The following is a 70,921-nucleotide window of genomic DNA, read 5'->3' on the forward strand; positions in this document are numbered from 1 at the left end:
GAGCATGGTGTTATTCTGCCTAGGGGCAGACCTTTTGCCCTGCTCGTTACCAAATTTATTGAGGTTTCTGTTCAAGTTCGTCAAGGTCTCTGTGGATGATGCCCTGCTGCTCGTCCTGTCAGACACTCCCCTTAATTTAGTTTTAGCCAGAGACTTACATGTATCCTTCTCCACTCAGAGTGCATTTTTGTCCTCGTTTTCCTTTTTGACTTGTCAACTGTGTTTCAACCAGCACACCTTCTTCTGAACATCCTTCTAGGGCTTTTGGCATTAAAGAGCTCAAGATTTGGGTATGTTGCTTTCTTCACTCTGCAAAGACCCCTGGCAAAATCACACAGCAGCTTCCTCAGCTGATCGGCTTCCCTCATACGTTCAGAGTGGCTCATGCTGCCTTGTGCTGTACTCTGTGCAGACCAAGGGACCTCCAGGCTGCATAGGACCCCATGGGCAAACCCTGATCTGACAGCTCTTGAACTGAGCATGGCAGTGAACCATTATTCCACTGATTGTGGCTCACTGAGATCTTATAAAGCATATGATGGCAGCTATGTAGGTTGATACATACAGGTACATGTGCATTTAACTATAAATATGTTATATTTAGTACTTTCAGTGAGCTTAGTACTTTCATGTCAGTTGGACATCCCTTCACGGATATCCTTTGGTGTCACTACCATAAAACTGTGGCCTAATTTAGTCAATACAGAGTTCAGACAGAGTTTACTGTTGGTGTCTTTGGATGCACACAAAGCTCCCTTTTGTTTTCTAGTGTCAATACTTTCAGCTGCTATAGTAATTGTATTAATGAGGTTTAGTCTTTAAGAAAATATTTCTTTCTGCAGAAGAGCACTCAAGAGTTAAAGACAGTCAGAAGGTTTCACTGTTAATCTAGTCTTGAGCATAGCTGTACTGTTATAGAAAAAATAAAATAAACAGTGCAGTAAACTCTGCCTGGATATACTTATCAAATAAAGTTAATGGAGAAAAGTTTCTCTTGAGCAGTCGTCTGTGCCACTAAGTAGAGCCGTGCAAATAATTGACTTTCAATATGTTGATTGAACTGAAGAATAGAGGATGTTTAGGTTTGGGTTCCAGGGAGCATTTCTTTCAGTCATTACTTTGTAAACAGCAGGAACGGAAGGAGGAGGTAGCAGCTCTGCCTTTAAACTAGGAAAATTCAACAAAGATATAGGAGTCCCTGAGATTCTGCTGGGTCCTTTTTTTTTTATTTCAGTGATGTGAGAAATGATGTGTGTCCTGTGACTGTCCTGTTCAAGTGCTTTTGCTTTGTTCATGCTTGCAGCCCGCAGAGATCCCTCACAGTGGGAAACTGAAAGTTAGTGTGGCTGGGGAAAATAGTGCCAGAGTAGTGTTGGACTGTTGATACATGTTCTCTTCAAGATGTAGGTTTGCCCACTCCCAGTCATCCATTACTGCCCTGCTGCTGCACTCCTACACATGAGACTGCTTGTGATCATTCTCAAACCCTTTCAGGGCTTGTAGGAAGAATCTGTGTAACCATTACAGCTGCAGCCAGAAGTGTGTTTTCAAGATTTGAGATGAAGTATTGCCAAGTTTCTCAGCTACAACCAGGAGAGTTGTTCCCTGGCATTCTTTGAAATTAACAGGAAAACCAAGAGCCCCGATTCAGCAGGTACTTAAATGTTAATCTCAGTAGAACATAAGTCCATGAGTAATCTTAGAGCATGTTTCCCTTTTCTGATTTCAATACAAAAAGAAGCAGAGTTTGATTTTCCTGAGTCAGAAGAGTTTATAGGCTTAACTGTCATCCTGAATTCTGGGAAATAACAGAAGAGACATGAATGAAAAGTTCTTCAAAATTTCCGGTTTCTGACTATCTGTTTTTTCAGATGGCTGAAAACTATACAAACTTGATTTTTGTGGGAGCAAACCCATGGCCCTCAAAAAAGAAAACTTACTTGTGTGCAAAAGAAAACAATGTGCAAAGGTTAGTATTTCTCAGTTTCTGAAGAATCGTACTGAGACAGATGGACCAACATCTGTGGAACTCACAGCCATTTCTCTTAGAAGATCTGAACAATAAATTCCCAGAATGTTGCCTATATTGTTGTAATTTGATTATCATATACAGATGACTGATATTCGTGGGTTATAAATAAACATGACTGGAGAATGAGATGAATGGTGTATGAAATAGATCCAGTTTGGCTTTTGGTTGCATGCTCTTGGAAACTTTCCTAGATGCTTGTCCAATGGAGTTCGAAATGCAAAATGCACTTCTTATTTATTACAATAAGAGCTTGGTGCCTGTAGACATTGCTCTGCAAGCAAACACCAGCAGAAGGAGACATTCTCTTGAGTATGGCGCAATGTAATTTGGACAGTGTAAAGACAGAGGCAAAGGAGGATGTTTAGGACGCTAGCATGAGAATGCCTCGTGAGTTTGGTGTGTATTTAGGGTTCTTTTAGTTTATATTTTTAAAAAGATGAGATGAAGAGTGATAAATTGAGGGGCAATATCTTAGCTTTTCTTTGCTGAGTGGAAATGTCTGGCTTTCCATCCAATTATGTTCTTTTCTTCCCCCTCAATCAAAGGAAAGCAGCACTGAAGAAAAGGATGCATGGAAAAAACACAATGCTTGAAATGGTGCTGATACCACAAATGTACTCTTTTGCTGCAGACAAGGCAGCAACCTTGTGTTCTTTAGTCTGGCCCCAGACTGCCATGAATCCTGCTTCAGCAGAGGGATTTCCGTCTTCTCAGAAGATGGCTCCTTGATTTGCATCTCCAACTTTATTCTGCTGAATGAAAAGCATGCGTACAGCATGTATAAGTGATGGTGCTCTTTGGGAATGTCTCCTCACCTCCAGGATTCTCAGGCTTGTTATGAGGACTGGCTTTCAACCAGCAACCACCTTTTTTTCCTCAAATATGCCTGATACCAGTCATCCTCTGAAACCAGCTTCACTGTCAGAGAAGCAGGCTTTACAGATAGTAGCTCAGTGTGTCAAGAACATGTTGGAGCTTGAGGTAAAATTAAATTATATTGGCTTAGTGCAATACACTGCTCCCAAAACAAGGAAAGTTGCACACTGAGCACCTTCAGCAAGGCTGAAGGAGAAGCTCCTGGTGCCTCCAGAGCCTGCCCTGGTCCCTTTGGTCACTAGATGATGGGATTAGACTAACTGCCCCACAAACTCAGCCCAATGGCTGAGATCCTTCGACATTTCTGCAATAACGTACCAGTAAGGGGAATTTCTTCCCAAGTCCTTCACTTAGTATTTATGCTCTGCTCTTAAAATCTGAGTATTTCTATCCCTTGATGACTTCTTACCCTCCATAAGGAAGCTGTGGTGTTCATGTCAACCTTACCAATGCCTGTACTTCAGATGTTAAATCATGTTCAATTTTGGTCTCTTGATTGAAGATTTGGACAAAGATGTGACAAGAATCCAACAATATCAAGGACAAATTAAGTATACTTTGCCTCTTTGTTAGTTAATAAATGGTGATTCTCTAATAATTACAATTCTAATTAAAATCCCCTTGAGTATATTTTGGCCCGTAAGGGTCTTTAAATACCTGAGCTCCTTTTCATACAGCAAACAAAGCTCTTCATGCTTGCAGTGGAGGACCAGAGAGTCTGTGCAGTGAAGTGTTATGTTTCAAGATTTATGCCAAGGCAAACTGTGCTCCCAGACAGTGAGGGCAAATGTGAAAGTTTTGAGAAACAAACAAACAGAAAAATAGAGGTCACAGTCCTGAGCCCCAGCGTGTGAACAGCTAAGCAGGCTCTCACATGGGAGGGTCAGTGCAGGCTTTGTATAATATCGTCAAAGTTGAGTGTTGCACCAACATGACTGTAAAGATTATATATTGAAAGAAAGAAGTAGGCTCAGTCTTCATTTATGTATCTAAAAGACGAATAGGTTTGCTATGGGAGGCATCTGTTGGAACAGATCATAACTATGTCTGGGCCTTCTCATTCCCAGACGTGGTCTGGGAGATGACACTCTCTCTTACCTTTCTTGCCTCTTCCAGGGCTCCTCCTTGGCAGCATAAAGGCAATTTTCCGGATACAGATGTTTGATGTGCTGAGTTAAAAACCAAATTTGATAGAAATTTGGAAACTGCAGTTGAATTCTCCGTGGCATTTAAAATCCACTTCAGCCTTAAGTCTATTGGTACTGAGTAGTCAAGGTTTCCAGCCCTGCTAAGAATTTACAGGAAAGAGCTTTCCCAAAAAAACCCAAAGCGATGATTCTTTAAGTGTTATAGAATAAGTAGTCAAAAATGAAACACAAATGAAACACAAAAAAGAAGTGAAGTCATAGGGATTGAGAAATTTTACAAGATCAGCAATGTTTTGCAATGGGGTGAAATGGAGAGTCACATTAGAGCTGTGGAGGCTTGTTACACATGCCAAGTATATTCGCCAAGGCAGACAGAGATGTGGAGACCAAGAAATTATTCCCCAGGGACCATAGTTTTATCTTGGACAAACCCATATATTTTTCTTGGGCTATTCTCACTTCCCCAAGACTTACAGGAAGATACAACTACAAAAAAAAAAAGACAGTCTAGTCTATCAAATCCCATTCTTGAGATATGATACATGAAATAGCATTACTTAGCCATGAAGAAAGTTATGTGGGTACAGGTTCAAAGTCTATACTGAAATAGAGGTGTAAATCTGTGCAGGTGAATTCCCCTTCCCCAAAATCTAGCTGGAAGAGAATCACAGATAACATCTTTTAGAAAGACAGCAGGCAGATGTGGGGCTGTATCTTTAACTTTTTAAGTGCTAGGAGAGCTGTGTAATAAAGAGGCTCTTAAGGAGCTAGCCGGGGCCAATTGCACTGTGTAGCAATTCATGCTGCTCATCACTGCTCTGTTAGGAATTAGGTCTGGTCTTATTTAGCAGTCCTTCACTCCAGGGTGCTGTGGTTGCTGACTGGTAGAGGCTGGACCCCAGAGCTTTTAGCTCTAATGTTTTGCAGAAGTGCAGAGGCGTGCTGCTTTATTCAAGGTATTCTGTTATGCTCATTTACAGAAGATGTATGTTGTGAACACTGGCAAGTTTTAATGATGAAAAAAGTAAAGAAGCAAGATTATAATAAATTATAAGGTAAAGTAAGAGTAAATATGAAAGTTCCAGCTTTGTATTTATATGTAGCTTTTACTTCTCTGAGTAATCTTAGGGAAAGAAAATACCCCAAGTTTGCAATGTAGGATTGATGTTGTAATTTTCCCAGTGATTCACCATGTACGCTGCCTTTGTTTGGTAATTTGCTCTGTGTGTTAAGAATGTCAAGACAGGGGGGCTGTGTGAAGCCCATAGGCAGTGTAGAGGTTTCACTTTGAAGTGCTCCAGCAGTGAATGCGTTAACTGGTCTCATCAGAAACTTAAAAAAAAAAAAAAAAAGGCTTATGGTGGATATGCCAGAAGAAGTTTACTTTATAAAAGAGCGTGAAAAGCCTCTCACACATAAGAGAGAAGGAAAGGAAGAGTATACCGTTTTCTTTTTAACAGCTTTTAATCTTAAAAAGAATGTAATTCTCAGCTGCAGGGGGCAGAGCCCACTTCAGTGAGACCTCCCTCCCAAAACTGCCGGGATCCTCTACTTCCACCCTGAGCAAAGCAGGCGCCTTCGCAAAAGGAGTAAAAGCCTCCCAGCTGCCTCCTGCGTCGTAGGAATAGACATGTCTACGGGGAAGATCTGTTGCCTGGTGCTGCTGACCCTCGGTGTGCTGGCAGTGGTTGTTGTGCTCGTGGTCATCCTCACTCAACCCAAGTGCAGTCCCCAGCACTACCTGCACGGTGCCGTGGCTGCTGACACCGAGACCTGCTCTGTCATCGGACGGTATGTGCACAGACCTCTCGGTTTTTCAGGTTACACATCGCGTATGTCGTGGTCTCGGACTGACAGACAGGTACATGCACTAACTACAGGTGTGAGCTGGGTGTCTGCCCCGTTCCTGCTTCTGGGGCTGGGCAGCGGTGCTGCTCCCTGGGTGCTCTCTGTCGGCAGCAGAGCCGCTCAGAGAGCAGATGGAGCCCTGTCTCTGTGGTCAATGCTTATTTTCATTATCGAATGTTACAAAAATTTGCAGTTCTGCAAATCCTGGGCCTTTTGGAAGGTACAAATATTTACAGTATACAAATACAAGGTTGTTTTTAAGTGGGGAAGCAGGAAATTAACTGCTTACTTCATGGTGGTAAGTCTGTTAGATAAGTGGCTTAGAAATAAATAAAGGAAGAAGTGAGGGCAGCTGGCAGAGAGCTGCAGCTGGACTTCAGCAGAGGCAAGGAAGGCAGGCAGGCTAAGGGGAACTGGGCATCCCAGCCTTTAGGGTGTGTGTTTCTGGACTAAAGCATGCAGCAGGTGTGTCCACTATCTAGAAAGACACTGTATTGTAAAGCAAAGAGCAGATTTAATTTAAATTCAGCCAGGACAGTATAAGTACAAAAGACATACTTACATCACTTGGAAGGAAAAAAAAAAAAATCTCTAGCAGCCCAGGTTGTAACACTTCAGTTTGCGTAACAATTTCTCTCTCAAACATTTTTACTCTTATGTTATTATTTTACTATTACTGTTACTTCAATTCTTAAACGCTTGTATATGTGAAAGTAGAAGGATGGAACTTTACAAGCTACGTGTGATGTTGGCTGCTCCAGCGATGGATGCTGAAGCTGTGTGCTCTACCTTGTGGCTGGAGGAGTGAGATAAGATGTGATGCCATTACACCATGTCACACATGTGGTTCTCGCAATGACATGCTGACATGGCATTTGTGAGTAGTTGGAGAAAATGTACAGTGGCTTCATGTATGTCAAGGAATGAGATGGGTTTTTTTTTAGTGCTAAGACAGAGGTTAGTTCTTCAGAGGGTAGACTAAGTGTCTTTTAAATTAGTATTAGTGGAAATAGAGGAAAATACATTATTGGATTACCCAAAGGATCTGCTGGAAAAAACATAGCACTTGTTTTGCAGCTATTGTAATTTTTAATTTGAAGTACTGTAGAACCAGCTGGAAGGTGCTGAAGTGAGAGCCACAGAAATCTGTGATCAGGTTGACAACTGAGAAGCTTTGGCTAGCTGGCTACTGCTGCTGCTTAGCCATTAGGCCCTAATGTCCCCACCTGTGAGCTGCCACTTCATTTGCCACTTAACTTCAGCAACAAAGTGAGATGTAGGAGAGAGGAAACAAGAAGAAATAATTAATCTTTTTCTTACTAAGGAATGTGCTTAGGTCTTCACTCTTCTTCTGCAGTTATGCAAACATTTGCAAATTTTTTACACTGTCTGTTTGGACTTGAAATGATGTAAAGAGTTGAGGAGTTAGGTGAGCAATCATGAATGGCGAGAATCCCAACAGCACAAGAGCTGAGACCTGTACTGCTGCTCCCGAGTCCCTGGTGGGCCCTGTGCTACCCGTGCTGCTGCTCTCTCTCTGCAACCTAATCGCTGCCTCACGCCTAGCTCTGTGCCTGCTCCTTCCCATGTGTACCCATCTCCCTGTGCTGGTGTTTGAGCCTGCGCAGTCAGTACTTCTGGTCTTTTCAGCCCACCAACACAACACCTTCACCCCTGCTACCAAATTGCTCAACCTTATGGGCTTTCTTCTGCCCTGATGCTGCCTCCGCATCTCAGCCACCTCACTCCTCTCCCGTCTCCTTTGTGTTTGAGGCAGGACATGGCCACTCTTCTTGCTCATGGTCCAACCTGGGGAGCGCTGAGTACTAAGGATAATAATTTCCTTGGTTTTTCCATGCCCCAAAGCCATGGCTGTTACCACATGCAGGTTTTTTTGACAAAGCTGTGCTTAAGTTCTGCAGCTAAACATTGAAACAGGCTGATTTCTGCTATCATTGCTTAGAAATCACAGGAGAATTAATCTACCAAAACTGGTTAATTCATTGATAACCACACATATATGTATTTTTGCATCTATGAAAATAAGTTAAAAATTCTATATGATCAAAATGTTTAATGATCAGGTTTGGTTTGGTTTTTTTTTTTTCCCCAAAGCAAACATCTTGGCCAAATTAGAGTGAATTGTTTGAACCGGAGGCAGACTACATCTTTGGCTTTGTACGTGCACACTGCAAAGCCTCCTAACAAATTTTCCAGAGGTGTTTAAAGCGAATAAAATAAGGTAAATCAAAAAATTTCCTCAGTCTAATGTTTTGGTAATTGCTGAATGCTTTTAGTGGAAACACAAAAAATAAAAAAGCAGCTTCCACAACACCATGTGAAAAAAATTAGCCTTGGTGGCTTGGGTATGGCAAAGCTACAATCAAATGAAAACCACATGTTGTAATTGAACCTGTCAGCCTGCCTGCCCGCCCCACTGGTGAGAGCAGGAGTCATTGCAACCAGACCCTACAGGCACACCACAGAGAGATTCAACAGTGCCGGTTTATCCCTGCTCTCCCCCACTGATCCCGCAGACCCTCTCTCTGCTGGAACCCTGGGCTGCCCCCCTGCAGCCACCCCTTTCATCCTGCAAATCCCCCCTGAGCTCCTAGGAACCCATGCCCGGGGATGCTGGGACAACCAGGATGGGCACGAAACCAATTGCACTGGTCTGGCGCCTAAAGTCTTGGAAGGTAAAAGCAGCACCTAATCTCTGACCTACTTATAAATTTTAGTCTTTAATTAAAAAATCTTATTTACTTTAAAAAAAAAAAAAGAAACTCAAACCACATGCTCTGTGAGTTGTCATTAGCAGTAATGAAATTCCTGGGACATTACATGATACTGTGTTGGTTTAAGATGCTGCTGTTTAAGACAGAATCTCTGTGTGCTCCTAATAGAACTTTCAGTTGAACTTATTGAGAATAACGAAACTGAACGTCTTGCCCAAACACCAATCTTGTCTTTTAACAAGAGGGTTGGTGGGTTGGGGAAAACACCTCAGAGCCCTTGTGTTTCCCTCACTGATAGTTCAGCTGTGAAGGAAGGGTCAGTGGAGGGACCATGTAGCTCTGTAATTCGTTAGTACAAGCAGGAGATGGGGGACAGATTCACAGCCCCTGTTTGCTGCTCTTTTTCTTCACTTGTGCTCAACTGTCATCTCCAGGCTTGGGTTTTCCAGCTCTGGAGATGGTGTTTGTATATTCTGGGGCTGTGTAAGATTGGACTTTCTGAAATCTTTATGCAATTATTTGGCTCCCTGTGGAAAGCTAGCAATCTCAGCAAACCTCCAGCATGTCATCATCCTTAGTGGCAGTCTCCCATCCCTGGGATGGGATTTGCTGCAGCGAGGCCAGCTGACCTGATCTGTCCCAGTAGCCACCTCTGATCCCACTTCTCCAGTGTAGCCTAAACACTGGGAAGTGGCTTTTTCTGAAATGAATACCTGCCTGGGGGGCAGGGTGGTGGGAAGGGTGAGAATGGTGAGAATTTAACAGTCAGAAAACATCTGTGGTCTTGGGAAGCTCGGTTCTAGGCAAAGGATCTGCTGCAAAAATCCTTTTCAGTGATGGCCCAGCAGCATTTCTGAGAAACTTTAATATCCCAAAGGATTTGCCTTCCCTTCTTCTTGTATTTGAACAGTTTTAAGTTTGGCAACTGGCCCTTTTTTACAGAAACAGCTGTTGCTTTTGCTCTTCATAGATCTTAAGCTCCTATATAATGGGCAGTCTCCTCCCAGCCCCCAGCTTTCCTTGGCAGAAAAATCAGATCAATATAATTTAATACCTTAGTCTCTACCTCCAGTGTATTTACAATGGCTTCAGGGCTCCTTCTAGCCCAGAGCAGAACAGCAGACTTGGTCTGCAGCCCATCTTTGCTGTGAGGATTTTGTGATAAAAGTGCTACCTTTCCTGGGAGGGCAAATCCTCGTTCTGCAGCTGCTGGATCAGGACTTGGTTGTTAACATCCTCTTCTGCTCCTGACTTTAAGGAAACACCATTAATGGCCAAACCTAAAGCTGAAACTGTGGCAGGAAGGATATAGGACAAAACATGTTGTTATCAAATCTTGTCAGCTGTAGCACTAAGATGTCTTTAGAGACCTGGAAAGGTACCACACTTTGATTGAGGGGTCATGTGTCTCCCCAGGGGTTTGCATTATAATTAAGCTATTTACAGCAGTGATCCATATAAAGGGAGCTACCTGTTGGGACAGAGTGTACTCTGCCAGTCTGGCTAGATAGGAAAGGCAAAACAGCCCTAAATTCCCCAGGCATCACTTCCAAGGAAGTTGCAGGGCTCTGGCTGAAAGGGGGTGAGCTGGGCATGGGGACCCGAGTGTGACATGCCAAGAGCCAGCTCAGAGAGTGTCTTTTGTTGTGTTTCAGTCTGCAGAGAGGCTGGAGGGAAGAGACTGGGGGCCAGTCTGCAGATAGCATAGAATGGCTGTGGGCCCTGGACCCTGTGCTGATGGTAGGGGACACATATCAGGCCTCCTGGGAAAAAGAGCAAAGCAGCGCAAAAGAAGTCTTGTTAATAACCCTGATGAGGATTTGGGTTTACCCTTGTTCAGCTGTTTCTGAGCTTGAGCTAACAGCCTGACTGTAAGGCTTGCTTTTCCTTAGCTACCACCATGCCTGTCCTGTGTCATGGGACACCCCTGTGCAAGTGAAAGACTTGGGAGGCACATGCAGAGTCTGGGAAACAACATCAGTGTGGTGTGCAAGCCCTCCAAGATGTGTTTGTGAGACTAGGGGCTGGGAGTGCTTCATGCCAGGCTGGGAAGAGAGCCAAGGTAGTGCCTAGTTTTGGGCAGAAATCTCAACTCCCCTTCCCCTGAACCCCTGTCCTCCAAAGAAGCAGCAGGCAAAGGATCATGCTCAGCATCACATAGCCCATTCAGTACTGAGAACGTCTCAGATGCCACATGCTGTGCTAGTGGATGGGAAGCCTTAGCTCTCCATGCTGTGGTGCTCACTGAAAGGCTGCAGGCAACTGGAAAATCGTCCTTCCCTTGAGCAAGAAAGGTTTGACTATGTATTGTTAGATGTGGTATTTGCCACCAGAGGTCACAGTGACAGTTGCCACCAATATAGACACAGTAGACAGGAATGAAAAGCACTTTTGGATTATCTGGAAATTTGGGGGGTTTTGTCATCTTGTTTATATTGTAAAATATGATTAATGAGGGCTAGTAACCAAGGACAAAGCAAAACATGCTTTGCTTTTCTGTGAAAAGGTGTCCCTGTGTTGGCTGCTGGTGTTATTTTTGCTCTATCTTGCATTAACACCAAAGAGGCGCAGCCAAGAATCAGGCGGCCACTGTGGTAGGGACAGAGCAGGAACAATAAAGATTGTCTCTGGCTTTCCTGCCTTCCCGAGGCATGCACAATGTCAGTGCCTTGGGCATGACCCATCTGAAAACTGCTGGGTGGACTAGCAGGCTGGAGTAATCAGTGCTCATAAATAAGAACTTGATTTGCCTTGGCCATGCCAGGCAGGATGTGTCCATCCTGTCAGTGCTGCTGAATTCCTCTCCACTGTCCGGTGAACATCCTTCTCCCACTTGTTCCTTGATGCTCTCAGGAAATCTGTGTCCCTTTTGCCAATGGCAGTAACAGTCCAGGTCTAGCTCCCTGGAGAAGCTTGTTGCTCTCTTCAGCGGTTAGATACACCCTTTCTGCTGAGACCGAGATTTCGTTTGTCCTCCCTGATCTCAGTGGGAGCCAAGGGCACAGCTACAAACTGGAGTTTACGTGACTGGTGTTATCCCGACTCCATGGCTAACTGGGAGTGTTGGAGGGAGGGAGCATGGATAAGGTCATGCTAAGAAACTCTCAGGTTTGTATGCTTTGTGCATGTGGCACTACATATGTGGTAGCTAAAGGGTATTTAGCCGACAATGTCACTTTTAGAAACAAGTACTTGGGAACACCAAAAGATATTAGCATCATCCAGAAAGAGGCCATCAAGGTGTACAAATATTAAATTAATAAATTGATTAACTGTGGTCACCCTTTAGAGCATGCTAAGTTAATGCAGTTCCAGTGCAGAGCACACTGGCTTGGTGCAGATCGGTGGTGGAACAGCTCATCTGTTGGAGTAAGGTAAATGACCATCACCAGGTGATGCAAGAAGGGATGAGGGTCTTCATCAGAGAGTGGTCCTCCAGGCACAAGTGTTTCTGGGGATATGGCGAGGGGTGTATGGCACTGGCTTCAGAAGGGGAGAGGCAGGAAGGCCTCTGGACAAGAGGTAGTGCAAGATGTGCAACCACTTATGCAACTGTGAATGTGGCTGGGAAGCTGGGTGAGGCCCTGGTGCTTTTGGGGCTTTGGGAAAATGACAGAAATGTGTCTGATTTTCCATGTTAAGGTCTTAATGCATTGTATTGAAATGAATATCATACAGTCTCCAAGTTTCTTTATGAAGTTGTTTTTCACTGCAAATTGTCTCAGAACAATGGTTTTCCCTGGCACCAGGCTTTGTGCATGTGCTGCCTCACAGCCCATAATCCAGGGGAGCTGAGGAGCACTGTCCCAGGGCAGTGTAGTGGCCCTTCCCCAGCTTTCTAACATGCTTCCTGGGCCTTCTCCAGGGGTAACTCGGTTTCTCATGAAGCCCTCATGTCCTTCCCTTCTATTGTTAGCAATTAAAAAGCCTCAACTTCGGAAAAACACCACCCAGGGACATTTGTGTGGTGAGAGTCTTACCCTGCTGTGAGGAGATGAACGGATGAGCCTGAGCCTCAGTCTCCATTTTCAGAGCTACAGCCAGGGTGCAGCTTGGGGCTAGAAGGCTAAAAGCCATGCACACCCCAAACAGAAAGCCTGGTGGTTCCTTACCATTTCTTATCTCCCAATGTGTCCGCATGCCCGTTTCCTTTCAGGCAGTGGTTCCAAAGGCACTTACAGAAACAAAGGAAAGGCACAATCACTGTGTGGTGGCAGCATCCTGTTCCCAGCCCCAGCAGGTCCCAGCCACATCAATGGATGTAAAATAAACAACAGTCCCTATATGTGCTCTGTGTTCCTTTTGCAGCCTCTGGGAGCAGTTGTGCTCCAATTAATGAGCTATTCCACTTTCCCTACTGGCTTTGCCTTATCTAAGCAGTAGCACAACCCAAATAGTCAGAAACCTTCCTAGGAAACACCAGTGCTGGCTACTCGCAGGCTGTGCAAGGAAACCCCACCCCACCACGTTTCCACTGCAAGGAAAAGATTTTGTTTTACAGCTGTGCTTTGGGGGAAGCATTTGTTGAGACACGTTTCTCTAGAAGAAACTCATTGCTGTCAACAGCATGAGGCTACCTTAATGCCTGTGTGTTCTTTGGTGGCGCTGTGCCTAGGTAGAAACAGTGGAGAGGTTCTTTTTTCCTTGTTTGGGGTTTTTTTGTTGTTTGGTTAGTTTTTTTTCTTTTTTTTTTGGCCTTTGGAGATACAGGGAGCGGGTGGGATTTTCATGCTAATATCACATAAGCCCAGGAAGGCACATTGTAGGAGCAACGAATCAAGGCCTGAATTTTGTGCTAATTGACATGTTAAGTCTCAGGGGTTTGCTTCATATGGACCCGTCGTTCCTGCTTCAATGTCCCTGTCCTACTGACCAGCATATGCCTGTTTATGGGGAACAGGAGGTGGGGAGCTAGGAATCAGTTGTTTGGTTCCCAGCGTATGGAAAGCTCTCTCCTCTGCTGAGAGCATACTCCTCCACGTCTGGGAGCCCATGCTGTCCTTTTTGTCAACAGCATTGACAAAAGTCAGTGGCTGCAGTTCTCTCTGTCCCATCACTCTTTGCCCAGAGGCGGACCAGCCTGGCACAGGTCGGGCCCTCGGCTGCTCTTCCCTCCTGCAAACTATCTCGTCCTTCCCACTAGTTTCTCTTTCTCACTCCCACAAAGGAAGACACTTTTGTGCACCCTCACCCCCCACACTGCTGCCAGTAGCTTTCTCCAGCTACTAGCTGCTCTCGTCAAGCTGGGGCTGCCTTGCAAGTGTGCCAGGGAGACATTTTCCTATGGATCCTCCATTCTGTCATCCCTGGATTTTAACATTGTTTTTCCCTCCATTTCCACCACAGGGACATCCTGAAAAGCGGAGGCACAGCCGTGGATGCTGCCATTGCTGGCTTGATCTGCACCTCGGTGATGAACCCTCAGAGTTCAGGCCTGGGTGGTGGGGTCGTATTTACCATCTATAATGCCAGCACAGGTACGGGCCAGCCCTGGCCTCTCCATGGTGCCCCATCTCCCTGCAGACACCCAGCTGTTCTGGAGAAGTCAGAATCCTTCATGTTGTCTCAGAGCAATTTTTTGAATATAAAAGCTGAATCCTCTAATCACAAACTATGCTTTTGCCCTTAACACAAAGCATCCGTTAAAGGGAGGGCATCTTTTCACATCAAGAACATGTTGGGGGGGCAGGAGCTTTAGATTTAAAATGAACTGACTTTGCCTCTCCTTCCCCCTCCAAAGCAATTCCAAATTGTATTTCAAAGTCACGTAGCTGCCAGCGCAGCAAGGTGTGAGCGGTGCTGTCTGAGCTGCTGCTGGGCTGCCGTGGGGGCAGAGGGGAGCAGCATGAGGCGCCTGTGCTGGCAACGAGCACAGCACTGTGGGGCTGTCACTGGCTTGGCTGAGCCCTCAGGCTGGGACTTCAGGGGCTTGTCCTGCACCAGCAGCTCAGGCAGTGCCTGCCAACATGGGGGCTGCATCAGACGTTGCCCTCGCTGGTGTGGGGAGGACTCCCCAAAGAGGTGGTGAGACTTGGGCACTTCAGAAACCTAAATCTAGCAATGTTCAGGGCCTGCTGGGAAGCCTTTCTGTGTTTGGCTTAACCCCTAGTGTTGTGTTCTTGCTTTTATGTTTTTAATATATTTTTTTTAACTACCTTGGCTCCCAAAAGCCCCCAGAGCTTATAGATCTAAATAGTAAAATCAACAAAGAACACAATAACAATACTGTAGTCTTAAAAACCCTGCCAAGTAGTCTTACAAGGTCACGAGTCTGGAAATGCTTGGGTCTATCTTATGCAATAGCATAATTTGGCAAAACACCTCTATTTTTCTTTTCTTTTTTTCCTTTTTGGCAGAGCCATGTAACTTTGTTTCGTATCAACAGTCCTCTTCTGCTACCTGCATTACCCTTTTGCACAGAGCCACACACGGCCATGCACGGCTCAGGTGCCTGGTACACCAGGTAGCACTGAGGGCTCCTGCAGCACAGATGGCTCTGTGGCCTGTGACAGGAGAATATAAATACAAGGCAGAGAAGCAGGTGAAATAATAGGCTAAACCTGAAATATGAGTGCATACAAGTGGGGTTTTTTCTTTAGGTTTGGTTTTTTGTTTTTTTTCCTTTCAAGCTTCCTGATACATAGAGAAGTATCAGAATTCTGCTTATAAGCATGAGGGACATGCCTCACCATCACTTGGAGAATAGCCCACCTCGGAGCACGAGGCTCATGTTATGTCTCTGACATGTCCCACCTGTAGAGGAAGAGCAGGAACCTGCAATCAGACATGAAGCAGCATGTCCCAGCCCTTGTCCCAGGTCCAGAAGCCTTCTGAGGGACAGGGACATTAACTGGCTGGAGACAGGCCCTGTACTTTCATTGCCTCTAGGGAGGCACTGCTTGGTTTGCTCTAAATAAATGCATGGGAGCAAATGACAGCGTGTGGCAACTGCAGCCTGGCCCTCCAAGTGCGCTTGACATGTGGCACAGGGCTTCAGGGCACTTCAGCACAGTGCCCTGGGCTCACAGCCCGTGCAGTGCTCACAGCCGGCTGAAGGGTGATGTTCACATGCTTCAGGAAGACAATGTTATGCATTTCCCCCTTCTCCTTTCTAGGAAGGGTCGAGGTCATCAATGCCCGCGAGACAGTCCCACGAGTGTTTCCCCAGGATTTGCTGTCTGGCTGTGCTGGCGGTTTCCCCGTTGGTAAGGACACAGACCGAACCATGAGAGTGAGCAGTGCACAAAGCTCAGGGTGGGGGAACCAAGGATCTTGCTGACTTTGAAGTTCTGTTTAATTGCTCGTGCTCTTCCTGGATTGATTTTTGCGAAAGTGAAAAAAAAATAAATTAGATCCATAAAATTCCTTTTTTGTAGTAACATTGGGAACCTGACCTGTGAGGGGGTGGGGAGCAGAGCATGAGAAATCACTATGGAGTTTCTCTTCATAGGAAATCTGAAGTTCAAGACCAGATTTCCCAAAGCACTCATTTCCCAGCAGTTCTTACAGAGAAAAATAAGGTCAATAGCTACTCAGACTTTCTGGAAATGAAAGAAATTAATCCAGCGCGCTTGCCCATTGCATTAGGGAAGCAACCTGGCAGCATCAGTTGAGTTGCTGGGCTCCACCTTAGCTCAGTTACCACCTTGCTCCCATCCGAGGAGGTCCCATGTCCATTTGCTGTTACTGGTTTGGCAGCAGGTGCTCTCACGTCAGCAGCAGATCTCGAATCTCTCCACATTTCTTACTGCATTCATGCTCCTTCCCTAGCACATTTTCTTTTGGGGAGTGTCCTAGTTCCTGGAGGAGATGTTCTTATCCTTGGAAGAAGAGCCTGAAAAGGAATCAGGACCCCTTCTGGTTGGAAAGGACAGTTGGAGATCTCTGCTCCAACTCTTGCTCAAAGCAGGGTGATGTCAGAGTTAGCTCAGGCTGCTCAGGCCCTTGTCCTGTTACATTTTTGAGCTTCTCTAAGGACGGAGACTTTCACAGCTTCACTTGTTCCAGTGCTTGACCAGGCTCCGCAGGAGTGCTTTTTATCTTATGCCCAGCTGGCATCTCCCTTGCTGCAACATGTGCCTCTTGTGCTTTCACCATGCATCTCCAAGTTTGGCTCCAGCTTCTCTGTGCCCTTTCTGTTAGGTAGTGGGAGGAATATATGAATAGAAAAAGGAAATCAAAAAACTAAGTTGGCTTTTAGAGGGCTTAGTCCTGCCTCTACAAATGCACACCTCCGTTGGAGTCTTTCAGAGGTGAAACGGGCCAATGACTTACTGGGTGTGACACTGCTGTTCTTCTCTTCAGGTTCCCGCTGGATTGCTGTACCAGGAGAACTTCGCGGGTATGAAGCCGCCCATAAGAGACATGGCCGCCTACCATGGAAAGCCCTGTTTGAACCAACCATCAAGCTCCTTTCAGATCCACTTGCCATTTCCCCAGTTATGGCCAAAATAATCCATCATCCAACCTTTGCCAATCCAGGAAAAAGCCTGTGGTAAGACCCATAAATTAAATTGCAGTGTGAGGACCGCTGCTCCCTCAGCTTCAGACCCTTCCTCTGACATGCTGACATGGAGCGCAGGTCACTGCTGCAACTTCTGTTCAGTAAATACTTGCTATAGAGAGGGAAAGAATAACAGAAGGATTTTTTTAATTTTTCTTTTTCTGTCAGCAACTTTTTTTTTCTTTTTTTTTTTTTTCTTTTTGTAATTTAGAGTGGCTTGGCACAGCAAAACTGTCTGCTAAGCACATCTGCTCGTGGGAAGGAGCTGGCTGTACGTGGCCTGCCTCCATCTGTGTGGAAATCGTCCCCTGACAGCACGGCCCTACAGCAGACGCTTGTTTGGAAGAGCCCTGCTGACCCGAGCCAGGGTCAAAGTGTTGGGTCCCGTGGGGGAACCTTTTTCTCAGTAAAAAGTGCCTGGTGCTATGAGTAGCAACTGGCTGAGAAGAACTTTTCTCCATGTAGGCTGCAGTGTAGCACCAGCTTGGAAAATATACAACATGTGTTTGTAAACCAGATCGGCTTTGGGTAGGAAAAAGAGTTTGGCACTGGGTACAGAATAAGCACGTGCTGTAAACTGATGGATGTTCTTCTTTAACAGCCCGCTGATATGTGATGGTCAAAGGTTTTTGAAGCATGGAGAGACCTTCAGGTGGCCAGCACTGCAGCAAACACTGAGAGCTGTAGCAGAAAATGGAGCTACAGCATTTTATGAGGGACAGATAGGACAAGCCCTGGTGGAGGACATTAGGAAGGCTGGTAAGTAATGGCTATAGTTAATACTGACAGACAGGCCTTTTCCCAGCAATGGGCTAACAGTAAGTCGGTACCAGGGGAAAGCCAACGCGTGCCATTTGCATGTCTCTTGGGGTGACACCTGGCATGGGAAGAGGCCACCTTTCCCCAGTTCTTATAACTCAGGCCCAGCAGCAGGGCTGAGAGCCACCTACTGCTCTGGCATTCACCCATAGTGCTCGTGCACGGGCCTCTCCAACTCCCTTAGGCTTTGTGATGTCCTGTGGTTTGGTGGTAGATGACGTTGCTGTGCTTGGTGGAAGAGATTTGGAGTATACAGGGATGGCTCTTTCTATACCTAGTAAAACTTAATGTGCTAATGCCAGTTACCCATCTGGTTTTCTGTTGAAGGGTCCAGTATCTCACTGGAGGACCTTCAGGCGTACAAAGCAGAGGTGTCCTCAGCTCTGAACATTACCCTGAACAGTCACACCACAGTGTTTTCTCCTGGACCACCCATGGGAGGTGCTGTGCTCATGTTCATCCTCAAGATACTGGAAGGTAAGTTCCTAAGGGAAAATGGGCAGCAAGAGCTTTTTGCAAAGAGTGTTGCTACAGAGCAGTAGAAAAATAATGGCCAGAAATGGAGGTGGTGAGCCAGAGTGGGCACCAAAGCAGCAGTGTGACCATGCTCTGCAGCAGGATGATGAACTGGCTCATTTTTACAGTGGATCAGCATCACCATAGCTGCTGCAAAGGCCAGAGGCTACACAATTTTCCCAAGGCTTCAAGAGGAATTGAAGTCACAGCAGAAACTAGTACTTGGTTGTTTCTGTGCCCACATCCTGCTAAACCATAGGGGAAACTTGATAAGAACTGAGATGGGAAAAGGAGGTCCCTTTACACTTCTTTTTTTACAGTTCTTGAAACAACATTGCCTTGGGTCTATTAACAAAATTACTTCATCCTGCTCCGTAGAGTATAAACTCCATGAAGCGTCACTGGCGACACCCAAGGAGAAGGTGGAAACCTACCATCGCATTGCAGAGGCCCTGAAGTTTGGCAATATGCTAAGACCTCTTATGCGTGACCCAGCCTTCTCTGACACACAGGTGAGCTGACATGGTGTGCAAGGGTGGCACTAACAGCTGCTTCTACATTGCTGCTTAGCAGAGGGGACGCAGGGAAGTCCATTTCCTGCCTTTTTTTTTTTTTTTTCAAAACCTGCGTTTTAGCCTCATTTTAGCCTTTGTGCTAAGCCCTCAAGCAGATGACCCACTGCCCAGACTCTCCTGCCTGCCAGCACAATGCTACAGGACCCAGCAATGCTTTGACACCCTCCTGCTTTGCAGCTATGGAAAGACAGACAATACTTAGAACTGCTAGTAAAGAGCAGTGTCGCTTAGCTGGCCAAGGCAGAGGCAGGGTTAGGTCATTTGCTTCCTCTGCAGCTTGTGTTCAGCTGGAGGCTGGTGCTCACTCGCCTGATAAAGGATGTGCACATGCTCTTGCAGATGCTGAAGCGCCTGAGTACTGAGCTTGTTTCATGTTCTGTGATGAGTATGGCCTGGGGATTCAGGCTGGGGCTCAATCCTGCCAGTGCAGGTCCCCAAGCTCTGAGCACTAGGGCTGAATCCCCCCAGGCTTCCTCGTGCCCAAAGAAAGCCATGTCACCTGTGCTTTGGTGACACGAGCTCAGTGTCCTTGCTGCGATTGCAGGTGCCAGTGGGGACCATCCTGTCCGACAAGATTGCTGAGCTTGTCAGAGACCGAATAGATGCCCGAGGTGACCATCCACTCAAACACTACAACTTGTTGGAGGCCATCAATAACCACCAATACAAAAGTAAGGGCACAAGCCACATCTCTGTGCTCGCTGCAGATGGCAGTGCCGTGTCCGCCACCAGCACCATCAACTTCCCGTGAGTAGCCAAGGGGTCGGTAATTGAGTCACACAGGCCATGTATCAGGTTCACAGGGTACGTACGAGGGCTGTTTACCAGAAATGGGCAGTCTCTTACTCATGAATGCCTTTTTCATGTGCCAGCAAAGGTCTTTGTGCACCAGCTCAAAGGAACATCACAACTCACAAAGATGTAACAACTTGCTGAGGTCTGCTGAGTTTCTGGGGATTGGACAACTCCCCACAAGCGCTACCAGCAGGGAACTTCTCTCTGGCTCCAGCACAGCAGCACAAAGACCTTTTGGACACCCTGGCTGGGGCAGCTGCAGGCTGGGAGGAGACAGGGTGTCATGTTCAGTTCATGTCATCCACAGCAGGAGAGCACCAGGCACTGAAAGGCTACTTCTTTCTCCCCCTGCAGGTTTGGCTCCTTTGTGTATTCTAACCAAACCGGGATCATTTTAAATAATGAACTTGCTGATTTCTGCACAGCAAACAGAAGCATTAAACCAGGTGAGTATTCTCACCCTCAAAATAAAAACACAGGGCCAGGTGGTGGATATGCAGGTGGATATGCAGGGACTGTCTGTAAACTGCAGATATTCTTTCCTTTCCTAGGTCTGGATGAGACCATGTTTGGTTTAGACTAACAGAGGATAAAGCCCTGTAGTGTGTCTTGTCCACTCACATATGCCCTTACATGGAAACATGGGAGTTCTGGTTTCTGACCAGGAAAAATGGAGATTAAAAAAAGAAGGAAAGAAAAAAAAAAGCTGATTGATAGGGAGGGGAGGGAAGAAGTGAAGAAACTACTGCTAAGACAAGCTTGCTGACTTTTCAGGCTCATCTACAAAAAGGTATACAGTTGCTGTGCAATCACCAATGCTACAGGCTTTCACTGAATTCTGTAACACAGCAGTGTTGATGCAGAGACACTGCTCGGTGAAATAAGCTATTCCTGATGCGATCTCCCTTGGGTCTGCCATGAGAGAGCCATCAGTGCTGCGATGGCAAGATTGCTGCTACTGGTTCCCCAGCTGGGGTGGAAGAGCTGCAGCAAGTCCTGAATACCTGTAGGATGCCCTACACTAAGAGGTGCTTCCTATTTAGCCTGTGCCATAAAGGTCCGGTTTCTTGTGAGATGTTTAGATGATAGTTTTTCTGGAAGATTTCAGCTTCTTGAGGAATAAGCAGCAGCTTGGCTTTTCATGGGGAATGCAAGAAGGGTAGGGTAGATAAACTTGTGTGTCTCTCCATCCCCCCTTAAGAGCCACATGGGAAGGATAACACTCTCTGCCTCTGCTCTAGGAGAGAAGCCTCCCTCAGCAATGGTGCCTTCCATTCTCATCTCCAAGACAGGAGACATGCTGGTGATCGGAGGAGCAGGCGGTGCCTGGATTATCAGTGCTACTGCTATGGTGAGTGAACAGGAACCTCACAACAACGCCTCCCACTGAGCAAGGGGAGCACACGCTGTCCTGAACAAAAGGAATTACGTTGCTGCTGCTAGTACTGCCATAGGGATAGCAGCAGTGAAGAAGGCCTACTGCAGACTGAGTCTGTCCCCACCTTCTTGCCTCTAACATTTCTGTGGCAAGGGCAGGGGGCAGCTTCATCTCTGCTGCTGAATTGCACTTCCACCAGGAGGGACCAGGAATAGAGGAGGTGGGAGAACCCACAGCAATTGCTGGTTCTTTCAGCCCTCCCAGGTTTCCAGCCACGGTCAGTCCCACCTGCACTTCCTACTCAGCTCTCCTCAGGTCTTGACTCCTTTGTGCTTTGTTTTATTTGCGATTTAGAAGTCACTAAAGGCTGCAGGTTGGAGGCCAGAGTAAGTGCCAGATGCCTTGCTCAATTCCTTTTTGAAAGGGAAGAAGTTAGAATAATTAAATAGCAAGTTAAGGAAGTTATTAGGCATTGCCCAAAACCTTGGGTTCCTGAAAATAAACTGATAAGCTACATGATGGAAAGAACAAGAAAAACACAAAACTCCCACCACACAGATGCATAGGGTAACATCTTCATGAAAAAGAGCTTGCTGAAGCATGAAGTCTAATGCTTCACATTCAGTCTAATGCTGAACGACATCTTGTTCAGCAGTCGAGAAATTAAAACAGGTAAGACCACAAGAGGAAAAAGAAGATTTCTTTTTTTTCTTCATCTTTCTTCAACTGGAGAGAAGCATGGTCCATGCTAGGGCCTCATCTGAAAACAGAAAGAACAACCATCAAAAGAAAGATACAAGATACCCATCAGTAGCTACTGAATTCAAGGACACTGCTTAGGCTCAGAGAAAGCGTCCAGGGAAGTATTATTGTGTGTCACCCTGAGCACCTGCTGTTGGTCACCATGAGGACAGGCGACAAGGCTAGTAGGACTTCTGGTCTGACTCAGTGCCGCCTCTCTATAGTCCAGGTTTGCACCATCCTGCAGGCAGTGTTTACAATAGACCTGGTCTGACTCCGCAGCAGTGCAGAGGATGGCAGCATGTCATCCAGCTTCTTACTCAGTGTCTCCAGATGGTCAGTCTTTGTGGGATTTGTTTCATTGCAGGTGATTATAAACAAGCTGTGGTTTGGCTACGACTTGGAACATGCCATTTCAGCTCCCATCATGCATACTGACGGTGACAATATCCTGTTTGAGGAACATTTCAGTGAGGTGAGTGGCCTCCCTTGGATCTTCTTGTCTCCTCCTTTTGGTGAGAATGAAATTGCTTCTGTAATTCTCCTGAATAATCTGCATTTTGCTTCTAGCTAACCTCCCTCTTGCTTAAATCTCACTTTCTCAACCTGACCCCATATACACATCCTTCATTTTCACACCTGGCAATGCTAAAACCTCAGGCCCCTGCCCTGTTCACTCCATTTCCTCTTCTCTTCCCCCTGCAGGAGGTTAGGAGCGGTCTGCTGGGAAGAGGACATAAAGAAATGAAACCTAAATTTGCAATGAATGTTGTGCAGGGAGTTTCCAAGGAAGGAAAATGCATCTCTGCCTACTCTGATAAAAGGAAGCTGGGGAAGTCAGCTGGATATTAGCATGAAATGCCATCACACCATCACAGGAGATAATGGATTCAGAACATGCTTTGGCTTGGACATGCCAATATTGCCTGTTCCCACGCGGATGCCTCCGAGAGTATGGGCAACACTTGTGACTACACCTAATTCCAGCAGACTGCAAGTCATCCTCAGGCAATACAAGGACAGGTCAGCCACCCTTTCTTAGCGCTACACCCTCCATTACATATTTGATATTCAGAAAAATATATTTCTTGAGCACATCAGCTATTCAGAATAAGAGACTACAAAGTGGGAAAGGAAAATTGGTCCAAAATCCACTGTGAAATGACCCAGCTGTATCTTCCATTCCTGCTGTAGATCCTCAGCTAAGAGCAGAACTGGTTCCTTTCAGGCTGTTGCCACAATAAGCTTAATTATTACTGGGGCTCAGCAATGTGAAATAAGTAACTGTTTCAGTTATCAGGATTACAAGAAGTTTCTGTAGGGTCAGGATTTTAAAATCTTAACCATCCAGGCTTAGGGGGTGGGTTTGAAAAGGGAAGGGAGCACACTCCCCCTCATGGTTTTCCCATCCACAGAAGCCCCGCTTTTCCCAAAGGTGGCAGATGAAATCAGCGCCCCACGGCACAAGTCTGCTGCCCGACTGCTCTCTGCCTTGGGGATGCAAAGGACCCCACAAACTCAGAGTAACTGCGCCGAAGCTGCCTTCAACCCTACACATGGGTGACTTTATAACATGGAAGCTTTATAACTTGCTTCAAAAGGCAAAGGAGCAGAAGGCTTCGTTTGTAGCCACGAGCCACGAGCTCGGCCTGGCTACACAAACACCAGGGCTGCTGAGAAACGACCCAGCGCTGCCAGGCGTTAGCAGAATGCTGTTCTCCCATAGCCCAAGGACATGCTCCAACTCCCCGTTTACCACAACTAGTCTCTGGTGCTCCCTTAAGATCAGAAGGGAGAAACTGTAGGACCACTTAAGAACTATCACAGAGAGAGAAAACTTCTGAAGGAGAGACCTGAATTCATGCACCTGGAAACAAAAGGTCTTTTGCAGTTCTTCCATAACCTCGCCCTGCTCAAAATGGCCAAGAGAATGAAACATTTAAGAAAAAAAAAACAACAAAAAACAAAAAACCACCTCCCAAACAACAAAGACCCCAAAGCTCTTCTTAAATACCCCAGCAACTCCATTTTCTGAAAGTTTATGAGCCGCGCTTCCCTATGGGCACAGACAGTATTGCGTGATTCTGAAAGCGAAGCCAAACCAGAGCAAGGCACTAGCAGAGCCCTCCCCTTCGCATGTTAGTTCCTACCTCACACACAGCCTGTGGTATTCCTAGTACACAAACAAATAAAATCCCTCCTTAAACACCATAACAAGTATTTGAGCACACGCTATTAAAAAAAACAAAGCAAAACAAGGCCATCCACACACACCCTTGCACACAAGGCCAGATAGGTTTTATGTCTATGTTCTTACCCACGAAGTCTGTCCAATAAAGCCATCGGCTTGTCAAAATCTCAGCCTTCACTTGCATTTTAATGATAGTCTGAGTGAAGCTGACTAGAGCCAGACTTGTGTTTGCCTTCTGAAATCGTACACTAAGGACTATCATGTGACCACAGCTGCATCAGAGCTTAATGAAAAAGTTACCAGATCATAACCGCAAGCACTTAATCATGTATCTAGAAGACAAGTTACTTCCGTATAGAGCCAGCTCCACGCACTGCTCCCCTCCTTCCTCGTCCAAGTGGAATTTATCTTAAATCACCTATTTTAGGAAGGACTACTGTTTTCTCCATCAGAGCTGCTTACTCATTACAGTACTGCTGAATGTGACTAGAGAAAGGGAATGGGCTTAACATTTGGGGGGGGGGGGGGGGGGGCAGTATTTATGTTCATTTGGAAGGGGTTACACAGGGATTTTTTGATAGCCATATTCAATCTACAGAATTTGCAGAAGTTTTCTACTTTCATTAACTCCCTTACCTCAGCTACCAGTTCCTGGGCACACTGGTTCTAGTGTCAGAACTAACACCCCAACTGCAGCATTGTCACAGGGGAAGCACTTACAGGCACCAGACACCATTTGTGGCTCAGATTTCAGACCAGACAGACCAACTAGACCGGATGCTGCTTTAGCAAGTTCTGTCGTTATTTCTAGCGAGCCCAACTGAGCTTCAAAAAGCAACCGAGAAGGGCACTGGCTGGACACAGGGAGAGCAGTTCTTGTTTCCCTATCAGGCTTCAGGGCAGCCTTCAGCAGCGCCCTGGGCCATGCTCCATTGTGTTCCGCTAGCAGGAAAACTGTCACCAAGCCTCAAAGTACTTTCACTTCTGACATACCTGAGAGTAAAGCACACTTCAGTAATCCAGCCTGTGGAGTAGTATCACAGCCACTTCCCACCATGAAGACATGGGAATATTATCTGTAGTCCAGCGCTCACTGCAATTTAACTACTTTGCTACTAACACTGAAACTGAGCCAATTAAGCAGTTTTAAAACCCATCACAGCTTTAATTTGCAAGACAGGAATGAGAGTGCAGATCTCTCACTGTGGCAGAGACTTCCAGCCCTGTAGTCATCACTAGCAAAACATCTGGTGAAGTTGAGGGGTTGTACCTCCCTTAGCTCCTCTGCTCCTGCCCTGCCACCTCCTCACCGCTGCTGAAATTTGCTTGGGTCAAGAGCCTCCCAGTTTGGTCCCTCCCCATTTGTGCTCATGCCAACAGGAGAGCAATATTTTTGTACTTTGTCAACTTACATGGACTTTTAAAGCATCATTGTACAGAGGCTGCTCTATTTTCTAATGAAATCTTTAAATTATATTTTTAATAAAGTGTTTTTACACCTGTCTGGAAAATTCTCCTCTAAAACCATTGCCTAACACACAAGCAGTTGTTTGAGACTTTCACACAAGCGTTTCCAGCAGTAACAGCTGATCATTCTGGAGACCGAATACACCGCTGGAGAAACTGAAGAACTGTGCAGACAACTGCACATGCCACTTGTCTCCCAAGTGTTTTGGCGCTTCCCTGTAGCCCCTCCAGAGGCGGACGGTTGCCAAAAGAAAATTGTAGTAACGTTAGACTGAAGAATGGGGGAAAGAGGTGAACTCCCCAGTTCACGATCTGGATAATTGCGTTTCAACAATACAGCTCCCTTTCAAATCAGCTGGAATTGGTCCCAGCAACATGTCCTGTTCTCCCAACCCTGCTTACGCTAAGACATTACGTCCCTGCTCAGAAGCAGGGGGGGGAGGTGGTTGCATTCCGAGGGATGGGACAGGAGCAGGGAGAAGTCTTTTCTCATAGCTGAAACATCCAGAGAAGCTGAATGGGCTGCAGGGTACAATCAGGAGGTTTTACAGTATGAACCATTGACTGACATTTGCCTGTTGATACACACAGACAGCCTCAACGTCGTGTGAGCAGTGGGATGCGGTATCAGGTGGCAGAAGCACATGTCCCATGTACAGATATCTCCCAATGACATGCAGATAATTACAGCCTGCAGAAGTACCCATAGTTGTTTTGTTGTTGTTTTTTTTTTAAATGTAGGATGTAAATGCAAGACTTAGCCCAGTTTAAACAAATCAGTCCTCTGAAGTGATAATGCTAAAACAAAGAAACAAAGGGATTTCTGCAGAGTTTCAAGAACTCAAATGCATTTATAAGAACAGTTTTCAACAGAAGTGTTTTTAGTCATGGCTTTCCATAAGGGAAGTTTTGTAACATAGGTTATAAATAATAATAGGGGAGTTTTCTGACTAGCTAGAAGAAATTCAGGAACGTAACTATGACTGCTGTATCACGAACTGGTAGAAGCAGCCCAGCAGCAGTTACTCAGACTTGTTTCAGAAAGCACATTTGCCCAACAGTCATTTCCCAGAAAAGACTCACCTTCCAGTTTCAGAGCACAAGCTTTTTCTGTTGTAGTTGTGACTAACTATAGCGAGTGTAAGCTTTCAATAAGCTTATTCTGCTGTGCAATAACTTTGTTTATTTCTCAGATCACACTTGGCCAGGAAAGAGCTCAGCTCATCCTAAGTCCAAAGGGCCAAGTATTTCCAACAAATAGCAGCTGATGCTGTTCCATACACAAACTTGTATCAAAGCTTCCTAAAAAGCCCGGCAAACTGGATGCAAACAGCAGCGGCCACTGAGTGGCACCTATTGTGGAACTGCAAGAAGTAGAAAAGTCAAAGTCTCAGTTCAGCGACTAAAGGATACAGGTTTGCCCCAAACCAACCACATTCTTGAAGGAACCCAATGACTCTAGGTGTTTACAATCACTGCCTTAGCTGCACCTAACACAGCAGCAGCGACAGCTCAGGGAAAAGGAGCACAGAGCACATCCCAGGCAACTTTTGGTAAAAGCAACTCATTTAGTCAAACTGATATAAGCAATACATGTGTCAAAGTTCTAACTCTTTGATTTAAGCATGATCTAGCTATCACTTTATTCCTTGAAACTAGGCTCCCCTCAGTTCCAGACGCTACTGGGAAAGAGAGGGTGTCTGATGCCTAAAATTTCAGCTTTTCATTTTCTCTGCAATGCATTCTGTATTTTAAGGTTCTTAGAAACTGACAGGACATTTCCACAAGCCAAATAGATGAGTTCAGTTACTGTTACCTGTGTTTCAAGGATTTCATAAACATTCCTAGAGCTTGACAACATCCTGGAACATTCAGGTTTGATCTTAGGCTGAGTTTATCTGTTGTGATGTATTAGTCTGTGCTGGTAGGTGAACACCCAAACCCCCTCACGCGTAGCTACAGTCACTCTTAGCTGTTCCATAGCAGATATAGGTTGCTGAGAGGCCATTAATCTTCTGATTAATGATAACTTACCTTCAAACAAGAGGAGCTGCAGCATGCCCTTTTTTTTAAAGGTTTCATTTCCTCAGACTCTGGTAGTTCTGGCCTGCAGTACGATGTGGTAAAAAGCAAACTGGACAAACCCAAGCTCGCTTTGGATATTTAATTTTTTTTTTTTTTACTTATAGCTTCATCAAAGGAGCTAAGAACAGAAAAATCTCAGGAGAGCTTCTTTCATGCAGACTCTCACCATCCCTTTTTGCAGTAGCAACTGTGCAGGCAAGAAAAATGTGTGACTCCATATTTATTTATTTTAGTTGTGCTCAGAGTTTTACAGGTAGTATCTTCCCTTTAGACCTTCTCAACAGAAATATAAAAACGTTTGAAGCCATTTCCCCATTTCCCCACTCATCTCCAATAATCAACTGAAGTGAAAAGCAGAAACATCTCTTGTTAAAAGAAAGAGCGGTGAGTTTGTGAAGGCTTGTCCCAGTCTAGAGATGGGCTTCCTGCTATGGCACAGATCTATTAGTTTGTAACTTAGAAAACCCAGTCCCCAGAGTCCTGTAACTCTCATCTACTCAACAGGAAACAAATCTCTTCTCTAGCAGGACAGGGACATTCCCGGGAGCTGACACTGTGCATGGGAAACACTTCCTTCAGCTTAAGTGAGCTGGACCTTTTTCAGAAACTCTGGGTACCCAATCTGTCTTCATGGAATGGAGAGGAGGCAGGGAACAAACTCTTCAAGGCAGAACAGACTCTTCAAGTAAGTACTGCACGTCCTGGTAGACATGCCTGTCTTAGCAGGCTGCTGTAGCATGAGGCATTTCGGTCATGGCTGTAGAGAACTGACTGTCCCAGCTCTGTCAATAGAACCACAGGTAAATTTGTTCTCTTTCCTGTGAGATGTCCCTGAGTTGCAGACCTAAAGGATCTTCCCCCCAAACACACCTCAGTGTCACTAGACCACTGAAAAAAGGAGCCGAGCCACGTCAGTAGCCTGCAGGGAAGCCACCTTTCCGGGAATCAGAGGCTGCAGCCCATCCTTCGTCTGTTCTGAGAATGGCCTGCACAACCGCACCACCGCTCACCCGTGTGGTATCGTGTTTTCTCTTCTTTAGTTGTTCTTCTATACCCTGGAACGCAGAAGTGAATGAGGACAACAGGAGAGAGAAACTGCACACGCGCCGTAGTCTGCGACCTGCATCCTCCGTGGCTACCCAAGCGTTCAGGGCCTGTATTAGGCAGATCTAAAACTACAGGTTTTTCCTCCTCTTCCCTTTGCTTTCAGGGATGCCCTGCTTTTGAAGGGGTGGGATTGAGACAATGTGGCATTTGTGGTGCTCAGAGTAGGCTACCAATAGTATTCCTGGTCTCGGAACATTCTGCCTCAGATACTCATATACCAACAGTCAGAATCACATTTGGGAATGGGGAAAAACACAGGACTTGTAGAGAGCAGGGCATCCTGCCCAGTGCAAGCAGATACCTCAGCTGTTACCTTAATAGGAAGCTTATTAAAGGAGGATCTTCTGCGTAGTTTGATGAGGAGAACTGCCTTATGTAGAAGCGTGATTTGACACTGTCCCACAAGACATCCTTGTCTCTAAATTGGACAGACATGGATTTGGCAGATGGACCACGCAGTGGATAATGAACTGGCTGGATGGCTGCACTCAAAGAGTTGTGGTCAGTGGCTCAATGTCCAAGTGGTGAACAGTGACAAGGGTCATTGTTGGCAACACAGACAGTGGGACTGAGTGCACCCTCAGCAAATTTGCTGACGACACTCAGCTGTGTTGAGTGGTCAACACATTGGAGGAAAGGGAAGCCATCCAGAGGGACCTGGACAAGCTGGAGACGTGGGCCTGTATGAACATCACGAAGTTCAACAAGGCCAAGTGCAAGGTCCTTGGGTCGGGGCAATCCCAGGCACAAACACAGGCTGGGCGGAGAATGGATTGAGAGCAGCCCTGAGGAGAAGGACTTGGGGCTGTTGGTGGATAAGAAACTCAACGTGAGCCAGTAATGTGTGCTTGCAGCCCAGAAAGTCACCCTCATCCTGGGCTGCATCAAAACAAGTGTGGCCAGCAGGGCGAGGGAGGGGATTCTACCTCTCTACTCCACTCTCATGAGACCCCATCTGGAGTACTGCATCCAGCTCTGGAGCCCCCAACATTAGAAGGATATGGGCCTGTTGGAGTCCAGAGGAGGGACAGGAAAATGATCAGAGGGCTGGAACCCCTCCACTGTGGAGACAGGCTGAGAGAGTTAGGGGTGTTCAGCCTGGAGAAGAGAAGACTCCAGGGAGACCTTAGAGCCCCTTCCAGTACCTAAAGGGGGCCTTCAGTAAAGACGGGGAGAGACTCTTTTATCAGGGCGTGTAGTGATAGGATGAGGGGTAACAGTTTTAAACTGAACGAGGGCAGATGTAGATGAAACATTAGGAAGAAGTTCTTTCCTGTGAGGGTGGTGAGACACTGGTCCAGGTTGCCCAGAGAAGCTGCGGATGCCCCATTCCTGGAAGTGTTCCAAGACCAGGCTGGATGGGGCTTTGAGCAACCTGGTCTAGTAGACAGTGCCCCTGCCCATGGCACGGGGGCTGGAACTAGATGATCTTTAAGGTCCCTTCCAACTCTATCTGTTCTACAATTCTATGACTCATAGGGAGGTTGCACAATAGGACAAGAGTTTCCTGAGAGTGACTGGATTAGACTGATGAATGTTTTGGGCCCTGATGTGGTTTGTTATTTTGCAAGTACTTTGAGGGAAACACATTGCAAGAAGCTACATACCTTCAGTTTCAGATGCAGCTCACAATTGAACGTACTAGGCTTCAAGCCCATGGGACTGGGACTAAAGGTACACTTTGAACAGCTTACTGTGACCCAGTACTTGACCTGTGCCAACCTTAATACTGCTCACCTAGGAACACTCGGAAAAGCTTAATTGTTTTCCACAAGTGCACGCCTTCCCAGTACTAGGAACCCAGCACCATACAAGAAACTCACACACCCCCCAGACTGTAGCTAGACAAACCTCCTCTATTTGCTGCTCAAGCTCCGTGATATTGGGAAACAGCTGATCGTGAATCCTGGGCTCTTCCACTGCTTTCTTCACATCATAACCAAACCACATGGAATTGATGATCGTCTGTGAGATGCAAAATACCTTAATGTCAGTTACATGTTTTCAAAGAGGCTTGACCCTTGTAGCAACATAGGCAGAGATGTCTGAAGGATGTTCACCAGAGCACATAAGTGTGGTTTCTGGTTCCTGCTGCTTTCAGTGGTTCCTCTCTTGGCTAAGCAAAACACAGGTACATTGCAGCAAGTATATTTTTAGGAGGACTCCCAGACAAAGAGACCCGTGAGTCACTAAACTTAATATAGTAAAAGGATCAGATCCTCAAACTACTGTATTTGGGTTTATGCTGCTGTGGTTAAGCTAGTGCTAGCTTAGTCAGACACGCAGCAGTCACTTCAGCAAACACACAGCTACAGCTTCCTGCTACTGTGCAACCGGTTTCCTTAAACCTGGCTCATCTCTATGTGCTTAAATTGCAGGTTGGAGCTGCTGGAAAGTGAAAATAGCCTCAGGATCAAGGGCTTAGAAAGCTGCTTGTAGTGGTTTTTATGGAGACTTCTCTGCCTCAGCCAGAAAGCAGGATCCAGCCTGGTGCTCTGCACTGCTGCGTGTGCTGGCACAGCAGACAGTTTTCTCCTGCAGTCACTTTTGGTCTAACTGGGCCTTTGAGTGGCTGCCACAGCTGCTCACAGAGAGCCTGCCTGTCAGATGGCCTGACACCATGCTTGGCCTAAGTTCTTATTTAGCTTCTCTGTGTGGCTTTCAAAGTTTAGGAATTTGGATGGGAATGACTCTAAATTCGATAAAGAGACTAGTTCATGGAGATCTAGAGAACAGAAATCAAAGCTAAACTGAAGTTACAAATCTTCTGCAAGTAGTAAAAACAAACTTGCCAAAGGAAAAGACCTGGAGTCACTGAAAGAAGTTATTTAAGAGACCCTTTGTAGCTCTGTCAGGAGTTGGTGCTGGAGGTCTGGCCCACAGAAGGCCAGACAGGAACCTCCCTTCAAGCCCCGAGCATACAGCAGGGAGCCACAACCATGGTCACATCACAGGTGGAGACTTGAGCCCTTACCCCAAACTCCGCCTCTTCCCCACCTTGTTTTTGTCTCAGCCTTGTCCCCAGTTTGCCCATATCATCACGTACCAGTGCTGTTGCTGTAGTTATTTTTGTTCCTCCAGAAGCACCAACCACCATCCTGACCTTTTTCGTTTTATCCACCAAGATGGAGGGGCACATAGAGGACATCGGCTGTTTACCTGTTGGGGACACAGATACAAGAGAGGCTCAGCTTTCGACCTGCAGCTTACAAACTGCCACGTCCCGCTCCACGTCTAAACCCAGAGCCTCAGTATCCACCTTCCTGACTCAGCTCATGTGTCCTGTTCAGCCCTCGAGGATCCCACAACCCCCTGTACCCATCTCCTTCTTGCTTCTGGAATGCAAAGCTTAACCCTGGTCTTTCACAGAGGCTGAAGGTGCCTTCCTCCACAGTCCTGTCCCAGCTGGGGATGTGAGGCAGCTGCCTTCGGTACATCATGGGATTTCCCTTCCTGTCCTTTCACTTCCCTGTCCCCCTCCAAAGCGTGAGGTACAGGAGGGTAGCAGAATCCCAGCCTGCTTTAGCAGCAGTGAGGTGGGCCTGCAGGAAGCAGTGGTGGAGCAGGCAGGTTGCTTGGGTTAGGTGTGTATGTGAACTAGGTCTATCCAGAGCTGCCCCACAGCTCCTACGGCAGTGTAGGGAGAAGGCTGGACAGTGCCATCTAACACTTTGCAGTCGGCTCCTGCTGCTGCTTCCCTCTTAAATCAGTTCAAGAAATCTTCTGCAGCCTTAAGTAATTTCATTTGACATGTACTGAGCTCCCTGGGAAAGGATTTCTGGTTGTTGGAAGGAGCCACATGCAAGAGTTTTTCTTTAGACAGTCTCTCCTCCTTCAAGGTGCACCGGGGTGGCTGGTTGTGTGTTTTTGGCAGGGATGCCTTATTTTCATCCCTGTCCTCTTCAGAAAGCCCCAGATCTGTGCCCGATCACAGACATGCTGCAGCCTACCTTGCGGACACCACAGGGTTAGTATGCAAGATACAGCCAAAAGACTGAGTCAGGAATGTAGTTTACAGCTACCTGGTGCTATGAAATTTGCTGGAGAAGGAGGGATCCCAAATCCATTGATTATGTAAGGTGAGCTGAAGTCATCCATCTCGTCATTAAATATGATTCCACTCACGTTGGATCGCACATCAGAGCCAAAGCTAGAGAAAACAAGTTGGTGCAGACATGTTAAAACCAGAGCAAGTCCAGGAGGAGCTTCAAGTGAATTACTGCAGTGTGAAACCTGGCATTTGATTGGAGTAACTCTCCACTCCCTCCTGTTGTAAAGGACATTCTGTCACCCCTTGGGGGAAGGAAGCGGTTTATATCCTGAGCGCACAGCTACACAAAGAGGATAGGCAGCCCAGAGCCCCGCTGTTGGGCTCACCTGCAGGGACCCCACGGGGAAAATCAGCACAGCAGCTAAATACAACCAGCTCCCCTTCCAGACAGGCAGTACTGCACTCCATTCAGAGGCAGCACAGCTCAAAGGCTGGCACATTTGGGAGTGACTGGGGTTTTGCTTAGATATGTCAAGCTGGAGACATTTTCTGTGGACAAAAAGGCCCTTCACCCCCTGCTTCAGGCCATATGCACAGAACACAGCTCTGCCTGACAGCCAAACACTGCACTTCCAGGCCAGCTGTATTAGCTCAAATTCCTTCCAGAAGCCTGGGAAATCAGAGCCAGCAGCAATACCACTGCTTATGAGAAGATACAGATGCAGTGAATGTTTTATTGGTGGGTGAACTCAACATCAGAGAGGACACATCTTGTCCTCTGACCCAACCACACAGTTAGGAACTGACCTGCAAGCTCAGCAGAAGTGCCCATAAACTCATCACTACCCAGCCAGAGAGATGACCGCTCAGTGAAGTTTTATACCAACCACAGAACCACCACTAGGAAGATGGCAAAGGCCTACATGGAAGTAATGTCTGAGCTCATACTATTGGTTGATGGTGCTGGTGGCGGACACAGCACTGCCATCATCAGCCACAATGGAGAGGTGGGATGTACCGGCATTATCTCCAGTGTAATATACTGGCTCATAGTAGTCAACTGGATGTGAGGTGTTGTCTGTGATTTTCCTCCGGAGACTATCCGCAAAGAACTCGGACGTCATGTTTCTGATCGCCTGTCAGAGAAATCCAATGTAGTTACTCAGCAGATTAAGTTTAAGAGACATGCAGTTATGAGGCTGATATCCAATACTTCAGATCACAGAAGAACGGCAAATCCCAGCAGTGAGGCTATAGTTTTCCAGCAGGGGCTTTCCTCCTTCTTGAAAGACGGACATTGTACCCAAGAGCATTTTAAGCAGTCACGGAAGCAGCTGTTACAGTGCACCCCTTTGTGTAGGAAGTTAATCAGCATCCATTATTGTAGAGCTACGGGAAGCTGTCCTCACACTGCTGCAAGGCGTGGGCAGGCAGTGTTACATGGGCTCCAGAGGTGAGAGGAAAGGGATGGGGTTGAGAGGACCAGGCCAAGGCAAGCTCTGATCATTGCTCTGTAAGTTGCAAATTTGTGTCCATCAAGCCAGGCTGGGCTCAGATCCTGCTGCTTTTGCAGAGTCACAGAAGTGAAAGCACAAAGTAAGAAGTTGGGAAAAGCAGGGTTCCTGCCTCACCCCTTCCCATCCGTTGGTCCATTTACTACAGACAGGACTGTGGTTAGAGAGCCACAAGGATGCTGGGAGTACAATCTAGTGAATAAGGCTCCAAACACTATGAAAACAGGGAGGATTAGCCCTAAATATACTCAAACACTCCTGGTGAATTGAGGATTTTGCTTTTCCTTAGAGCAGGAAGGTTTCCTCCATTTATATCCCCCACAGCTCAGCCACGAGTCACATAGGACTTCACTTTTTGATTCAGAGATATTTCAGTGCCTGTCAATAGCAGGTGGCACAGAGCATCCCTGACAAAGTTTAGTCACCCAAAAACTGTAAGCCATGTTCCAGTCAACCTTGGTGTTGCAGAAAGAAAAGGCTTTTGCCAGGTACCTCTGTAATGTTGACAAATTTTGGATCTCCCAGTAAAGTCCTCTTGGCGTAGGCAAAGCGAAAGGCCTCCACAATGCGGTGGTAAGTCAGACCTTTCTCCTCCATGGTTTTGATGCTGTCAGCAGAGAAATTATATCCTAGCAACAGAAGACAAACGATTGTGAACACAAAGGAAAGTACATGATCAATGGACTGCTAATAAACCCATGTCAAATGGTACAATCTTGAAGCCCAATCTCTACAGAGATACAGTCACTGGACTGTCCTAATTTCCACATGGAGAACACAGGAGCTCTGGTAGCTTTGAGCACTGTGGAAGTCACCAGCAGGATTTGTACTTGCAGAGGTGTTTTCCAAAGAAGCCTCAAGTACAAATTAGTTTCCACCCATGCAGGTATCGGGAAAGTGCCACAATCAGGAGCACTTTTTCTTCTCGTACCTGTAGTTCAAGTAGGAAGGTGACATCCCTAAGTTTACAGCAGAAAAGGAATTTTTCCACATCTCTGATCCTTCCTGGGGTCTCAGACTTCTCACCTGCTGGACGGCTATCAAGGAAGGCCCAGCTCCCCAAATCAAAAAGGCATTGTCTTTGGAGACCTCCTAGCTCCTGCTGCCTGTAAGGCACTGCTCAGGGGCACTCTCACCTTTCAGTATGTTGAAAATGAGGGCTAGCACTGGGCCACTTAGGGGGGCACTAGGCGTGTAGAGGGTAAACTCCCCAAGTGTGACCTCTATGGGGTCTTCGATCACTGTTGCATTGTAGTCCCGCAGGTCATCCAGTGTAACAATGCCCCCTGGAAAAGAGAAGGAAACCATAGATGTGGCTTTATGTGATCTGGTGGGAAGCGGAGGTAATAGTCCATCACCATGCATCACAGCAAGGACAGGAGGGAACACAGACAAATCCAGGAAGTTGCAAGGTAAAGAAAGGAAAGATGGGTGCACAGGAGATGAATTTATTCCTTGATAGATCCAGCTGAGGTTCAGATAGCCTAAGCTTGAAGTTGGGCTGATTTACAGCCAAAAAATCTGGTGATCCATCTTTTTTTTTTTTTTTTTTTTTTTTTTTTTTTTACAAAAGACACCAGCAATGTCAGGTAACAATGTCGTTAAGAGTCCTGTTTACAGGAGGCGGATGTGGCTTTTGATTGTAGATGCTTTGTGCTACCCCACAAGCAGAATAATTTGTATGTTCTATTGTCTTTCTTATCAGAAGGGGGAAGACAGTAATAAACCATCACAAATAAAGCCAGTAAATGACTCACACGAGGTTGACTGAAGTAGCCAATGCCAGCTAGTAAGGACAGGATACTACCACCATCTAGTGGCATCGAGAGATTAAACAAGCTCCGAGTTTACAGTACCACGTACGTAATGTTTTAGGTAGAAACTTGTTGGATTCAGGCTCTGTAAACAGCACGTATCTACTAAGCTCTATCCAGAAATGCATAGACTTGCTAGACTACATGGTACAGGAATGCACAGCATATACTATCCATTTCTAAGTTTCAAATGCATCCATTAAACCGCTAATGGCTTCTCTTGGGTGTCCTGTTGCCACAGATCTCAGAAGTGGCATTTCAGGCAGCAGGCTTGACACACGTCCAAGGCTTCTGCAGGTCACCAGCTCCTCCCTGGATGCTGAGCTGCAGCAGTCAGGTCACTCACGCTGTTTTGGACAGATGTCCTGTTTCTCACCTACACTGCGGATGTCATCGATGATCTGTTTTGCCAGGCTTCCTGTGTAAAAGGCATCTGCTCCTTCATTGGCTATGGTCTCGTATGTGTTGGCTAGTTTAGGCATCTTGATGATATCGCCCTCATGCAGAATTTTCCCTCCTCTGCAGAACACTTCACTAACAGAGAAAGCAGATTGAGAAGATCAGATCTAAGAGACAAGTTCAAAACTGTGTACCTGTACCAGCTGTCACAGTATTTGAGTGTTCCTACTAGAGGCTTCTTGGAGAGATGAGAAACTGTCTGAGCCATGCTCCAGGGGCCCTGATATCTTTCACTGGGACATAAAAGTGAACAGTGGTTTCTGACCTGGCATTCCACATTGCTCAGAATTTGCTCAGCAAAGCTTGCACGAAGGAGTGTCCGTATTTTTCACCAAGGGAGGCCACCCTCCCTAATGGCCCATGGGGCCAACAACTGCCTCAAGATGCCCAGGAAGGGCCATATCCTTGAACTCAGGCAGTTCCGTTCAGAGCACAGACTATGAAGCTATGAGGCTCAAAGCTTCCAGTGAGTCCAGGAGAATGCATTTTGAACCCTGTTTGTCAGAACATCGAGGTAGACAGTTTCCTGTCTAGCTCCCTCATCATGGATCATGAATGTGCTGATGTGGACCTGCCAGATGGAAGTACAGGAGATAGGCCCAGGCTGTACATCCCAGTTGGATTTGAAACCAACCTGCAGCTCACAGAGATTTTAAGGAGAAGAGAGGATTAAGCATGATCTTCAGTGGGGCTGGACATAGAAACTAAGGGTTTGACTGTAAGAAGAAATAGAGGAGCATTTAAACCCCTTCATGTTCATAGTCACTGCCAGAAGTGGATGGTCAGAGGCAGTGTTTCAGGAAGGTTGACTGCAGAGTAAGAGATGACCTGAATTCCCACTGTCTGACAGCAGATGAGATGTTCAGGGAGATTCTGCAATTGCCCCAAATGCAGGCAAGATTAGCTGGTGCACTTACAGCATGAGGAAAAGCTGGGGATTCAGAAAATACATTGCCATCTGACAGATTTATCCCAGCAGGTATTCCACCTTTGCTCAGACAAATGGGCTTAAAAAGCAGAATTTATCTCCTTTTAAAGGTCAGGACTGAACATTGCTAAAATTGGCCACATGATTTAGCACCTTCAGGTAGCTGGAATAACATCAGCAGGTACAGTGAGTACAGACGCTGGAGGGGAGGCGCAGTCCTCACAGACTCTACATTACACAAATACAGAGACTTTTCAGCTAGGATGCAGTTACCCCAAATCTCTCTGCACAGAACAGCCACTGCTCTACCTACCACAGTGAAGGATTGCTTTCAATTGCCTCCTCTTTTGATTTGATGGCTGCTGCAAGGCCTTTCCCAATAGGAAATCCTTCTCTTGCCAACTTGATGCTGGGCTGAAACAGTTCTTTCCATGCCAGTTTGCCATGACGTTTGTGAGCCAGTTCATACCCGCGGATTTCTCCTGGAACAGCAATGGACAGTCCTCCTGGAGCAGATAAGGAATGTATTAGTCTTCCATAGCAAGGAAAGCAACCAATTAGTGGAGTAGGAGGTAGAGCAGGCTTCTCTGTCAGCCCTGTTTTTAGGCAGGGATTATGTATACTATGAGCAGCTCAGCTTGTGCGTATGACGCTAACAGAATTATTCTCTGACATTTATGCCTACATGTTCTGGACTGTTGAAACACCTCTGTCCTCTTGCTGGTAACTCAAGTTTTTGGGTCACTTTCCCTCAGTAGGCTCTGTACCAGAGAAAAGTTGCTCAGAACACAGAAGCTGTCATAGCTGCCTGCAGTTTCCAGTCCCTCAGAGGAGAGCACACTACATAAGAGGACACAGACTGTGCATATACTTAAGCCAAAAACTTTGTTGCAGCATTGTAACTACAATTACAATAGACTGATTACTACATTGCACAGTGATGCAGCAGTTTGCTTCAATCCTGTTTTTACTGGCAACTCCCAGAAGTCCAAAACACTTCTCAAACCCCCTCTAAGATGCTGTTCCTCCTTGGTTACTGGAATGACCATGAAGAGAATTAGTTAGTATTTCTTTCTATTTTTGATTAGAAAATACTTCCCTGAAAGGAAATTACTACTACTTCTCTGAAGCCCATCAGTTGAAGCCACACAAAAGGTATTCAGGGAGGACACTTGAACTGACAAGAACTAAGTTGATCCACAAAGATTTATTCAAAGAGGTGGAAAGGAAAGATGGCAAATACGGAACAGGCCATACTCAGTGCTTTGGATTCACCTGCGTTTTCATGAAGTGAAAAGCAGAAAATGCTGAGGGGACCAACTAGTTTGAAGGACATTATTTTTAGCTTCCTTGTCAGGATGGAGTTTGCAGACTGTGTAAAGTAGAGGACATTTCTAGGTGAGAAACCCTGTAGATATGCAAGAACCTAACCATAAGAAGTGTTCTTAATTTAGATATGTTAGTAGCAGCTAATGTTGGAGCTATGTGGTCCCCTCAAAGCAGTGAAACAGCCTTTGCCATACCTTTCAGAGACAGCTGTGTGTTGTTCCCAAACATGTCCTCCGATGCATTTTTTGGAGCCACCTCTCTTGCATTAATGATTTCCACTTTTCCTTTAATGACAGAGCAAGGAAGATTAAGTTTAGCTCCGGACTCAACAAACAGGCATGGTCTCTGATGAAGAAGTCTGATGAATGTGAGCCAGTTTCTTGGCAATTATTTTGAGGACAGCATGTTACCCCAGAGGCTGAGAGAGTCAGTCTTTTGCCTTCACTCAGGTAGTATAGATCACCTGCTTTAGATAAACAGTTCTCAAACTATTCCAAATGTGTATGGCCCTGTCCCTTACCTGTGCTGCTGTAGATGGTAAAGAAGAGGCCCCCTCCAATGCCCATGCTGTGAGCATTCATGAGTCCTACACAAAGCAGAGCTGCAATCGCAGCATCCACTGCTGATCCACCTTGCTGAAGAATGTCCCTGTGCAGCAGAAGAGAAGGCATTGTATGGTGACATGTTACAGTGTCTCAGCTACCTGTGAGCAGTGGATTGGATTCATCTGGTCAGAGCAGCTATAACAGACTCTCTAACGCACATTTGTCCACACCCAGACTATAGGTTCCTCAGGAACAGGAAGTTTTGAGCTTCTGTCACCTTAGAGAACAGATCCTAATGGCCTAGATGCAGACCAGATCAGCCTTCATCAGGGACATATCCAAACTAGCTTGAAAACACCGTGTCAAAGTACATGGGGGGACAGGCATCCCAGACACATTCATTACATGTGAGAAATGACAACTCTGAGGAGCCTGAAATCTGAAGCACTTGCATCTAGAACGGGAGGACAGCTTGATAAATGGTTTTTAAAAGGAGTTTGAAAAGCATCTCTTGTTCCCATATTTCACCCATCTAGGGAATCTTTGCCTGCTACATTGTCTTTGAACAACTGCAGTAACATTGGTCAGGGATGGTAAAATCCCAGGTTTTATTATGGTCTCCTCTTTCTACAGGAAGGTTGGAGATTATCTGTGCTGGGCAACTGCCAGGCTTGCACCTGAACATCAGGGAAACAACAGTTTTGTCTTGCGCAAGAGCTGTCAGAGCTAATGAGAGTCACAGCACAATTAGCAGGTACCTTCCAATTATTGAGCACTGCCCCGCGTCTGTAGCCACAGCCGCCCTCTTGTAAGTGTGTGTGTCCCCTGAGTCAGAGCGCAGCCCAAAGAAGAGTCCCAGGAACAGGATGAGCCCCAGCAGGGCTGCAGTCAGGATTCCGACCACCACACAGCACTTCTTCATGTTCCTGTGGGAAGAGAGAGGATTGTCAGCCTTGCTGCTTCTGGGGCACATGGGAACTAGGAAGCAGAGGATCAGGCACAAGAGCAGTCTTTTCATCTACCTTCTTTCATACCCTCTGTTTCCCCCTCTGACTCACAGCAGCCAACAGCTTTGCACTTGGAAGGGCAGTTTGGGAAGGATGGGCCAGGGAAGGTGTGAGCCCAATTCTGGCCTTGACAGTTACATCAGGGTGATGTCCTGTTTTGAAGTGAAGTAGAATATGAAGAGGAGAGGGGATGTTCAAGATGCCTTTTTACTGTTTCCTTTCAGTAGTGACAGAACTACTGATTGCTATTTGTGATTTTATGCTCTGAGGATTTTAGATGCTCAGCAAGCATTTAAGTCACTGCTCTGCTTGGGAGGACAGGGGGCCAGTGTCAGACTGGATTTGATCTAGCTCCCAAATCAAGTCAGTAATACCAATCAGAGACTTTTAACCAGATTCCCCCCTCCAACAAACGCTGTCAGTCTGTTTGCCTCCTTTGTAACATGATGGAGTCAAGGACTGCATCCTGCCCACACCCCTGAGGCAGGCTGGCTTTGCCAGGTGAGCAGCCACGTGTGTTGACCTCTTCCTCCCTACTTCATAGCCACATGGTGAGGCTGTATATATAACTTCTTCCCATCTTTACAGCTCTTGCTTTTTAGCAGGTTTCCATGAGTTCTGAACTGTGGGCAGTGAACAGCTTCCTCCTTCCCTGAACCTCTCACAGAGAGAATCTCCCAGATATTTCCTCACTCGGATTCATATCAAGACCTTTTCTATGGGTACTATTGGTACCATTTCTCTATGTCCTTACAATCTCTGTGCAGAACAACCACTCTAACTCAAAGCTTTTATCAGCTTCCCCTTTACCCATTACTGCCATCCTATTTGCAGTGTGATCTACTTCAGTGAGCACCCCAGGGACTCCTGGAGGCCCTTTGGTAACAGCTCTGAAGCGTTAAAAGTACCAGCAATGAAAAGCCCCCAAACCAGCAGCTGTTACTTGGGTAAGAATCTGCCTTATAGCAGGTAGGTAACCTCATACACCAAAACAGCAGCAGATTCCTAGGTGAGAAGGGAAATCCAAGGAGCAGAACATAATTGGTGTTAGTCATGATTCACATCATCTTCAGAGGAAATTTTTTAAAAAACATTTAACTTCATACAATCTGCTTTTAAATACCATGTCTGTGAAGGAATCTCTGTCCAAAAGGTTCTCAGTGACCAGAGCAAAACACATCTTAGTCATTAGCAAGCAACCTTGACCAAAGCTATTTGGCACACCCCAGTGTGAGCACAGCACCCCCTCGTGTTCAGGGACCTTGGCCAGAGCACCTTTCCAAGGAGCTTCCTGCTTCTAGAGGGTGATGGCCAGTACTCATGTCTCCGAGTTTCCCAGTCCTGCACATGGCTGCTCTTGGGGCGCACAGGGTTACACAACTCATCTGTGAGCGAGCATAGGACACCAAGGAGCTCTCCGGTAAGCACATTCCGGATACACAACAGAATGAATTGAAAGCTATTGAGGGGATGGAGAGTCACTACCAGCTTGTTGGGACTGACAGTTCACAAAATACAGTTTGAACAGCTACTCTTAGATCCATTTCCTTTCCCATTACAGGATTGTTCCAGAAAAAAAGACCTAAATTCATCATATTGCCTTCAGGGACTAACTTCCCCCTGTGTAGTGCAGCTTTGGGTTTCCACCATGACTACTGTACAATAATAGATAGCGAAGATGCCCTTTACCTTACAAAAGCATCTGCCATCCTCAGAGACAAGCCAATCCCTGGCATTGTGGGTGAAGAGTGGATGTTCAACCCCAAAGTTGAACCAACTTGGTTCAACCCCACCCTCTGTGGATGTTCAACAGCCCAAAGTAGAGCAAACTCCAGCAGTCAGAGCAGCACTCGGTGACTTGCAGCAGCAGCACACGCAAGACTGGGGAGCACCGAGCGTGCCAGCACTGAGCTAACTAGAGGAAACGGGCCAGGCCAGCCAAATCAAAAAACTTTCCTGAGGGAGGAGATTAGCAAGCACTGCCCCCTCAACCTCACCCCCACTCCTGTTATTTAAATTAGGAGATACACATTTGCTATCCAAGTCCTGTATCTGCAAGTCTCAGTCTGAGCACTAAAGATGTCCATCTCCGAGTAAACCAGCTCAAACTGGGGTGTAAATCTACTGTATGTGCTGTTCTGTAAACAAATGTCAACTGAGGGCAGTAAAAGGTAAATGGATGAAACCTCTGTCCAGGTTCTAGAACTTGATTTACACTCAACTACTTTTAAAAGAGACCAGTGGCATGTTTGCAGAGCAATGACTGAGCAGGGAAACAGAGAAGCCATTATGTCCCCAACAATAGCTCACACACAGCCTCAGAGTTTAAAGACAGTTTTGTTTGTTGGCAGAGAGAGTTCAGCTTCAGCACTGGCAGTCTCCTCCAGGCTTCACAAGAAATGCCATGGAATCTTTTATCTGCGCCCCAGCTAGGCAGAAGGTACTTTGTTTCATCTGAAGGCTGCTCTATGCTGGCCTGTCCTGCAAGCCTGGGGTGACTCGAGCCCCGTAGCTGGTGTGTTAACCCGTAGGCTCCTGGCTTGGGCTATGCCGTTCTCCTCCACAACTGCTTGCCTCACTGCTGGGCTCCTGTAAAGAGTTACTGCTTTGTCAGAAAAGTTATTCTGAGAGCAGGAAAGAAGGGAAAACCTCAGACAGTACTTCTGCTCTCATCTTTCACCTCCTCTCTGGATTCGGGTGCCGCTCATGAGCATCTCCTAGACCCATAAGAACTCCATGCTGAGTGTCTAGCTGCCCAGTGAACACACAGACCCTGAAAAGGGCGCTCCAGCCCACTTCATACGCCTCAGGCGCAGCTCCCAGCCCAGCACCAGCCCCCGGGGTGAGGATAAGACACACACCACTGGGGGCAGGAAAAAGCACGCAGTCTGCGGTGAAGAAGAGACACTGGTTTCTGGGCATTGTTCCTGCACTGCATTGTGGTACCACATTGCCCTCTGGGCTGGGTCTCTGGAACCCAAGTGGGGCCAGAAAAAGTGAATGAATGCTCTTAATAAAAGTGCATCTATGCAATCTGTCAGATTGATCCTACTAAGGAAGAAGCAGATGTACAAGCTAAAGATCTGCAGCCTTCTCATCTTCAATAGTACAAATAACAAATGCAGCTGAGCTCCACCTTAACTGCCAGCCCAACTCCTTAACTTATTTCATGACCCTAAAGGGAAGCATCCCTTGCAGAGTCCTTACTGCCTTCCTAACTGTGGCACAGCAGAGAGCTGAACAGGCGTTTTCTTTGCCATACAGCCATCGGGAGACGGATCAGGAGCCTGCAGATACCCATTCTCTAACCCACCTCTCCATACTTGCTCTGTGCCCTGGGGAGGTGCTTTACAGGAACAGCTGAGTTTTTGCATCAATGGTCTTTTTGAGCCTCGGCTCCAAAGTCAAGTCCCCACTACGATTTATTGTTGGGAGTGGAGCAGCAGCTGCAGGTCACCACCTGAGCTGGCTCCCCAACTATTTTCTGCTGAGGTTGACTTTAACCTCCAGATCCCTGTCAAATCCAGCTGTTTGGAAGCTTGGCTAGCACTTCAGTCACACAGCACTGCCTGGCAGCAGCAATAGCTCTCTAGGAGAGAGGGGCTATAAAACCATTAAATGCAATATGATTATTTCTCACAGTTTAAATGTCCAACAGCCAGCCCTAGCCATGGAATTTAAAATGTAGCCTGATAGTCTGTCTTAATTTATATTAGGAGAGAGGGAGGACCTGTAAGTAGCAGAGTTATGCTTGTACAAGCAACTCCATTGAGCTGTATTTAGATGTGTCACAATACTCACAACCTTATTTAAACATGACACTGTTTTTGAATTAAAAGAACCCCAGTGCAACAGGCTGGCTAGTGTCAGGCAGGGGATACAGGGTCTGACATCTCTGCCAAGAGGGCTGGGGCGCGCTGTAGAGATGAGGAACCTGCCATGGTCAGGGAAAGTGCCAGGAGAACTGAAAGAGGAGAAAGAGGAGACATACCAGCCAGAAAGCAGAGGAGCAAGAACAGTGGGATACCAGAGGATGACAGAGGAGTCCAGGTATGGTCAGGCATTGCCTTGTTCTTGAATGAAGTAGTGAAGGAAGCATCCACTGACAACACCTAAAACTTTAACCACAAACTTTAACCCAACAGGCTTCTGATTTAAACCCATCTTGCAACAGCTGCACACCTCAGCACCCATTCCGAAGAGTTCCTTGTACTCCCACCCCCAGCCCCATAGCCAGTACCTGGCCATTGGATTTGAGACATCCATCCTTACTTTCCCCATGCAGCACTCGTCATGCAATCTTGAATCGTTTCACAGGGCATAGGCTATGCTCTTCTGATAAAACTCAGTCTAATCCATAGCAATAGCACTGCATATTTAAATAATTAATAAAAAACAGTTGAAATAATGTTTTCCCACTCTACCGTTGTGTAGAGCAAACTGTCAGTGACTTCTGCATGAGATGTATGTAAAGCAAACAGCCACAAGATTGTCAGCGGATTGTCCCCCAGGAGTATAAGCCAACAGAAACCTAGAAAGAGCAGAACCAGTTTCCTAGCAGAGGCCCAGAGGTTGTTCACACAAGTGTCCCATTACTGATCCAGCGTTATGTGACAACCTAATGAAGGTGTCTACAACTGATCACTGAGGTGGAACCATCTCTGAAGTTTACATAAGACTGTAACACAGCTACTTGAACTGACACCATACTTCAGGATCGGGTATGCAGAATCAATCACTGATACCCTGTCTTGCTACAGATATAGGTACTGTTTGACTGGACAGGCTGCTTTTTCCCAAGGGCTGTTCCCAGCATCCTGCCAGAGGGCCAGGCCACATTCAGAGGTGAAGAAGTCATATCCATCCTTGTGCTAATGGCTGGGGGGGGGGGGTCTAAGCTGGTGCTGGCTCCCCACACCATTATCACCTTGCTTTCCTCTTCAATGGGAGCTCACTGAGAGGCAGTGTAATGAAAAAAGCAAATTATTCCTTCATCTGTGGGCAACCCTTGCACTAGGAGTCTGCATGCACACCCAGTTAGGCAGAAGACAGTTTAAATTCTCAGGTATAACTGTGCTAACCATGTATTCTCTCAATTGTCAGTAAGGACAATGGCCAACAACAACTACTTTCATCTGGAAGAATATCTGGGGTCATCGACCTCTGAGCAGCTAATTAGCTGGGGTGATCTGCTCCAAGAGAGCTTGCACTGAAGAAAATTAGACAAAACCAATACAGAAAGTACACTGGAACTGTCCATGGCTATTTCTGGTAAATTCAGCTGTTCCTTCCACTTCCAAAGGGGGAGAAGTTTCCAAGATTTGTTTGCTGTTCTGTGTTATCCATTTTGTACTTTGCTTATATTCCTGTTTTCTAGCAGTTCTGTAAGATTTAGTATGGCTCTGTCTAACTAAGTAGGGTCTTTGCCCCTTTCCTACTAAACTGGTTGTTATGCCTTCTCACACGCCAAATCCAAAGCTTAGGTCGCCCATTCCCCACCAACCACTCCTTCATTACGCAGTCTACAGTTCTTAGGTTCTGGCAGGCTAATATATGCCATAATTACCCAAAGGCCAGGGGGTAAACACCTTACACAACAAGGATTGTGTAAAGATTACATAGTTGTAACATCAGACCTGCTTCCTGCCTACCAGGTTAGAGCTCTCCAATTGCAATGGGGTCTTTGCATCTCACCATAACTAGTCCCAAATTAGTGGTGGGTGAGCTGGTGCAGACTGCACATACCTTTACTCTTGGACTGAACAGGAATGGCTCAGATGCAATATTTCTACCCACCAACAGGTTTGTGTTAGCCCAAATGGCAGAAAACTTTGTAACTTTGTTAGTGATACGATCATGCCTGCTCTTCTATGGCTTTGTTAGAAAAGACAAACTTCCTGAGCACTCTGCTTTCGAGCACCTCAAAAAAGAAAGGGTTTGTTTCCCTGTGCCTTCTGTCCTGTACTCACAAAGGTCTGGTCCCGTATAAGCCTCCCCATGCAGTCCTGCCCTGCAGTTATTGCAATAAGACAGGAACTTATGTGATTTGAGATTCTGATCTACAAGTTTATGTGCTAATTATTCTTTTTCCCCCTCAGGCCTTTTACTAGGCCTTATAGTAGCAGTCACCAGGATGCCTCTGATCGGGACGCTGGTTTTGCTACCAACCACGCAGGCAGACAGAATCTCCTATCAGGTACTGATCTTCATGGTGACTAGCAGGCAATTTTCCATAACTATTTCTATCTTGTCCACAAGATGCCCTCTAGAGACTTTAAACAAATTATTAACAACCACGTCTTGTATCTAAGGAAATAATTCCCAATTCAAGTCTTACACAGATTTCTGTAGAAGACTATGACTCAAATATTGAAGTATCTGGAATTCAAAATGAGCAGATATTTTAAGTCTAATCAATTCTAGGCCACACAATGAGACAGGAGACATGTTCTGGTATTAAGCTGGAACTTAAAACTATGAAGTTCTTGTACTTATCCATCAAGAGGTATTTAATTTGAAGTCTTACGCAATCTTCACCTCCACCAGAGATAAGGGAACTAAAGCAGAGTTCAGCCAAGCCATGAAGAAGCCCAAAGAGGCTTCCAAACTCAGATCTCAGCACTGGCCCTGCCTGGAACAGAGGGACAGAGCAGACCCTGGAGAAAGACAGTAAATCCATTCAACTCCATTCAGAGGCTTCCTCATAGCCAGCACCTCCAGGTGGGTTCCTGTCCAGCTGGCCTTCACCCTGCATGACTTACTGCCTCCCTCCCTGCAGGTGCAGGTCAAAAGCCTTTAGCACCCTCTTTTGATAAGGCTGGCATTGAGGACTCATGTGCAAACAGATCAATTTTAAGGAGAGGCATCTCAGCAGAGATCAGTGGTCGCTACTTACTGCTGTGATGTCAAGCCAGAGATAACTGACACTGAACAGAACTGAGCGAGAAGTCCCTGAATAAAGCAGGCTGTTCCAGCTGGCTTTCAGGTATGCTGTTCACAAAGACAACTATTGTAATCAAGATTTGCAACTCCTCCACAGGCATTAAGTTTTCTGAAGCCTAATGGCATGTAGTATTCTGTCCAATGTAGAGTAAACTATGAGTTCACTGAGAAAAAGACAGTAATTTCCTCTTGAAGCAACTTTTTTCCCAAAAAACTTTCATGTTTTCCTGCAGAAATTTTAGTGTCCAATGCAACATTTTTTTATTTTAAGACACTTCAGCATAAACTATGAAGTGAAAAAAGGTGGAAAAGTGGAATAAATGCAGAATACCCCACTTCATTTGGTTTTCCTCAGTGTTTTCTAGTTGGGGACCTCCCAGAAATCCAGAACTGGCATACTCAATCTCAAAAGTGCAAGTTATTAAAATAAAGTGTTATAAATTCATTCAGAACACCACTGTTACATTCACTCCTAATTTAAAAATCAAAATGCCTAATTAAAATAGTTCTAGTCTCCCAGCTGTTGCAAAAATATTTCCAGATGCTCTTCTGCCATTAAACTAGAAGTTGTTTGATAGGACCTGACTGGTCTGAATAAGCTCAGGTCTAATATTCTCTTTTGGTAAGTTTTCATCTGATATATTAAAAAAAAGTCACATTGCCCCATGTTCTGCAGAATAAGAAATCCCACGCAGCACTTCCAGGCTGAGAGGAATGGCTTAATGAAGGTAATTTCTAATTCCCCCTTACCTCTCAAGAGTATTTGCAAGTCTGTCCTCTCCTTTTGCTCAGGATATGTATCCTTCTCAGGCAGCAAACCCCTTTCTAGGGACAATACATCCTTGTAGCAGTAACCACTTCTCTTCCCATAAAAGCTCTCCAAAGCATACTACACTATTTGATATTTGTACTGCTCTGCTCACAGAGATTAACCCATTGAAACTCATTACGTCTGAATTCATAGTACCAGAGGAATGCATAAGTAATCATTGACTAGGTGAAAAGTCAAGAACCCACACCTTTTAAAATGCATATTTTAGCATCCACAAAGGCTGTGTATCACCAGCAAAATCATTCCATGTTCTTGGATTCAGTTACTATGTGGTGCAAACATGAGTTTTCCCTCACCTCATCGCTAGCTCTTAAGTTCTGATTAAACAACTGGGCAAATATGTGGTCATCTTAAGTAGAAGTGCTCCCATCTCCACATAGTCATATACCCTCACACCCCTCTTGCCTAACTAACTGGCACCCTTGTGGTTCAAAAAGAGACTGGATTTTAAGTGTGTCTGTACCTCGCAGCTTAAACCCAGACACCCAGACAGATTCAGCTGAGATTACATTTGATGGGAATAACCTCTCTGCCAAGTGTGAGCGACTGCCTGCAACGCAAGGCCACCTGATCAGCTCACACACCTGTTCTTCAGCAATCACGGCTACACGCTACCTTCAACTGCCATTGGTTTTAGCTTGGATTAATACTCCAGCTGCAATAAGAAGATGTAATGCCTGTTCTGCTACCCTTGCTCCCACAGCAGCACCCTCTGGCAGGGAGGATGTCAGAGCAGGAAGGTAGGGATGAAGAAACCTGCCCTCCATCACTAAACCTCACTGAGGCTTTTAAGCAACAGTCCTATGTGTCTGTTTGTGCCAAGTCTAGAAGCCTGGTTACAGCTCAAAGGTTACAGCTCACCTGCTCTTGAACAGTGTAGCATAAACCCCAGCGGCAATCAGACTCAAGGTGATGAGCTGCACGAACTGTTTTTGGACCCTAAGGACTCAGCTACCAAAGCGTATGCCACTGCTGCTGTCTATGGCTTGCTGGAGACCTCAGACCCAGCTTTGAACACAAGAGCTGAATGCTCATCCAGAATGCAGGACAGGCGAAACACAGCTTGCCTGAAACTTGGGCACAGCAAGGATTCAAGCCCCCGTGTCCTGAGCCTGATTTTTAGCCAGAAGACTGTCCTGCAAATGCAGGATGAAGCAAAGTCTGCCTGGATGCCAGTCAGCACTGCCAGATGCTATCTTTTGACCTACCAGGATCAGTCAAGTGGTTAATGTCTCAATTGCAAACCTGTCCACTCCCTCTGCGCCACTCCAACCTTTGATACACTGGATCTTTACTTACTTCAGAAGGATGGTAGCTATACTACAATGACTCATTAACAAAGTTTGGCTTAGCCCCAAGAGTAAAAGTTTTTGGGAACACGAACCATATTTCTTCTGCTTAAAAATATGTTTTCTTTTCTGCAATAGCAGCAGAATGGATTCTGTTTAACATTCACATTTGGTAAAATCAGTATTATAAAACGTGAGCTTTCCAGCCTTGAGATATTTGGAAGGGATTTATCATGTGCCCATCTTTCAAAAAGGACTTTCAAATATCCCTTTCAAGACACTGCATCAAGAGAGCAGGTCCCTTCAATTATTTTGCTATTGTCCAAGAGATCTTGAGCAAAAATGGAAGCTTTCTGGAAAGCACGTACAGCAGAGAAAATACGCTGCAGGCTCAGAAGGATTTGATGTATCTGCTGTTTCTACTGGCCAGTCTGAAATACACATTCAGAGTCCAGGCCATATTCAGTTAGTAACACATACTACTTTTGCTGTATTTAATTTATTGATGTGTGACTCATGATGCTCCATAGAAAAGATTGTGTCAGGAGCTGTTCCAAACCAACTATCCTCTGAAAAAGCAGACAGTGTGGAAGGATAGCTGCTCTCTGCCCAAACAAACTGAACTGCGCTTCCAGTCTGTCACACCTTTAATAGTAAATTATGAATATTTTATAGGGGAATTTCAGATGCAGTCTGCTGAACCGAACCCTTTTCTTAATTTACCGACCCCATAAGTGTGATTGGTACCAGGTTTTATACTTAATAGCAACTTTAGAACTATAAAACTATGTCCCTGAAGAAGGTCTAGGTCAGAAGAGTGTCTCCCTGGCACCACATTTGTTTCAGAGGGTGCAAGGTGACACGGAAAGGTTGCTAGCTGTGAGAAAACCCTGTTCTAAATCATAATTATCCAACTGTTACTCTTTGACCCTACTGCTGAAAGGCAAGTTTTATAACAGTGAGACACCAAAACTAAGCAAATGCCTATGTCCTTCTTCAAGGGCAATGCAGTCTCATCTGTGGCATGTTCTTACCAGCACAGAGCTGGAACAAGTTGGATGCTCCTCAGGAAGTTACTCTTTCACTTATGCACAAGTAGAGTTGAGGATGGGGTCAGAGAAAGTTATGAAACCTGAAGTTAGTGTTTCTGGTTCTGAGAGGTGAATAGCTTGCTATACACAGGTTGCGCTATGCACAACTACCTCATTTCAGTTGTACATAGTCTTTGATCAAGTCTCTGTCTAGGCATTAATATAATAGACAGTCCCGTTAAAACTCAGCCTTGCATGTTTCAAGCAGCAAAGCCACACCTCAAACAGAAATACCATGTTTAATGCAGATGCGTTGCTGCGTTGTCAATCTCAACATCTCAACCCATTACAAAAAAAGAAAAAAGTACCTCTAGTACCTGGCAGGGCTTGCCACCTCTTTCTGTTTGTGATGTTCATGGCATGGTCATCTTTAACGTTCTCCAGAAATTAGCATGCAGCATTACATTGAGACATGAGCAACAGAGTCAAATCTCCATTTGTTCCTCCTTCTAAATAAGTGCATCCATCTGTGTATATAGCAGTACCTTCACAGCTCGTCATAGAATTTGCAGATACTGAAAAGCACCGGCCAACCTGAAGGCTCTTCTGGGTAGATTTTCTTTTTGCTTCTTCCTTCACCCCGATTTATTTTTTCCATACGAATTTCATGAAGCAACACCAGCAACAACTCACACAACACAGATCACGCATTCACATCTACTGTTCAGACTCCTCCTTCTTATGGAAGAACATGCAATCCAAGGTCTCCAAATCCTGATGTTTTGACTAATGCATTATCAGAATAGAAGCTGTTAGGAGATGCCCTCATTTTGCAGGTTAGCTACTTTTCACATGAGGAAGTCTTTCCCCTCTAACAGCACAATGTTACACTACCTGAACATAAGCACCAAATAGTACCTTGGGAGCCATGGCAGGGGGGTTGGAACTCAATGATCTTCAAGGCCCCTTCCAACCCGAACCATTCTATGATTCTTCCCACAAATAACAGTTTCCTTTCTGACCCCTTGCTCCACTTTTCCACAGTTAGGACAACCAGTGGAAGTTAAGTACCAGCTGCATGGGTAGCAGGCAGTCTGAGTTTAAGCTAAACACCACATAAGAAACACTGATGCAAAAACACAGTAGCCAAAAAAAAAAGAACACTGCTGAAAAAGCCCTGGAAAACAAGTCACTAGGGGAGAGCAGGGGCAGAAAGGTGCTTTAGGAACTGGAAAAGTTGCCTAGTGCGCAATAGGTCAAATTGACTAAGAGCAGGGATGCAACAGTTGAGTTTCAGAGCTGAAACTAAATAAGCAGATGTTTGTCCACAGCCAAAGCACCTCCTTCCTCTCCAGTGAGAGTTGCTTCCACTATAACACACCTGCTGAAAGATGAGGAACCCACTAAACCCACATGTTCTCATTTTATGAAGTCTGGCTTCCCATAATCATCCACAGGTGCACACTCCTCCCTGGGGCAAAGGTAAGTGAAATGAAAGATAAATGGTAAATGGGGAGGTTTATTAACCCTTTCTGGTTATGTTTCCTACCCACACAGGTAGCTGAAGCAGCGTTACCGGGACAGTTTTGGTGTGACAGCTGATGAGGCTCCTTGGTGGTCAGAGGTGTTGTTGATTGCTGTGCAGAAGGAACAGCGTTCTACCTTTGACAAAGACCAATGGTATGTGTTTAAAGGGAAAAAGCCTTTTGAGATTGTACTTCTCTGACATCAAGGATTCATGCCACTGGCATATTAATAAAATTGTGATGATACCAACGGGCTCTGATTCTTCTAACCGGATTATAATCATAATGATATTCCAGATGTAGAAAAGAGATAAATCTAAAGGAGATGATGATCAGACAGTGGTATAAGATACTCAAATTAAGTATGACAGGTATACTGATATGTAGACTATATAGCTTAGGTTATAAAAAGGGTCAGCGCAAAAAGCTATTTCCTGAGCTTACCTTGAAAGGCTATTTTTACATTTTGTGCCATCTTGTTCTGCCAGATAAAGAGGATGTATGCATGAAAAAAGTAACAGCTTACTAGTGGTATTCTGCTTTGTAAGACCACTTTCTTGATTTTGATAATAAAGGATGTCAACCCTTATTTCTTATTTTCTGTTCAAATAACTTTCTGTAATAACTCAGTATGCCAAGGTCAGCTTAGCAAGGACCAATTCATTAAACTTTATCTCATTTCGAGTCCTATCTGACAATAAATGCGAACCTTCTGCTTCTCCCTTTCAGAAAAGGGTGACCGTCTTCTGTTCAAGGTTCATCTTCTTTTAACACATTTCCTCAATTTACTATCTTTCTGCTACCTAGTCTCGGTCTTTACTCATAAATTTCATGTCAAGCTTCACAGTTTCCAAAACCTACACCAATCTGTACTATTTCTTTACCAGCTTTATCAGCTTTTTTTCATCTTTGCAAAGCCTTTCTGCCAGGCCACTAAAGGGCCTGTGTTCTTGGAGCTAACAGACCTGCCTTTCCCCACAGAGCGGCCAGCAGTCAGCTCAGCAACACAGTTCCACCCAGCTTCCCTCAACCTCACCATCCTGGATAAAAGAGGGGAGAGGGCTACTGAAGGAAGAGAGGGGGAAAGAAGAGGGAATAACATGGGGGAAAGAAGAAAACCTAAACTGGTGGAAGGTAAAAACAGAGGAAGAGGGAATGAAGAAGGCAGATAGGAGAACAAAAAAAGACTAAAGAGTAGGAAAAGGAGAAGCTAAAGGGCAAAAAATAAACAATGCTTACTCTCAAGGCTAGAGGCTTTCTGCAGTTTAACCTGGCTGCTGCAGTTGGACCTATCCTTCACATGCACATTGAAGCTCTCCCATCACAGATGAAGTTTGGACTTTCTTGGTGCTCTGCAGAAGGGTTAATTTAGTGTTATTGCCATAAGTATTTATTTTATAGACTGCAGAACATGTGGACAGGAAAAACGACCAACCTAGATTCCAAAGTCATAAATGAACTTGAGACTGCATTCCCTGAAGAGGTTTCCACAGACTTCAGCAGAATTTGGAAAAAAGCTCAGTGTCCAACTGAAAAAAAAATTGTAGCTACCTGCTTAAATTCACGTGCTTTTGCTAAATCAAGACCGTGCTAATTGCCACGGAGCTGGTTTGAATAACTTTGCCTCTCCTGGAGCAGCCATGGTCTGACTCCAGCATGTTGTGGACAGCTGGATCAGAAAATGCAGCCCAGGACCGTGGATTAGAGAGAAGAGCCCTAGTCCTGGAGAGCCCACCTTCAACACGTTGGAAGGGCTTCAGCACAAACAAAACAGCTATATAGGAACTGAGTGGATTTTCAGTGGGGGATGCTGTACCTCTTCCACTAGAGAGGTAACCAGAGATGTTGACTTCAGCTTTAGTAATCAGCATGAGATGGAGATACCATAGCACAAGAAATAGCCAAGAGCAGGAGCAGGTTTTTGTTTTCCAAGCATATGTAGGAAAGAGCCATTCTTTTTGTTCTGGCAATGAGCATCCAGTCTACTGGGTGCTGTTCGGGTCATGTATGTGTCTAAATATTCAATTTCCTGGGCAGAATTTGTTCCTTCTCACACAAATACAGTTGCCCTTGATAGTGCCTTGCAACAGAAATTTCTTTACAATGAATTAAATGTGGCCTGCTTAGTTTATTTCAGGACTTTTTTGTTCTGCTTCATAGGCCAGTTTCCCCATACACGACTAACCCCCGACACGCTCTGCTGACTGCTCTCCCTGCTCTGCATCAGGAGCTTTGTTCTCTCCCACAGCATTGCCCTTCCACTCCATTTCTGGAAGACACCCCCAGCATCATCCCATCGTCTCTGCAGCTTTTCTGGCTCTGCATCTGTCTCCTGACCTTCCCTGTTGCCCACAGGTAAGAAACCTGCCAGTGCTTGACCTCCCACCCCAACAGGGTCTGCATTTTCCAAGTTACCACTTAGAAGCACAGAATGACATGGAAAGAAGAGGTATGCAAAATCTATGGGTTTCAGCCCACTCCTTAGACCTAGCTTTTGTTGAAGAGGACTACATGCCAGCAGGACACTGACTTCAGTAAGAATTTCTCATCTTTAGGACCCCATGAAATTTTCCTTCCAGTGTTTGTATACCTCTGACCTCTCAGGTAGTTTTGAGAGTTTGTCCTCCATCAGATTGCTAAAGCAGCACTTATCTTACGAGCACGCCATGCCACTCATACTACGTGCAAAACCAGGGTCAAATTGTGACTCAGTCTTATGACCCTACATACCAACATTTCCACAGACCTTTTCAACTCAGTAAGTAGTGAAGACCAACATCAAGTTGGATGATAGACAGGCTACCTTCAAGGGGTTGGATGGGCCATGCAGAGGTGAAGTATCTTACCCAGTGACCCAACTGAGATCCCAGGTCACTAGAATCCCAGCTCGTTTTTCTGATCTCAGCCTCTGTCAGAAAACCCGATTACTCTTGAAAATATCAGTTCACATACTGCTGACCCTATCAAGCCAAAGTGTTAAGTAGCTCCCCTAAGGGATGAATCAGCGGCTGTTTGTACTGTCTGGACAGAGACCCTGCTGCCTGTGACCTAGCCTTCCTTAATTGAGAATCCAAAGTCAACACAGTAGATCAAGATCTGGCAACCCCTATAAAAGAGAAGCACTAGCTCTTCAAACATGAGCCTGAAGGCTTGTGAAACAAAGGTACACTTTATTAAAGTATGATTAAAGAGCTGGAAAGGTACGTAACAAAGGCAAAGAAACAACTCTATTTCACACCCCAATCCAACCAAAATATGGAGATAAGATAAAATCATGCTGTTTACTCACTACTTTAAAAGCTCTGTTCTCCCTGGGTGCAGTTCACCTCCAGCTAGTGACACCAGAAGAAGGTGCTTCTGCCTTGCTCTCTTGCCCCTTATTCCTCAACGGCTCCCAGAAGCCTTTCAAACGCAAGATCGGTCACACAGAGCTGAGTGGTAGCAAGGCTTTATATATGGGAGTGGTCAGAAAGGGAGGGTGATGTAATGAAGTCGTATCTTTGAGCAGTAAAGGCATGCCACCCTTCCCCCTCCCTGTCCCTAAAGAATTTCTGGCTCACAGGGCAAGCTGAGAACAGAGTGGTCAGTCACCTTCCGTGCTGTACTTTCTCACGGTAAAGGGAACAGCATAGAGGGTGGAGAGCAAGGAAAGATCAGACTTGAATGGAGACAATACTTTGATGGGTAGTCCCAGGAGTGAATCTGTACTGGCAAAGCTGTTTCTTTCCTTTTCTTCATGCATTGAACAGTACTCTGCCAGTTGCTGGTTTTGCCCAACTTTTGTACAAGGCCTGACAGCATGGACACCCTATGCACTAGAGCACTGTTGCTCCCATACCCACCCTGTTAGGAAAAATCCCACTCCTGCACTCTTCAAAGTCAGTTGACGCTGGAGCACTGCCCAGCTCCATGGCCATAGGGGCTGGGAGCTCCATGGAGGAGAAGGAACATGCATCCCATAAAAGGTGGCGTCCTGGACACTGACCTGGGAAGCTCTTGAGAGGCACATCCTGCCCTTCTCCATCAGAGGAAGTCTTGTAGCCTGTGAATGGAGAGGAAATCTCTCAAGGATATACCATTGCTCTCCAAAGGGAAAATAATTCATTTTCAACTTCCTTCATAACAGTTTTGTTGATCTTTCACTGAAGGGCTTGTTTGACCATGTAAAGCCATGTCATGTACTAGGACAAGGTTTGACTGATTCAGAGTTTACATATTGTTGGTCAAGTTTCTCTGGAATAGCTGTGTGAAGGAGATGCCAAGTCTAACAGAAGGTGCGCGTGTCTTCTCAGCTGAAGCAAGTGGAACCAGCACAGGCTTTCACAAAACTGAGTTCAAAAAATTACTATCACCTACCAGCAACAGCACCGGAATCATGCAATAGCAGCCAAATAAATGCCACCAGCTCATAGAATCGAAAACCCACACCGACAGGAAGCTCCATGGCTAGTTCTTAAATTGGGTGGGGAAGGGACATGTGGGAATGACTCTTGCGAGCAGAGCTGCTTGTGCAATGCATAATGAACTGGTCTGGAGAATGATTTTACTTTTTTGCCTTTCCAGGTAGTTTTTCAGCCAGAGGTCTCCCCTGTCCTCTTCATGTAACACTGTGCCAGCCTAAGGGAGCTATTTAAAACACTGTAAGAAGTGTTCCTCTACACCAAATCATGGTCCGAATCTCATTTACCCTAAGGAATGGGCCTGCTTTGATAGTGTCAAAGGACTCAAATGCAGATACGTATCTGAGTTAGAATCCCTTCTCACTGCTAGGAAGGCTGCATAAGAGATTTTTTTCAGACCTAGGACAAACTAGCTTTCTCTTACATACATAAGATTTGCTCACTATATTTGCCCTCCCCTGCAAGTTACACAAACACAACCTCAGTAAACTACTCCCTCTTCTTCTGTCACTTTTGAGGGGGCCTGGCTTTGAAGCTGTTGGGATCAAAACAGAAACAATTAATACTGAATTGGTTTGATATCCTTAACCAAAGAAGAAACCTGCACCCCTGGCAGGCATTTTTCAGTACGACTGCAACTGCAGCAGATCCTGTCCATCCCAAGGAAAGTTCCTCATTTGCTCAAGGTGCAGCATGTCTTTTACAGAATAGTTTGGAGACAGCCGAAGCACGCTAGGTTGGTGGCAGAGTGAGCTCTAAGCAAATTGTAAGCACAAAGAGGAAGAACTGAGTCATAATAGAGAGTCCCTTCCCCTACTCTCCACTATGCTCATGGTTAGAGACGGAGAGGCACGGGGGACACTGCATAAAGCTGCCTACCAAGTAACAATCTCCAGTATTCACCACACCTACAGGAAGATGCCCAAACTCCATAACCTGTCCAGACTGCCAAATTCTTATCATCATCACCACAAAAATTTTTCCTACTTAACAGCATTTTTAAGCTACTACCAGGGCCAGGAAGTGAGAAATGTGAGAAAAGGTACCACCAGGCCAACATGAGAAAAGCATTCATATCCCCACTTTAGAGACAGGGCAAGAGAGACAATCTGGCCCAGGGCTTCAGAGCACGTCAGTGCCCAGGCTGGAATAAGGAATCTTGCCCTCAGATTCCTGTCAGCATGTTGCTAGACATCACCTCTCCTCCCTGTCATGTGTCTGATATATACAGTAAATCCAGATGCGGTTGGAAGTGACAAGTGCAGAGGCTGACAGTGACCTGACTGCACAGTGCCTTGATCTCCACGGGCTGTTGTTTTCACTGTTTCTCATGGCTTTGGTTCCCCCCCCCCTCCCTGTAAACAGGAAATGAATAAAACATGAAGGGAGCTCCATCTTCTTGTGAAAAGTGACAGCAAATTAGATTGCAGCAGCAGAGTTGGGGAGAAGTTCAAAGTGTTTGCTACTTAATGGAAAACTTGTGGATTATTATAGAAAGTTGTTGGCTGACTAATTGCTGTTAAAGTCTAACCAAAGCAAGAGGGCCCTAAAACCAGAGGAACAAGGACTTTTCCCAGAAAGAGCCAAGGTCCACTCTACAGACTTCCACAAATTTTTCTTCTGTTCTGCCTAAGAATCAGTGGAACTCGGAGATGTGAGGCTCAGAAATTATGCCTGGACATGAACAAACACTGACCCAAGGCTCAGCCCCACGGAGACCTGTGTGTGCAGCCCACCTAAACTTTGCCTCAGGAGAACCATGATTCTCAGGAAGCCTCGCAACTTCTTGTCCCTTTCTCAGCAGTTTCTGCTGCAGGATCAGCTCTACTGATCTTGGAGCAACAAATGAAACTCTCAGCATAAAATTCAGCATGTGCTGGTAAGCCAGAATCAGTCCTGAGTTACCTTAGTATGGCAAGTTTCAACCAGACCACTTAGGAGCTCCTGCCCCATAGCAGGGTCAGGGCTTCAACCTCTCAGAGATGGACAGGGCAAAGCAGCAGAGGCAAGGAGCAGTGCAGCCATCTCCAGATTTGCAGTCTCCACTCGTCAGCCCACATCCCCCTGGTGCCTGTCTTTACCACTGCACACTGCGGATGTGGCGGTGGGAATCTCTGAGGGTGCTGCAGGAGCAGAGAGCCACTGGTGGCTCTTCAGTTGTGGTGTGGGAGGAATTTTCACTGGGTCACTGAGAAGGCTTTATCTAAAGTGTGAATTTGCACAAGTGTGCAGGGGCTATGTACTTTCCAGCTACACCTCCATCAGCCTCCAGAGGGCAAACCCATGTCTGGGATGAATGCACAGGAAAAAAGAGTTTCATGGGCTGGGGAGCTCTGATTTACACCAGGACCCTTTTCCCTGTTGTGAGCTCTGTGGACGGTGCTCAACAGCAGCACAGGTAATTAGTATAGCATTACACAGAAAGGTCGCACACCGTGCTAGACATGGTAAGAAAGAATCTGGACTTACATCTGGTTTATTCTACCGTCTCTCAGCACCTCCCACTCTCTGTTTGCTCCCCAGAATGACAGTCTTGGGAAATAAATGGATTTTCCTTTCTAAAGATGTCACTCCCTGCAGCTCCAAGTACTCCCCTAGTCATACCTTCAGGCTCACAGTTAGTCTAGTTAAGACGTGGGTAATACAGTTCATCTCTGTGTGGCTATTTGCAACCCAACAGTTTTGACCTTAAGAGGGAAATGCACAGTACAGATTTAGTCTTGGTGACAACATCCTTAAGCCATAGCCCACATGTGGGATGGACACTACCATACAATGGGGCAGGCTCCTGTCATAGCCCATGCTTCAGCAAAGCACTCAAGTGTGTTCATCTTTCACCAGCCCAAGGGTATGCACTGAAACCACCGGCTGATTCTGTGCTTTCCCAGGATGGTGGTCACAAAGTTCCTACAAAAGAAGACCACGGAGACATGAGCCGGTCTTGAAGGGTGTCTGCGTCTGAGTGCAAAAACCTGGCAGGTTTGATGTTCACAGCACCTCCTCCTCAGGGCAGAGCATAACACATGACTGTGCAAGGAGTAAGTGCTCAAACACTGATACATCTCCTGCCCTGGGACAGGCAACCTGCTATCAGGAGAAGAAGATTCACATCTCAAGTACACATCCCAAAGCACTAGATGGGAAAAAATAATTCCCGTCTGGTTTATCTGCCCCTCTGCGCAGCCTTCTTCAAGCTTGTTTGTTTTGGTGCTGTGAAGGGCACCAGAGATGGCCATTACTTTTGAGGTATCATAATCACAAGCACCTGCCTCAAAGCACTCACAACCTATCTTGGAAGTTGTGAATGGGCCAGCTGGGCTGGAGGCAGAGGCTGTACCAGCATGGCTCCTGGGAAGACCCGCTTGCCATGACTCTGGGAGGAGTCCACATGCCACAGAGGATGGACACGCAGCACCACACAGTGACCAGGCCTGCACAGGAGCTCGGCCCTCTCTGCTCTCCCCCTCCATCCTGCATGGGTGGGATGCTCTGTGTTTGCTCCACGGCCTCTCCGTGTTGGGATGGGGCAGAGGCTGAATTTTTTCCCATCCACCGAGCCCACACCTGCTGCCGTTTCCACTGCCAGTGGGAATTGCAGGTCCCTTTATCACCTTTCAACCCAATCTCTGGGGAAGGCTTTGTTTGTTTCCCCAATGTTCCAGGGCTGCAATTAGCTGGCAGAGCAGGCAGCAGGCCAGTCACACCTGCACTGCACAGCACAAAGGGATATGAGTGAGCAAGCTGCTTTTAACCCCCCCTCATCCACCTGAGACCCCTGCTGACTGCTCCCAGACAGGGAGAAATGGCAGAGGATGGGAAATCAGAGGCAGTTCTCTGGCTTTGCACTCTCAAAGATCAGGGTGTCTCGCACAAGTCTGAAGAAGGGGTACCACAAACATAGGCATCCCCTAAATTATGAGAGCCACAGCAGCCAGTGCCATCAGGCACAGATGGACATTTGCAGGGGGGCAAGTGGCCTCCCCAGGGAAAGTCCCTCACCTTACCCTGCAGATGGAGGCAAAGGGACTTCCCACAGGCTGGGGCAATATCCCCACCCTTATCCCTTCCCCAGATGTCAGGCACACATCCCCAACTCTGGCTCTCTGATGCCTGAGAAGATGGTATAAGCCTTTTCTGGTAACAGTTGTGCCTCTGTTTCTCCTCTTGTCCCCTACACAGTTGCCTCACAGCACTGGGGAAGGACAATTTGCAGGTGAGGTCAGCCCTGGTGTGTAATGGGGGCTTGGGGGAAACAGACCTTGGGAACACAATGGGGCTGCTCCCCCATGAAAGCCCCCATGTCCAGAAATCAACTTTGAACTCCAGCAGGGTAACGCAGGCCTGTGCGGAGACAAGAGACTAGATAAGAGAGATTTTTTTTTTTTTTTTTTTAAGAGAGCAGGAAGGAGCAAAGGAGAGAGGCAGAGTCCAGCTGTTCAGATCTGAGGCTACCAGAAACACTGGCTGCTCTTGAAAGGGCTTCCTGCCTCCCCCCACACCGCCCTGGCTGCCTCCCTGCCCTCTGTCGCAGAGATCCCACCAGCCTCAAGCTAATTTGGGCTTGTGAGGGAGAGCACAGAAACACAATGGCAACAGGAACGAAAAGCATTGGGGAGAACGACACCCAGGAGACTAATCCTTATCAAGGAAAAACATCATATCAAAGGAGAGCTGCAGAGACTGGGAAGAGCCTTTTGTAAAACTCACAATTGAGCCAAATCCTCCAGTTTTCACACATTGGTCCCCCAGGAACACCATCATGAAGACTTCCCCAAAGGGGGACCCCTGTGCCAGGTCAGGCCACATGCCAGACATGCTGCACATACAGCACTAATGCACCCACTGCACAGTCGCTGTTTGCCCTGCATGCATGCTTTTTAATTACCATTTTTGTTTGCAAAGCATCTCTTACAGAAAAGACAAATTGCATTACTCTCAGCTTATTAAAATCACACTCAGAGTTTCTCAACTGCTAATTACACCCAGGCAGCAGTGTCACTGTAATTAAAGCTGGGACGCACGTTTGGGGAGCTGGGAGCCCAGCTGTCACACAACCCCTTCCCTGCACCGCTCTAACCAGACGGGCTGGCCAGAGCCAGGCTCAGCCACCACCATGAGCTCAGCCCTGCCCAGGCCTTGACCCCCCCGTGATAGCCACACTGTGCCACAGTGGAAGATGATGCATGTAAGGCCAAGCACCTCCTCAGCACAGGGAACAAGTCTCCTGGACCAAACCTCCCCAGGTTACAGTTAGGCACCCACATCGACTCTGCTGCATGGGCAAGGGGCTGGGTGAAGGGAAACACATGGCCTTGGGGTTACGACACTGAGGCTTGGGGAGCAAAAGAGGGTTTACTCCTGTTTCTGCTGCTAAATGATTACAATAAATCACATTGCGTGTCAAAGCCTCCATTTCCTTGCACATAAAGCAGAGATTTTGGGCTTCACTGTTAATTAAGGGGCTCTGGGGACAAACTGCAGAAAGGAGTCTTGCTGGTACCCAGCTCACACAGACACTTTAAAGTCTGTGTAGACTGTGGCACACCAACAGACCTGTGAGTGAACTACGCAGGGGAAGGCGTGAAGCCCTAGAGAATCCCAAAGAACTGAGAGACAGCAATAAAGGAGCTTACAGACCTGTGAGAAGCTGGGAGCTCACTGGAGAACCAACCCTGCCTCCGCACTGCTCAGTCTCAGAAGAGAAACTGCAGGTGTGCAAACAGCCGTGCCGGCAGCACAGCCTGCCCCGACCTCGGGCACCTCAGAAATAGAGCTCTCTGGAGCACAGCTGAGACCAATTAAGCTTTGGGTAAGTGGGGCTTGACACCAGCACTGGCCTCCCACTGCCAAGGGGATGCTTTGGAGAATATCACCTCCAGGAAGATGGAGCACTAATTAGGGAAAGCAGATAAACACTGCATCTGTTTCAAGATGAGTTTCCTTCCCACTGAAATCCTTACAGTTTCAATGTTCAGCAGGATACAAAACACATCCTTAAATGACTTCCTGGAGCCCTGGTTTCAAAGATCAGTCCCTTCAAAAGCAATAACATGCCAAGATCAATAGCAGCCCCAGGAGAGCTCTGAGCATGCCAGCTCCAAAACCACTGAGCTATCACTACAGCCAGTTACCTATCAGATGCTAAGGGGCAAGTCTACCTTTTCACATTTGAAAAGGCTACTGAGACTTCCTAAGCAATCACGCTTATTTAAGTATCAAGGAAAAAAAACAGTAGGAAAATTTACATTTCAGAAGGAGCATGACATGCTTGTGCAATATATCCCGGAGAGGCAAATCTGCAGAGCTTCACAAGGAGCAAACCAGCTCACAAGCAAAGAGGAGCAGAGCTCACAGAGTCCTGGATGTGATCCCGAGAACAAGAATATGTTCTTCTGCTCCTTGAATGATTTTTCTACTAATTCCCTGAAGTCGCTAATAAGAAGTTCTGGGAAGCAGATACCAGATAATTATTTTTAATCCAATATAAGTTACAAGCAAAGAACAAATGATCAAAACTTCATGAGGAAAAAGTTGAATGGAGTGCCCTATGGATGCTAGAGGCAGCATGTTCAATATATTTACTTGTGTCCCAGTAACAAAATGGCAGAAGATAACATATGGAGCTAGCAAAGGACATCAGGAAAATTTCAAAGAGCTTGTGGAAAAACTTGAAAACATCTGTGAAAAGGGCAAATAAGAACAGATGAAATTCAATATAGAGAAATATGTACTGCCTGGCTGTGATAAACCAATATGAAGGATAAATACATACTGATGGGTTTGAGTTAGCAGCACTTTTCACCACCATTAAATCTCTTATACAGATTTGTAAAAAAAATTCAGCAAGAAGGAAGCAAGAATTTGTTAGCTCCTGATTCATTCCCTCTTATTTAGAGCTTATAAATGAAACTGGGTCTGTAAAGAGGAAAAGTATTCCTTTGAAAAGGATAAAGAGGACAGAGGCAGAGTTAAGAATCAAAGCTGGCAATTCAAGCTACAGCTATAGAAGCTTTTTGAAAAAATAACTTAGTACAAGGAACTTACCTAAGAAATGGCGTAATATAAAGATTATGCCCAACAACCTATAGCATATTGAAAAACAAAGTGTTTTACAGTCTAGGGTCTTCACTTAAGTAAAGCTAACTGTAGCTCGCCTTGGAATAGCATTGAAATCTATCCAAATAGGAGAATTCCAGTTCTGACAGACGTCGGTATTTTCATCCCTTAAAACACGTGTGCAGCATCAGACCATGCCACGGGAACACAATGCCTGAAAAGCAAAGGCAGGGATCCTGAGAGCTTCAAGCCTTCCTCTCCCTACCTGGAGCCTCTGCAGTGAAATATCACCCAGCCTCATCTCACCTCCGACCTCCAAACAGTCACTCTCCCTGCTCCATCCGCCCCACAGACACACCTGCGCGCTTCAATCCTACCTGGAGCTAAGTGGGATTTTCCATGCAGGCAGTGTGGCATCTCAGGGGTCCTCCCAGCACATCCCTGCCTGGCCCAGGGCTTGGCGCCTGGCCCAGGAAGGGGAGAGCCTCTTCTCCAGAGCAGCCGGGCTGTTCCCCTGTGGGTGAGAGGCTGGGTCAATCCCAGTTCTTGTACTGGGCACTAGATGGCACAGATGGGAGGAAATTCAAAGGTAGCCAGCGATCTGTGGTGTTTTGGAAAAGGGGGTCTGCCAGTTGTCCAAAGGAAGCAGCTGCCATGGGGGATGCGCTGCCAGCAGCGGCATCCCATGGGTGCATCCCCTCCATGGGGTGTCCCCCTTGGCACCGCCCTGCTGCGTCCCCTCAGCATCATGTCTTGTCCTGTTGAGCCAGAGTTGCCTGTGCTGCGCTGAAGCTGGATGTCCCTGCAAGGGCTGTGGCCTGCGACCATGCCCCTGCCTCCTAGACATGATCTGCTATTCCTCACGAAGCACAGGCTCGCCGCCTCGGGCACACAAACACCTTGTTCTCAGAGCAGCCCTATATTTTGCTTGAACTGCATCAAAAAGAGGGGGAACATCCTCCCTGGGATCGACTGTCCTTTTTCGCTGTGAGGCTGCACCTTGGGTATCAGCCTGCAGGATAATAAATACCAATAAATAAATACCACCTGACACCAGGGAGTGCAGGGAGGGCATGCTGAGGGTTGGACAACCCGTCAGCAATCCCTTGGGGTTCAGGGCAGGTCTAGAGAATGGCACCCCGGGACCTCTCCTTTACCTGGTTGGATGATGGTACAAAGGAGGGAGGCACTTGGTCACTGCTCTTAAAAGCATCTTTCACAATATAGCTCCTCTCAAGCAACTTACTTTTCCTTTTGGTTTTCTTCTTTTTCAGCACTGCTACCTGCAATCACTGAGGCAGGACCTGTGCCCTGGAGCCTTCCCAACCTCATCTTCCTCAATTTCTTTAAGGCGTGGATGAAATTCCTTACAAGTGAACTGTGTGGACTGACGCGATGAGGCAAACATGGGCTAAGCCACACAAAACTGCTGTGGTAAGCACAGAAAAGGCCAAAGCATTTTTTATGGTGAGAAAAAAAAGTAGGGGAAGGTGGAAGGTTTTATGTCGGCCTCTGCTTTTCTGACATAAGAAATTCACTTTACTTCAAAGGTTAACACAGTTAATGCATCTGGTGAAGATCATGGGCTCTGACAGCCTGTCTGGAAAGGCTCCATCCATCGCACTGCACAGGGGACAGCGTGTGCAAGGATGGCACTGAGGTGAGCAGCAAGCTTTGTGCATAAGGCAGAAGCGGCACACATGGGTGTTATCCAAACCAAACCTGAACCTGGCAAAGCCCAAAAGAGCCTTTGTGCCGAGCAGCTCAGTGGTGCCAGGTATTAATGACAGATTAGACTCCTAGGAAAAGCCTGTTTGCTGAAGGGAGCAGCAGTGGACAAGCTATGCTGCAGCCTCCTGGAAAACACTGGTGACCTTGGCACAAGCTGGAGGGAGACTCATGCTAGCTCCAGAGGGCAGCTCCAGTTCAGTGTCCAGAGGCTGGCTGAGCAGTACAGTCAGACAGAGAAGCCCCTTCGAGACTGGTCTTTCACCAACAGACTTAGACACCTGCTTCTGATCGCCCATCTCAGTCTAAGTGCTGGGTCGCTGGCGTGTAACAACCTGGCTGTGAAAGGTTTCTGGGCAGAGGAAGAAGTGCTTCAGAAATGGCTTTTATGCTCCAGTTGCCACCTCAAGTCCTGCTTCTTATACTCTTCTACGACTCTTTAAGTACTTGGGGTTTTTTGGCTGAGAGATGTCTTTTTATCTTTGGATATAGATGGAGAAAAACTAGTCAAGCTGGAAAGAAATAACAACAGCTGGTCAGTTTTCCAGGCCTATCATGAACTGTAAACAAGTCTTTAAAAGTGTTTTTAGAAGTGCTGACGTCTGTGGGGAACATGAAAGTTTTAGTCAGTGGTGTCACCCTCCTCAGCAGGTGGACATCTTATGTGTAATCCCGATGGCTGGACTTGCTTCACTCTGCCAGAGCCAGTGATGGCGAGAGCATTGAGCTTCCCATGCAGACACCACTCAAAACAGCCGCCAGCATTTCCACACACTGTGCCTGCTCAGATCAGACTCCACAGTTTGGCTGTCTGACCTCCAGCCCCTGGAGGCCTGTGGTTGCTCTCGGAGGTTTAGCACTGCTAAGATGCTTAGAGCCAATATAATCTGTGCACTTAGTGGTTTCAAACTCCAAAAGAAGCTTAGCAGCACCAGGCGCCACCTTCTGCCTCTCCTGTATGGGCTTAAGGTGGTTTAATTCTTTTATGAAACTAACTCCAGCCCATAGTCTTAAACTGTGGAGGTCCCTTCTAAGCCAGGTTTTCTAAAAACTCTTTAGAAATAGTTTTGAGACACACAAAAAAAGGGATCCCAGAGTGACATATTATAAGATCAGATGTTTCTGCCTCTTAAAGGCTGGAAATGTGAGAGCCCCATGGCAAGGCACATTTTAAGTCCTTGTAGGGCTTTCCTCCACTGTTTCCCCTGTCTTAGATCAGCCCCTCAAGTGGTCTAATGTATGGTAATGCCCGGAGAGATCCCAGGGCCTTCCCCTACACCTTCCATCAGCCTTGTGAAAGCATCAGCAGCCACCGCTATGCCCCAAAGGCAGGTGGCTGAACAGCCCCTGGAGGTACCACTTCCCAGCATTTGCTTCATTAACTGCATTTGCTCCACTGTTGTGTTTTTGTTTTTTCACTTTACTGCCTCCCTTTACAGGCTGATCAAAAGCACAAGGTGTTACAAAGGGGACCTTGTGCTGTTGCCTTGAAAGGCCTCCTGCTGGTACCAGTGACTCTCCCTTCCCTTTCTGTAGGGCTTCTTGTGGGTCTGCCAGGGGAATGCAAGCCGCTGCGAAGGACAGAAAAGGTGCTGGAAAGCACGTGCAGGACCAGGCAGCAATGGGGAAGTGGAGAAGATGGACAGAAAGAGCAGGGAAGTGCGAGCCTGGGGCAGAACGTAGGAAGAGTCGGGGCTTCCCACCACCTCCCTCTGAAAGCCCACACAGCCTGGAAGAGATACCCCACGCTGAGGGTGTGTGAGACGCTTCCTGAGTGGGACAGGACAGGAAAGGTAAGGCCTTTGTGCAGAGCCTGGCTGGCCCCAATGCTTCCAGAGCCATGACGGGTGTCTCTGGTGACACTCTGTCTTTCTGTCAGGCACTACAGCTGCTGCAGCAGTTCAGCGCAAGACTGTGTCCCCAAATCTCACAGTATCCAGCTTTACAGTCTGGCTTAATTTAATCAAGATAAAATTCATCTAAATGAAATGGGTGCAGAAATCCTCCATGTACCTCAGATACCTAATTAATTCATCATGAAAGTAGTGGAAGCTCAGAGTTCTCCTGTGCTAAGAAGTCAAGTTAATGCCACGCATCACTGGAGAGGACTGGTGACCTTCCCTGTGCTTGCAGCGATGTTGTCTAATTTAACTCTGACCACAAGATCACGAGTTGTTAAGATTCTCTATGCAGGCAATGTACAAGCCATATACAGGCCAACAAATCTGCTTTTATGGGTCCTGCTAGAACTTGATTAATTTTCACAGTAATGAGCAGACCAGTGTCTGTAATTACTTAGCAGAACTCTGTTGTTTCTAAACCCCATCACTGTACAGATGCATACCTCGGACCCAGAACATCACCAAGGGGCCTCATGGGCTTCAAAGAGAGCCTCAGCTGCAAGAAGCAAATGGCTTAAGACCTAATTAATATTACATGGCACATTGCTGCCTTTTCTCCATCAAGTGCAGAGTCTCAGCAGTGCCTGCCTGCGTGCAGTTGCTACTGCCAGCACTGATGCTGCAGGAACTCCTAAAGACCACAGTCCAACTCATACTGTGTTCATCTTTTATCTCCCCACCTCCATGTACTCTGCACAACCATTAAGGGGCTTTCTTCCCCAAAACTGCACTGTGATGGACAGGTGGACCTTCTCCAGGTCTGTGCTGCTTTGTTTACATATGTTTGGGCTATGGAGCTCCCCACACACATTTCCCTTGGACAGATCACGACCAAACAGCAAGTGCTTTTGCCCTGAGATATAACCGAATTAAACCTGGAGCTTGGACTAGCTCTTTGCACGTATCTCTCCAGGGCTACAGCTCCCTTCCCTGCAGGAGGCTTGGCTTTGAGGGATCTGCCAACAAGCTCAGAGCCACAAGAAATAACAACTTGGGAGCTCAGACAAGCTGATTTGCAGGCAAACAAAAGCTGAAGCTGTGAAAGTGTGAGGCAGTCAATGCAATGTCTGGCAGCACAGCCTCACCATCGCCTTAATCCTCTCTCCCTTCTTAAATGCTACATTAATCAATTACATTTCCAGCCCAGCAACAACAGTCAAAAATGTAACCTTCATCATATACAAGGCAAACAAAATTAGGATTGTCATTTGAATCCAGCTTGACCAGCATACAGATTAGAACAGCCTCAGTGAGCGTGCGTGTGCCTGGTTCCCTCCCAGGCAGGGGCAATTGGAATTGCAGTCACAGCTTGAGCACCACGGGGTATTTAAAGGAAAAGGGCTGTGGCACAAGCTCTGGTTGCAGCGATCCAGCTCTGCAGTCTTTGCAGGGAGTGCTGTGGCTCTGAGCGCTGCCCGAACAGGGCAGAGGCACATTATGAAGTGCAAACTCAAGGCAACCCTCCAGTTATGTCAAGGAAGAAGCCACAACCTTTGCAACCACAGCACGAGCCCAATCTCCCAGCCTAGCACTACGTATGCCACAGGCCCTATAGGGAAGAGATGATACAAAAACGAGAGGCCTTGGCAACCTCTGACTATGGTTGCCAGTGTGAATTCATGAGGGGGAAGCAATTACTACCCCTTCCACAGTCTACTGATGGGCAAACCGAGTCGCAGGGGGCTAAGTATGCTGTGCAAGAGCAAGCCAGGAGTGTTCAATGAAAGCATCAGCCCAAGGCTCAAAAGCAGTCAAAAAAGCAAAGTGAGTGCTAGGAGACAAAGAGGGTAAAACTGCAAACCTCACTGTGCTATCAGGTAGCTCCAGGGTGCATCTGCAGCCCCACGGCTGTTGTGCCAGCTGGCTAGAGTCCACAGCAGGACTAGAGGAGGGGCAGGGAGCTAGTTAAGGATGAGGTAAGGTCTGAAATGGCCACAAGATCAAGACTTTTCACCTTGGGAAACAAAAACCTGAGAGAGGACATAGCAGAGGTCTATCATTCAAGAGTGGCTTAGAGAAAATGAATAGGTAATGACTGCCTGCTGCCTCTTCCAATATTTAAGCTACAAAGCATCAAAAGAAAACAGTAAGTGACAGATTCAGAACAAAGTAAATATTCATTTACACAACACACAGCTGAACACTGAAACTCACTGCCATAAGATGATGTAGATGCCCAACATTTGCTCAGGCTCAAAAAGGGCTTAGGAAACACCTGTAAAGGACTATAAAATGCAGAGATCCCCACCTCTGGAGATTCCCAAACTACAGACGGATGATGGTGAGGAGGGTATTCAGGAACACACCAACCTGCATCTCCCTGTTCTTATGCTCCTTGCTAGGCATCCTCTATTAACCACTGCTAATTCAGGATCCCAGGGGAAAGAGACCTGTGGTCTGATCCAGTACAATTGCTCTTCTGTTCCTGGCACTGAGCTGAGCTCTCTCGTTTCTCGTCCGAAAGGCCAGGAGCTGGAAACATTCCCATTACTGGACAATGGGATGACAACAAGGGGATGTGCTTACAGTACAGAATTTGAGTGAATCTAGAGAGGATCTCTGTTTGCTTTCTATTTTTCCCATTTCTCATCTTAGGAGAGATTTTTGGTAAAACTCTAACTCAGCCATGCTGCACTCAGCTAGCTGCAGTTGGCAGCACCATTCACACCTGTGTTCAGATTAGAAGCAAGTTAATATCCTTCTGAGAGGTGCTAATATATCCACTGGGATGTGGTGGAGGAATCCTCTTTCCAAGCCTCAAAACCACACTGTGAAAGGCTCTGCAGTCCCCACTCTGTCCAACCCAACAAGCTCATGAACTGATCTGTCTCCCTCTATAGTTTTCAGGTGCCCTTGCCACCACAGCAAAGAGGAAGGGGAAGGTTGGACACTCCTGTCAGCTGGTATCCCTCAGGTCTTGCATCCTCACCAACTGGCTCAGTCTCTCCTAGGGCTGCATAGAACCAGAGGTTGCAGTCTCTGACAGTCTGCTCTTCCCAAGTAGTCTCCTGCCTTCTCCTCCTCCATGCAGCAAACCTTGACCATCTCAGCCATAGAAATACACCCACTGGCTGTCATGTGCCCTTTGAAAGTGCACACATTGATAGGGGGGGATTATCTCTTAGTCTACACAGAGCTGCCAGCCAGCCATTCTCCTTCAGTAAAACCAAACCGAGCATTGGTGTGTTTCTCATTAGCTCCTATTATTCACGCTATTGTAGTGCTTCCAGTTTTACAGCACACAGACAAGAGACAGCTGAACTGCTCCCGCAAATGTTTGTTTGTTAAGAGGATTTGATCTGTGGTGGGATACTTTCAAGTCACATACAGAGAAGAAGGTATCCTGGTAACAGTGCCATCCTCTGAGCCACTTGCTCGCCCTGGTTCTCCCACCACCTCGGAACAATGCACACTGCCTCATCCCCGCCTAAGTGTAAACTGCAGATTATGTTTTCTTCTCCTGACTCTCAGAGATAAGGTGTGAGACAATGCAGCCATACAAAGCCATTCTGCTACTAAACTGATCCTGTGGTTACAAGCCCCGCTATTGCTGCTCCTCCTTTCAGTGGTGCTCACAGAACAGAGCAGGCAGAAGCGCAGACCTAAAGCAGCCTGTCCAGTTGCCAGACAGCAGAAAAAGGCCACCGTGCAACACTCCATTGACACCTTTACCCATCGCTCTCAGCTAGGCAGCTTTTATCCTTCCCTTTGCTCCCAGTGACACTCCGGCAGCCATAACGCTGCACCCCATATAAGTGATTTGTTTCTTGACCCAGCCTCTCTCAAAGCTCTCCAACCAGATCCTGAAGTCCT

At 46.4% G+C, this 70,921-nt stretch overlaps 2 protein-coding genes across 2 annotated transcripts; one reads left to right on the plus strand and one right to left on the minus strand.

Moving 5' to 3' along the window:
- The first annotated feature begins 5,686 nt into the window (after window positions 1-5,686).
- On the plus strand, window positions 5,687-25,659 carry GGT5 (gamma-glutamyltransferase 5). Its single transcript, XM_074159503.1, has 12 exons — window positions 5,687-5,847; window positions 13,986-14,116; window positions 15,755-15,844; window positions 16,944-17,133; window positions 17,744-17,901; window positions 18,289-18,438; window positions 18,856-18,989; window positions 19,597-19,799; window positions 20,202-20,293; window positions 21,089-21,198; window positions 22,334-22,441; window positions 22,672-25,659. Exons 1-12 carry the CDS (start codon window positions 5,687-5,689, stop codon window positions 22,816-22,818), a joined length of 1,674 nt encoding a protein of 557 aa, XP_074015604.1. The 3' UTR covers window positions 22,819-25,659.
- Window positions 25,660-28,620: 2,961 nt separating this feature from the next.
- On the minus strand, window positions 28,621-42,381 carry GGT1 (gamma-glutamyltransferase 1). Its single transcript, XM_074159475.1, has 14 exons — window positions 42,188-42,381; window positions 42,093-42,152; window positions 40,155-40,322; window positions 39,372-39,499; window positions 39,046-39,135; window positions 37,836-38,028; window positions 36,512-36,669; window positions 35,458-35,607; window positions 34,814-34,950; window positions 33,756-33,943; window positions 32,839-32,966; window positions 31,863-31,975; window positions 30,668-30,781; window positions 28,621-28,764 (listed from the first exon to the last, which is right to left on the minus strand). Exons 2-14 carry the CDS (start codon window positions 42,137-42,139, stop codon window positions 28,621-28,623), a joined length of 1,758 nt encoding a protein of 585 aa, XP_074015576.1. The 5' UTR covers window positions 42,140-42,152; window positions 42,188-42,381.
- Window positions 42,382-70,921: the final 28,540 nt, after the last annotated feature.

Source organism: Numenius arquata, chromosome 16 (genome assembly GCF_964106895.1).
Source record: "Numenius arquata chromosome 16, bNumArq3.hap1.1, whole genome shotgun sequence".
Lineage (NCBI taxonomy): Eukaryota > Metazoa > Chordata > Aves > Charadriiformes > Scolopacidae > Numenius > Numenius arquata.

Excerpts from the sequence above, each read along its gene's own strand:
- GGT5 (XM_074159503.1), top strand. The coding sequence starts at position 5,687 with ATGTCTACGGGGAAGATCTGTTGCCTGGTGCTGCTGACCCTCGGTGTG. Across the intron at positions 17,902-18,288 it reads GGAGGACATTAGGAAGGCTG|GGTCCAGTATCTCACTGGAG; the intron begins GTAAGTAATGGC and ends TTTCTGTTGAAG. Across the intron at positions 18,990-19,596 it reads CAGCCTTCTCTGACACACAG|GTGCCAGTGGGGACCATCCT; the intron begins GTGAGCTGACAT and ends CTGCGATTGCAG.
- GGT1 (XM_074159475.1), bottom strand. The coding sequence starts at position 42,139 with ATGCCAGGGATTGGCTTGTCTCTGAGGATGGCAGATGCTTTTGTAAG. Across the intron at positions 39,500-40,154 it reads CAGTGCTCAATAATTGGAAG|GGACATTCTTCAGCAAGGTG; the intron begins GTACCTGCTAAT and ends TCTGCTGCACAG. Across the intron at positions 38,029-39,045 it reads CACACAGCTGTCTCTGAAAG|GAGGACTGTCCATTGCTGTT; the intron begins GTATGGCAAAGG and ends TATCTGCTCCAG.